The sequence below is a fragment of the Osmerus mordax genome, chromosome 10, assembly GCF_038355195.1.
Source record: "Osmerus mordax isolate fOsmMor3 chromosome 10, fOsmMor3.pri, whole genome shotgun sequence".
Lineage (NCBI taxonomy): Eukaryota > Metazoa > Chordata > Actinopteri > Osmeriformes > Osmeridae > Osmerus > Osmerus mordax.
This window is the reverse complement of record NC_090059.1, coordinates 16,381,258-16,450,491: the sequence shown is the minus strand read 5'-3', so window position 1 is coordinate 16,450,491 and position 69,234 is coordinate 16,381,258. Positions and strand designations below refer to the sequence as shown.

The 69,234-nt window shown below is 44.6% G+C and overlaps 5 protein-coding genes across 5 annotated transcripts in view; 1 reads left to right on the top strand and 4 right to left on the bottom strand.

The window, feature by feature from the left end:
* Positions 1 to 23,116, bottom strand: part of wdr90 (WD repeat domain 90) — a 27,091-nt gene extending 3,975 nt beyond the window's left edge. The window contains exons 1-35 of the mRNA XM_067245486.1: positions 22,977 to 23,116; positions 22,731 to 22,822; positions 22,476 to 22,652; positions 20,852 to 20,990; positions 20,358 to 20,528; positions 19,738 to 19,864; positions 19,199 to 19,266; positions 18,683 to 18,795; positions 18,135 to 18,389; positions 17,946 to 18,008; positions 17,765 to 17,833; positions 17,266 to 17,376; positions 16,018 to 16,163; positions 15,690 to 15,747; positions 15,250 to 15,365; positions 14,969 to 15,130; positions 14,254 to 14,384; positions 13,720 to 13,836; positions 11,648 to 11,883; positions 10,348 to 10,484; positions 9,161 to 9,291; positions 8,071 to 8,201; positions 7,520 to 7,681; positions 6,954 to 7,082; positions 6,165 to 6,298; positions 5,985 to 6,025; positions 5,739 to 5,864; positions 4,877 to 5,065; positions 4,692 to 4,777; positions 4,507 to 4,612; positions 4,187 to 4,308; positions 3,449 to 3,605; positions 2,947 to 3,143; positions 1,513 to 1,681; positions 658 to 790 (exon numbers count right to left, since the gene is read on the bottom strand). Coding sequence (XP_067101587.1) covers positions 658 to 790; positions 1,513 to 1,681; positions 2,947 to 3,143; positions 3,449 to 3,605; positions 4,187 to 4,308; positions 4,507 to 4,612; positions 4,692 to 4,777; positions 4,877 to 5,065; positions 5,739 to 5,864; positions 5,985 to 6,025; positions 6,165 to 6,298; positions 6,954 to 7,082; positions 7,520 to 7,681; positions 8,071 to 8,201; positions 9,161 to 9,291; positions 10,348 to 10,484; positions 11,648 to 11,883; positions 13,720 to 13,836; positions 14,254 to 14,384; positions 14,969 to 15,130; positions 15,250 to 15,365; positions 15,690 to 15,747; positions 16,018 to 16,163; positions 17,266 to 17,376; positions 17,765 to 17,833; positions 17,946 to 18,008; positions 18,135 to 18,389; positions 18,683 to 18,795; positions 19,199 to 19,266; positions 19,738 to 19,864; positions 20,358 to 20,528; positions 20,852 to 20,990; positions 22,476 to 22,652; positions 22,731 to 22,822; positions 22,977 to 22,989 — 4,514 coding nt within the window. The 5' untranslated portion in view covers positions 22,990 to 23,116. The remainder of the gene's footprint in view (positions 1 to 657; positions 791 to 1,512; positions 1,682 to 2,946; positions 3,144 to 3,448; positions 3,606 to 4,186; positions 4,309 to 4,506; positions 4,613 to 4,691; positions 4,778 to 4,876; positions 5,066 to 5,738; positions 5,865 to 5,984; positions 6,026 to 6,164; positions 6,299 to 6,953; positions 7,083 to 7,519; positions 7,682 to 8,070; positions 8,202 to 9,160; positions 9,292 to 10,347; positions 10,485 to 11,647; positions 11,884 to 13,719; positions 13,837 to 14,253; positions 14,385 to 14,968; positions 15,131 to 15,249; positions 15,366 to 15,689; positions 15,748 to 16,017; positions 16,164 to 17,265; positions 17,377 to 17,764; positions 17,834 to 17,945; positions 18,009 to 18,134; positions 18,390 to 18,682; positions 18,796 to 19,198; positions 19,267 to 19,737; positions 19,865 to 20,357; positions 20,529 to 20,851; positions 20,991 to 22,475; positions 22,653 to 22,730; positions 22,823 to 22,976) is intronic.
* A 1,487-nt stretch (positions 23,117 to 24,603) lies between these two features.
* LOC136950046 (glucagon receptor-like) lies at positions 24,604 to 29,212 on the bottom strand. Its single transcript, XM_067244132.1, has 12 exons — positions 29,116 to 29,212; positions 28,851 to 28,958; positions 28,397 to 28,518; positions 27,779 to 27,885; positions 27,106 to 27,262; positions 26,652 to 26,811; positions 26,498 to 26,558; positions 26,335 to 26,404; positions 26,058 to 26,149; positions 25,707 to 25,845; positions 24,963 to 25,004; positions 24,604 to 24,675 (listed from the first exon to the last, which is right to left on the bottom strand). The coding sequence occupies exons 1-12, from the start codon at positions 29,210 to 29,212 to the stop codon at positions 24,604 to 24,606; spliced, it is 1,227 nt and encodes a 408-aa protein (XP_067100233.1).
* A 5,020-nt stretch (positions 29,213 to 34,232) lies between these two features.
* On the top strand, positions 34,233 to 42,492 carry cluap1 (clusterin associated protein 1). The gene is made up of 13 exons (XM_067244568.1): positions 34,233 to 34,311; positions 34,581 to 34,678; positions 34,806 to 34,917; positions 35,040 to 35,124; positions 35,300 to 35,479; positions 36,765 to 36,860; positions 37,159 to 37,242; positions 37,504 to 37,637; positions 38,384 to 38,525; positions 38,880 to 38,952; positions 39,316 to 39,426; positions 39,661 to 39,713; positions 41,969 to 42,492. Exons 2-13 carry the CDS (start codon positions 34,657 to 34,659, stop codon positions 42,143 to 42,145), a joined length of 1,269 nt encoding a protein of 422 aa, XP_067100669.1. The 5' UTR covers positions 34,233 to 34,311; positions 34,581 to 34,656; the 3' UTR covers positions 42,146 to 42,492.
* A 217-nt stretch (positions 42,493 to 42,709) lies between these two features.
* Positions 42,710 to 54,394, bottom strand: nlrc3 (NLR family, CARD domain containing 3). Its single transcript, XM_067244567.1, has 19 exons — positions 54,150 to 54,394; positions 51,777 to 51,971; positions 51,222 to 51,485; positions 49,260 to 51,006; positions 48,663 to 48,749; positions 48,134 to 48,217; positions 47,741 to 47,824; positions 47,526 to 47,609; positions 47,105 to 47,188; positions 46,515 to 46,598; positions 46,122 to 46,205; positions 45,615 to 45,698; positions 45,393 to 45,476; positions 45,144 to 45,227; positions 44,836 to 44,919; positions 44,521 to 44,604; positions 44,192 to 44,275; positions 42,972 to 43,055; positions 42,710 to 42,894 (listed from the first exon to the last, which is right to left on the bottom strand). Exons 2-19 carry the CDS (start codon positions 51,898 to 51,900, stop codon positions 42,804 to 42,806), a joined length of 3,405 nt encoding a protein of 1,134 aa, XP_067100668.1. The 5' UTR covers positions 51,901 to 51,971; positions 54,150 to 54,394; the 3' UTR covers positions 42,710 to 42,803.
* A 2,527-nt stretch (positions 54,395 to 56,921) lies between these two features.
* si:ch211-183d21.1 (uncharacterized) lies at positions 56,922 to 65,408 on the bottom strand. Its single transcript, XM_067245097.1, has 12 exons — positions 65,280 to 65,408; positions 63,432 to 64,327; positions 62,868 to 63,051; positions 61,610 to 61,749; positions 60,493 to 61,058; positions 60,040 to 60,313; positions 59,613 to 59,808; positions 59,312 to 59,496; positions 58,711 to 58,806; positions 58,249 to 58,413; positions 57,245 to 57,338; positions 56,922 to 57,063 (listed from the first exon to the last, which is right to left on the bottom strand). The coding sequence occupies exons 2-12, from the start codon at positions 64,264 to 64,266 to the stop codon at positions 57,000 to 57,002; spliced, it is 2,799 nt and encodes a 932-aa protein (XP_067101198.1). The 5' UTR covers positions 64,267 to 64,327; positions 65,280 to 65,408; the 3' UTR covers positions 56,922 to 56,999.
* Between the last annotated feature and the right edge of the window lie 3,826 nt (positions 65,409 to 69,234).

The window sequence follows — 69,234 nt, the reverse complement described above, 5'->3', positions numbered from 1 at the left end:
TATGATAGATTTTATTTTATCAGACATAGCATAGTCCCATTTAATGGGGTGAACATGGAAGGTGTTTGATGGAGGGATGAGAGAGGAGGAGGGTGGGGTGAGAGGGGTAAGAGAGAGGGATGAGAGAGGAGGAGGGTGGGGTGAGAGAGGAGGAGGGTGGGGTGAGAGGGGTAAGAGAGAGGGATGAGAGAGGAGGAGGGAGGGATGAGAGAGGAGGAGGGTGGGGTGAGAGGGGTAAGAGAGAGGGATGAGAGAGGAGGAGGGAGGGATGAGAGAGGAGGAGGGTGGGGTGAGAGGGGTAAGAGAGAGGGATGAGAGAGGAGGAGGGAGGGATGAGAGAGGAGGAGGGTGGGGTGAGAGGGGTAAGAGGGAGGGATGAGAGAGGAGGAGGGAGGGATGAGAGAGGAGGAGGGTGGGGTGAGAGAGGAGGAGGGAGGGATGAGAGAGGAGGAGGGAGGGATGAGAGAGGAGGAGGGTGGCGTGAGAGGGGTAAGAGGGAGGGATGAGAGAGGAGGAGGGAGGGATGAGAGAGGAGGAGGGAGGGATGAGAGAGGAGGAGGGTAGTGTGAGAGGGGTAAGAGGGAGGGATGAGAGAGGAGGAGGGTGGGGTGAGAGGGGTAAGAGGGAGGGATGAGAGAGGAGGAGGGAGGGGCAGACCGGTCCTCTGTGGTGGCAGCGTCTCCTCCTGCTCCTCCTGGCCTCAGGCTCTGGACAGCGGAGACCCCCCACAGTTTCAGCCGACGCGTGTTGCTGCCTGTCAGCAGGCGGTTCCCCCTGCACAGCAGCACTCCTACACACACACACACAAACAAGAAAATGTTGAGCCCTGCCAAAACCCAGTCTCTCTCTCTCTCTGTCTCTCTGTCTCTCTCTGTCTCTCTCTGTCTCTCTCTGTCTCTCTCTGTCTCTCTCTGTCTCTCTCTGTCTCTCTCTCTCTCTCACACAACATATTGTAGTGTATTACACAGCAATAGAAGATACTGCAACACATCCACACGCATCAATATGGCTGGCCTGCATGTGACACAGTACCTATCTCTCCCTGGTCTGCCTCCCATTGGAGACACAGTACCTATCTCTCCCTGGTCTGCCTCCCATTGGAGACACAGTACCCATCTCTCCCTGGTCTGCCTCCCATTGGAGACACAGTACCCATCTCTCCCTGGTCTGCCTCCCATTGGAGACACAGTACCTATCTCTCCCTGGTCTGCCTCCCATTGGAGACACAGTACCTATCTCTCCCTGGTCTGCCTCCCATTGGAGACACAGTACCTATCTCTCCCTGGTCTGCCTCCCATTGGAGACACAGTACCTATCTCTCCCTGGTCTGCCTCCCATTGGAGACACAGTACCTATCTCTCCCTGGTCTGCCTCCCATTGGAGACACAGTACCTATCTCTCCATGGTCTGCCTCCCATTGGAGACACAGTACCTATCTCTCCCTGGTCTGCCTCCCATTGGAGACACAGTACCCATCTCTCCCTGGTCTGCCTCCCATTGGAGACACAGTACCTATCTCTCCCTGGTCGGCCTCCCAGGTCATGAAGCAGTGCTGGCTCAGACAGTCCCACACACAGACGTGTCCTCCGTTAGTGCCCGTGAACAGGATGTTGTTAGCATTGTAGCATAGCGCCGTCAGCTCCACCTCCCCCACCTCCTCAGGGATGGTCATGTTTTGCACCTACAGGGGACACGGGGGAGGGGGGGGGGGTTGGAGAGGAGGGAGGAAGGTCAGAGGAAGAGGTTAAGTCACCCCTAGTTTTAGTAATAACAAACCATAAAGTCACAACGCTACACACACTGGGTTGTAACAAACTACAGTCTCTCATACCTATGTCATTTCCAAACACCTATACCAGGCAAAGATGGCGGTGGTGGATTAAAGCAGACAGTAGAGCAATTACATATCTTTTCACAGAAATTTTGAATAAAACAAATCTGGCATCACAGCTTTTTGACACCATTGGCCATGTGACGGCCCTCCACATACCACTGCACATTCCGTAATAACTGTCATTACCGACCTATTAAAAACATAACAAGACCAAATCATTACACTGGCAGCAACAGCTGTGTCAGCTGAGAATGAATAGCATAATTAATGTAATGACAGTCAATCAGGAATGAGACCCTCTGAGAGACAGAGAGACTGATTAAGTGTCTCTCTCGTCATCAGGGCAGTTATTTATCCACTGGGTCTCAGGTGTAGTGTGTGTGTGCGTGTGCGTGTGCAGGCGTGTGTGTGTGTGTGACTGATGAGGTGGTGTGCTACACTACACTTCCACACAGACTACTAACGACCACACGGGGCGTCTTAATAGGGACTTCTATTCACTGACAATTATAAACGAAGCATCAATACATTCATTCAGCAAACCCTTTTATCCACTGCGCACGTAGTAAATACAGCAGCTAATCAAGGATAACCATGTCCATGCCCTTGCCTGTATAAACAACTTATCATTCAAAAAGAAACGAGCATTCGGCAGGCTAAATGAAAGCTGACGCTCTGTTTCCTGAGTGTCTGTGAGAGGAGAGTACCTGGAGCTCCAGGTCTGGGCCTGAGGGGCTGTGAGAGGAGAGTACCTGGAGCTCCAGGTCTGGGCCTGAGGAGCTGTGAGAGGTCAGTACCTGGAGCTCCAGGTCCGGGCGTGAGGAGCTGTGAGAGGTCAGTACCTGGAGCTCCAGGTCCGGGCCTGAGGAGATGTGAGAGGAGAGTACCTGGAGCTCCAGGTCTGGGCCTGAGGAGCTGTGAGAGGTCAGTACCTGGAGCTCCAGGTCTGGGCCTGAGGAGCTGTGAGAGGTCAGTACCTGGAGCTCCAGGTCCGGGCCTGAGGAGATGTGAGAGGAGAGTACCTGGAGCTCCAGGTCTGGGCCTGAGGAGCTGTGAGAGGTCAGTACCTGGAGCTCCAGGTCCGGGCCTGAGGAGATGTGAGAGGAGAGTACCTGGAGCTCCAGATCTGGGCCTGGGCCTGAGGAGGTGACCTGGCAGAACACCACCCCCAGACGACCCACGCAGGCCAGCTGGCTGGCGGCAGAGGGGCTGAAGGCCACGTCGTGGAGCGGCCCGGCCACGCACACCCTGGACAGCAGCTGGAAGCTCCTGCTGCTCCACAGCACCACCTCTGGCTCGCGGAAGTCTCCTGCTGGCCGGGGGAGGGAGGGAAGGACGGGGGGAGGAGGAGATTAAACCAATTTACATTCGATCAGAAACGGTTGTGTAGACACCTGTGGATGGCCGGTGGCAAATCTTACTACCATGAAATTTCCAAACCCCACTCACATTGTTATGATATCCATTTTTTTTAAATAGATTTACTCCCACACACACACACACACACACACACACACACTGCTCGACATGATGCAAACACCCCCCAATCAAACCACACAGTTTGAAAACCACCAGCCCCTAGGAAGCGGCCCCAGGGTACCCAGTCACACTGACCGACAGAGAGGAAGAGGAGGTCGTCCCTGGAGAAGGCCATGCTCTGCACTGCCCCCCGGTGGTAGGACAGGGTATTCCTGCAGGCGCCATCCTGAACGTTCCATATGCAGATGAGGCTTGTGGCGCCATCGCGGCGCCCCGCCGCCGACGCCACCATCTGGACACAGATAAACACCCGGTTTTACCCCACGACAACGGATCCACAGCCTTAACTAGGGAGTATTGACACACTGTTGTGCAAGTCCACGCTGATCCTTGAGATACATGACCGGAAAAGACAGTGAAGACAAAGGACACTAAATGGGAGAATCCGGTCACGTGACTACCCCTCTTACCACACACTGACACCAAGCCCTCCTGTCCTCATGAGCCCTATAATTATCATCACCATCATTGTCACCATCACACCTATAATTACAATCATCAGCCCTGTTATGAAAATGAATTCACTTCCCTAGATTATTCCTGTAGAGGACAACAGTTCCCAAATGAAATTCAAGTGTTCAGGTAACTGTGTGTGCAGTTATGTAAAAATGAAGTAACACACACAGAGAGAGAGAGAGAGAGAGAGAGAGAGAGGGAGAGAGAGAGAGACAGAGGGAGAGAGAGAGACAGAGAGAGAGAGAGAGAGAGAGAGAGAGAGAGAGAGAGAGAGAGAGAGAGAGAGAGACACACAGAAAGGCTAAAAATATCCCCCTCCCGTTCGTCCTCCCATTCGTCCTCATCCCTACCACCCACCAGCGCGTCGTTAGAAACAGCCAGAGTGGAGACCTCCTCTGTGTGACCTTGCCAGTGCCTCTGAGAGCCTGTGTGAAGGTTTTCCAACACCACCACGCTGCCACACGAGTACGCAAACAGGCCTGCAAACAGCCACAAACATTCAAACATAACGTGTTAGATATTTCTTCTTCTTTAATATAATATTTCCGTAAATATACAATATATTATTAATACATAATGTATATACACTATATGTTAAGTTACTAATAGTGTATTGTAAATAATATTAATATTATATACTGTATATTATTATTGATTTTTTTTTTTATGGTTGGTACCTGTATCTGGATTCCACACCATGTTTCCACGTCCATTCCCGTTGTAGCCAATCACAGCTTTTAAACTCAAGCCCTGTTCTCCTGATTGGTGGGCGTTGCCAGCCGTCTGAGAGAGAGAAAAACAAGCGTGTTCGCTCAACAGGCCCTTTCAGTGCACCTTCACCAGAGGTGACACCCAGACGTACCTGATCCAGAGTGGAGGTTTTGAAACGCGGAGTAAAGTGCTTATAACAATCAGGCCGTACAGTCTCCTTCTCCTCATCAGAGTCCACTGCAGAGGTCACACAACAAATACAGGAAGTCATAGAAGAGATTAGATCTTTATTTAGGTACCCTAGTTCGTGACAGGAGATGACCTTCTAGTACCTACCATTGTCCAACTCTCTATTCTGACTGGTCCTCAGAGGAGATGAGTCTGGGGCTAACGCCATCTCGGTGACTTTCAGAAAGGAGCCGGCCGCCATGACAGGGGCGGGGTCAGGGCAGGGGGAGGGGCCTGAAGTGGCGCCGTGGAGAGAGATCTCCTCAAGCTCCTCAGGTGGAGACAAGGAGTCTGCATCTGCTGAGTGTTGCCAAGACGACACAGTAAGGCACAGCTTTAGAGCCAGGTAGTAATTGTAATTCATGTTTTACAGGGAGTCAGTTGGCTGAGCGGTGAGGGAGTCGGGCTAGTAATCCGAAGGTTGCCAGTTCGATTCCCGTTCATGCCAACTGACGTTGTGTCCTTGGGCAAGGCACTTCACCCTACTTGCCTCGGGGGAATGTCCCTGTACTTACTGTAAGTCGCTCTGGATAAGAGCGTCTGCTAAATGACTAAATGTAAATGTACTATATTGTCCTGACATACTATGTGTCACCACCAGGAAAAGTGCAATTAAATGTGGTTGTTATGTGCAATGACAATAAAGGCATTCATTCATTCATAAGGTAACAAGTTAGAAAGTCTTACTAACACAAATTAATGTTAATGAACATCTTATAAGGGGCATATTACTTATTAACTAACGCTTATGTTATGATATCATTAACCCTAAGCCTTGCTAATATTATGAACACTTATCTAGACTTATTAACACTTTTCTATTAATAAGCATCTTATAAGGGCGTTATAACCTATTTACGCTGACTACAAGTATCTGGATCGAATTAAAGAGGGTTAGATGAGTGACAGAAGCCAGACTGTTCCCTCAGTTCAGATGGCGCATGAGAAACACAGAATCGACTGTTTTCACCTTCCAGTCCGATTGCGTCAATGGCGCTGATATCCAAACAGGGAGGGTGTGAGAACGGCAGGGGAGCGATCCCTCGAGGCATCCCATTGGACAGCAGCATTGCGTGAACATCTGGCTCGCCATTTGCTGTTGGAACGGAGCACACCGATAGTATTAATCACAACATGCCTACAAGACACCTTAGATCACAGGGACCATCAATCAATCCAGGCAACCTGGACTCCTGTCCTTAAGAGAGTTGTTTACCTGATTTATGAGGTGTGATCAACGCTGTGGTAGGTGACGAACTGCAAGCAACAAAAAACGACACGCACAACTCTCAATAAGACGTAAACATTGTGCCAAGCCCACACAAAGAACACAACCAACACCCTTGAGACCAGACGCATGGATAAATAGATGGAGTTTAGAGTGAGACAGACTTACGGACTACAATTCCCAGACTCCCGTGGGTGGGCCAGGAAGTCCCAGAGAAAGATGGCGTCTCCCACGGAGACCACACTCATCTGATCGGGTGTGAAGCTCACCTGGCTGATAGGCTGGCTGTGTCCTATAAACATCTGACATCCAGAAGTGGGCAGTATGATTGCCTTCATCATTACCCCAAGACAAGACTCTAATCTATATCTGAGCTCAACACACTTAGGAATTTAACAGCCAGAGACGCTGGAAATTGATTCAGGATATTGGTTATCAATATTTTCTAACTGAAATAGAAAATCTGCACAATTACATTCCCAATCGAAGCATATTAAATGTACCTATTCAACCCACTCAGGAATATGATAGAGGATGGGAACTAGGATACAGAAAATCTCTTAAAGTAAAGAAAATCTCCACAATGTCAGGTCCAATCGAAGCTTATTGATCTCGTTTCCACGACTGGGAAACTGGAATCCAGACTCTGAGACTGAATCCAGACTGGTAGACTGGATCCAGACTGAGACTGAATCCAGACTGGTAGACTGGATCCAGACTGTGAGACTGGATCCAGACTGGTAGACTGATTCCAGACTGGTAGACTGATTCCAGACTGGTAGACTGAATCCAGACTGGTAGACTGGATCCAGACTGGTAGACTGGATCCAGACTGGTAGACTGGATCCAGACTGGATCCAGACTGTGAGACTGAATCCAGACTGGTAGACTGGATCCAGACTGTGAGACTGAATCCAGACTGGTAGACTGAGGTCCAGGTGTCTCAGGGTCGGTTACCTGGGAGTTGATGTCCAGCTGCATGCGGTAATCCCACACCTTGACGACGTTGTGTCCCGCAGTGAGCAGGTAGCGGCCATCCTCACTCACCACCACAGAGGAGCACTGGTGCTTGTGGACATGAGAGGCCTGGCAGGCACACCAAACAGGAAACTCAGGCACTGACAAACAGGCACCGACAAACAGGTACTGACTCAACTCAGCCGTCAGTTGTGTTACATTAGCACAGAGCTGTCAATATTCAGTAACAATACTAGGGAGCAAACAGTCACTCACTGCAGAACATGGGAACACTAATGCACAGGCTCACGTCTAGGTCTGTCTCTCTCTTCAAGTCTGTCTCTCTCTTCAAGTCTGTCTCTCTCTTCAAGTCTGTCTCTCTTCAAGTCTGTCTCTCTTCAAGTCTGTCTCTCTCTGTCTCTCTGCCTCTCTCTCTCTGCCTCTCTCTCTCTGCCTCTCTCTGTCTCTCTCTGTCTCTGTCTGTCTCTGTCTCTGTCTTTCTGTCTCTCTAAGTCTCTCTCTAAGTCTCTCTCTCCCTCAAGCTTAAGGGGGTTTGGAGGGGTCACCTCGCGCAGCAGCCTCCCAGTCTTGGCGCTGACCCAGAGGATCTTGTTGGCGGTGGTGGTGACCAGCAGGTGGGCGGTGGAGGCCGGGGAGAAGCAAACCTTCAGGGCAGAGTCCAGCCTGGTGCTCTCCATGTCCAGGATGCTGACGTCCACACGCAGGAGCTGAAGCACACAGCGCGTGGGGCAACCTTTTCACTTTTCTGTCTTCTGAGGGGTTTTATGAAACCCTGACAGGAACCCACACATCAAGCTACTTTTATCTTTTTGTTTTTTGTTTTTATCGGCCAGATACAAAGTATGTTTGCTAATTAGTTCGGACCAACACAAATGAACACTCAGAGAGCTGCTTCACAACTTTCTTATGGGCCTTCACATTTAACTGTGATGTACATGACACCATTTTTTCATAGACTTTTGTACATGACCATTTCCCCACAAACAGGTGGTTCAACCCGGACACATTGAATACCACACAGGACAATAACAGGGCTGTGAAGAGGAAGATGACTAGGGAGGAGGAAGGGGGAGGTTTGTAGGAGCTCCAACAGTACCTCGTCCAGAGAGCGGGCGTCCATGATGGTGACTGTGTATTCCGAAGGGCCCACAAACGCCAAACAGCGGCTGTCGCTACTGATGACGAGGGCATCCGGCCCCCGCTCGGTGCCCCGTGCCACCACATTACCTGGGCAATGGAGTAGCAGGGGTGAGTGGTGTCCAGGTAATTAGAAACATCATATTTTATATCTCGGAACAAAAGGTCAAAACCAAATATATTTTCTATTTCCGATGAGGCAACTGCCAGTTGTCAGCGCCTTGGTCACTTAATGGACAATTTATGCGGTTCTGAAGATCACTCCTGCTGGCTTTTAGTCTGTGACTCCAATTATGAACAGACTTACCCTCGTGAGCAACCTTTAGCCTTGCTCACGCTGAAGTTTGAAGTGACTTGTGTTATTTCTGACTCAAATCCGTCCTGAAAAGTCTTAATGGGCCTTTCATCAAAGTAATTATCAAAGTCGAGGATGCACTAAAAAGCTTGCATTACACTAACAACGAGCACGGGAAGAATATTGTGTCAGTAACAGTGTATGATTAAAAAAACAACAAGCTAAATGTTTATGCAGTGAGTACAATGAGAACAAGAGTACAATGAAAAAGTTATGGGGAAAGAAAATGTTTTAAAGTTTTATGTGGAGAGTTATGGCTTGTGAAAACCCTCTAAAGAAAAGGAAATCCAATTGACCACCCCAGTAGGGGTGCGATAGGGCGAAAATATTAGCAATCTTTTTGGGGGGATTGTGAATGTGCCGACCAAACCATAGGTAAGATAGCCGCGTCCATAACATTTACAGTGAACCTACATTTACAGTGAACCTACATTTACAGTGAACCCAACACATGATTATGTATTTACATTTAGGCATTTAGCAGACGCTCTTATCCAGAGCGACTTACAGTAAGTACAGGGACATTCCCCCGAGGCAAGTAGGGTGAAGTGCCTTGCCCAAGGACACAACGTCATTGGCCTGGCGGGGAATCGAACTGGCAACCTTCTGATTACTAGCCCGATTCCCTAACCGCTCAGCCACCTGACTCCCTATGTATAATCAATACATACACATGCTGTCTAAACATACGTACCCAGTACTCTGACCACGTGGTGGTCTTCGGAGGAGGAGTTGTACAGGACCAGAGCGCCGAGGGAGCCTGCGCTGTACAAAGCCTCTCCGTCGGGGGAAAAGACCAGGCCCACCACTTGGCCTCTGTGCTGGCTGGAACACAGGAAACAGATTTTTTATTTTTTTATTTCATCTTTTAGCAGATGTGCTTATCCAGACTGACATATGGTACAAGCAGTTAATAGAATCTACAGGGGAGGCGGCCCACCAGATAAGTGCTGCCTGTCACTGCCTGTCTCTCACCTGCCTTGTCTGTCAAACTACACTTTCACTATCATAAATAATAAAGACAGAAATCCCCCCCCCCCCCAAAAAAAATATATCTCAAAAACTAACAAAAATGTGCAGGGTTAAGCATAAGGGTCATTACAGAGAAACACAGCCGCTCACACCAATATTTCCCCATCAGGAGGCGTTAATACTAAATCATTCTACAGAACCAAACAGACGTGATTAGGTCTGCTGTTCTTGCCTGCGAAAACTAGTTGAGGTGTCTGGATGACCTCCAGTACAGGCGTTAGTGAGTGGCGTTGAGACCTCTCTAGGAAGAATCCCCAAGCCGCCGCCTGCAGAGAGCTTTGGTGGTGTGGCTTTCACTAACAACACCTTCTGTGGACATTAATGAGGAGCTGCTATGAGCAACACTGCTGGTCCTGCACTTAAACACTGTCAATCACGGGCACTGACACCACAGAAATCCCCTCATTAAGCACCACAGATATATGAAAACACAGTGGAAGACCCTGGAGATGGAAGGATCCGGTAGGATCCGGGGACAGCAGACGTCACAAGTTTGACACCTCTGTATGGTGCCGGAGAGGCAGCGGTGGTGGAGACAGAAGATGGTTGTTCGGAGAGGGGAAAATATTCAGATGACTTAGAATCAGGGTTTGGTCACTGAGATCTTTTTAAAGTGTTGATCTGACTGGCGATTCAATCGATAGTCAACCTGTGTGTTTATATTATGAATGGAGAAAAAAAGACCTCCCTTGAAAATACCTTTTTTAAGACCTCCCAAGTAAGATAAATAAAGATGTTTTTGTTGAACCTGTTCGATAAATATGTTGGCTTTTCCCATGTAAATACAGTAATAAATTGTACAAGCCCAGTTAACAATCATAGCCTGTGTCATGGGTTCTTTATCCTTACCTGTGCTCCGCCAACAGCTTGGAGCTGGCGATGTCAAACACCCTGACGGTCCCGGAGCTGGATCCACAAGAGAAGACCTGGAGGCTGGGGTGGAACGCCACTGAGCAGTGGGTGTCCTCCGACACAAAGTCAAACAGCTGGAAAACGATACGATGGCAGAGAGGGTCATTGAGGGTTGGGGAACTAGGTTATTTGGTTGTACATACAGGTTGTCTTCGTTTTTCTAACCTAATCTATTGTCACTCAACTAGATGTTTCTGAGAAATTAGATTGAAAACTGCAAAGAAATAAGAGTGAGAATGACATAAAGAGAAAAGAGAGAGGTTGAAAGAGAGATATTAAAGTCATTGATGTGACAGCGATTCACAATCAAGAACTTGTAGGGAGAGCTATTGAACCTTTTTTAATGAAGACTGATTTTGCAGCTGGGAGCTGAATGCCATAAAGACAGTTATTCCTACTGCTGATTAGACTGAAATCCCAATGGTTCAGCCCCCCCCATCTTCTGAGGGTACACTAATTGCCCAACAGAGAGAATAGCTCTAAAATAAGATGTAATTACACTTTATTGTCCTATCAGGCAATCAACAGTAAGATCATCTGAGAGCTAATCGTCTAGCAGGTATTACAAACCCATCCAGATATGACTCTCCACTCTAAAGGCTCTTCTCGACAGGAAGTGTTCTAGACACTGCTCATGATCTGACGTCCCTGTAACCGAGAACTGGGAGAAAGGGTGGCTATTCCCCCCCCCCCAAAACATTCTCTCCAGCTTGACCAGAGAATCTAGCCGTTCCAAAAGCTAAAGGTTGCGAAGGGGGTGTCCTTCCAACAGGACAGAGGTGGAGTTTAAACGCTTCCAAATGTTCTCTCCCAAATGTTCTCCGACTAAAGCGTTCGGACGTGGCGGGTTAACGGGAGGTGGGTGGGGTTTGGGTTGGGTTAGGGTGGGTGGGGTCTTGGTGGGTGGGGTTTGGGGTTGGGTGGGGTTAGGGTGGGTGGGGTTGGGTGGGGTTTGGGGTTGGTTGGGGTTTGGGTGGGTGGGGTTTGGGTGGGTGGGGTGAGGGTGGGGTTTGGGGTTGGGTGGGGTTAGGGTGGGTGGGGTTGGGTGGGGTTTGGGGTTGGTTGGGGTTTGGGTGGGTGGGGTTTGGGTGGGTGGGGTGAGGGTGGGGTTTGGGGTTGGGTGGGGTTAGGGTGGGTGGGGTTGGGTGGGGTTTGGGGTTGGTTGGGGTTTGGGTGGGTGGGGTGAGGGTGGGGTTTGGGGTTGGGTGGGGTTAGGGTGGGTGGGGTTTGGGTGGACCTGTTGCATGGAGTCCATGTCCCAGACGCGCACGGTCCCGTCGCGGGAGGCGGAGGTGAGGCGGCGCCGGACGCCGTCCACGCTGAAACCAAGCACGGCGTCCGTGTGTGACCTCATCAGGGTGCTGTAGCCACGGCTGCTCACGTCCAGGTAGCCAAGGTTACCGGTGGAGGTGGCGGAGAGGACGCTGAGGCCGTCGGCCGACACCGACACCAAGCTCACCGGCCCTTCATGTTCTGAGGGGGATGGAGGTGTGAGTGAGTGTGTGGGGAGGGAGGGGAGGATTCAAAGTCAATGTCAGATTCCAGAGAGTGAGTGTGTATGGGAGAGAGAGAGAGAGAGAGAGAGATAGAGAGAGAGAGAGAGAGAGAGAGAGAGAGAGAGAGAGAGAGAGAGAGAGAGAGAGAGAGAGAGAGAGAGAGAGAGAGAGAGAGAGAGAGAGAGAGAGAGAGAGAGATAGAGAGATAGAGAGAGAGAGGTAAAGGTCTGTGTGCGAGTGTGCACTTTGATTAATTTGTATGAATTCAAACACAGTGTTGGCTGAGACATCTCTCAGAGAGGATCTGTGCGTGTGTCTGGAAGTGTAGTGTGTGTTAGTGCAGATATGATAATTCCCTAAAAGATTAAATTTTTATTAAAAAGCAAAGGCTTTTTCCCCATTCAAAGCACCTCAATTCCACAGCTAAATCTCATTATGTAACTGACAGGCGGCAAAATATTAAAATCAATGCTCTTCGTCAAATCAGCATAGACTGGTATATTTCTTGTACCTTTAACCAGTCAGTCAGTAGGACTTTTTCATATGGGTGGAATAATTTACTAGTAAAATTACTTTAGATTCAATTAAATTAAAGCCCAAAAACCTTCCTGACAAGCGATCATTGATTGCTAAAAGCGCTTGGGGACTAATATGCTTTCTTCTTTCTGTGAATTATTTTATCTGTCATTCATGGGTTGCAAAAAGTATCAATCTAGCATAATAAGATAATGTATAAAAAATGATTTCCCAGATACTACAAAGGGAAATTATTTATATTTGTATTCACCATGAGATGAATCCCATTCCAAGTGACATAATGACTGCGTGACTGGGGAGTCAGGTGGCTGAGCGGTTAGGGAATCGGGCTAGTAATCTGAAGGTCGCCAGTTCGATTCCCAGCCGTGCAAAATGACGTTGTGTCCTTGGGCAAGGCACTTCACCCTACTTGCCTCAGGGGGAATGTCCCTGTACTTACTGTAAGTCGCTCTGGATAAGAGCGTCTGCTAAATGACTAAATCAGGGTTCTTGCAGGTTTCTTTAAGACCTTTTTAAGACATTTTAAGACCATAAAGATTGAAATTTAAGACCTACACGACGCATTTCCCCAAAAAATATTCATATCAAAGAAATTCTGATAAAAACCATTTTATTTCAATGAATGCAGTCATTGAAAATGCATAAATGTAATTTACAGATAAAACAATCACATTAGTAATTTTTGAATATTTTTGGGGCAAAGTTTACAGCGAGCCTTGTACCTGGAGCTGGGTACCGCTTGTAACCAACAGCGGAAATCGCTGTGATCTAGCCATGTCTCGTTGAAAGTACACTTTCCCATTTTCCACACATAGCCGAACTTTAACAAACTCTGAGGATGCGCAGACGTATTTCGCGGGCAGGTATTGCATTTATAACAGGATTTGTAGTTTTATCACCGTGTACATACCAACACCAATATCCCCCAGAAAGAACTACAACACACCGAACCAACGTTCTGAGGGCAGCGTTCTGCTGGTTTCGTTTGTAGAGCTCCGCTTTGTAGGCTGCGACTCAATACTTTTTTGCTACTTTGTCATAACTTTCTGCGGCCAGCGGTTCTGGAAATGAACGAGGGTAAAACCTATTTTAGACCTGACTAAATTAAATTTAAGACCTCGGATGAAAATATGACAGTTTTTAAGACGTTTTAAGGCCTTAAATTTCAAGTTCCAAATTTTAGACTTTTTAAGACTTTTTAAGACCCCGCGGGAACCCTGTAAATGTAAAATGTGTGGAAATAGCGCTGTGTGCTAACGGTGCCTGCTGTTCCTACCAGCTTCCAGGAACACTGTGGAGAAGTCCAAGGGCCAGAGACGGAGGTAGCCGTCCTCAGAGCCGGTGGCACAGAACGCCGACGACACGCTGATGCTGTTCACGGCGATGCCTGGACCTGTGAGACAACACCATGCATCCACACAGCCACAACGCTGACACCTCAAATATTACCTAAAGGTCATGCTGGAGATGAAGATTTACAGATCAGTTTCTTAGAGGCTTCTAACCAGCTCCGCTCCCTCTGACTGCCTTTGACTGTTTTATCATTAACACCTCAAACACTTCCTGGCTGTGGTCCTTAACACCTCAAACACTTCCTGGCTGTGGTCCTTAACACCTCAAACACTTCCTGGCTGTGGTCCTTAACACCTCAAACACTTCCTGGCTGTGGTCCTTAACACCTCAAACACTTCCTGGCTGTGGTCCTTAACACCTCAAACACTTCCTGGCTGTGGTCCTTAACACCTCAAACACTTCCTGGCTGTGGTCCTTAACACCTCAAACACTTCCTGGCTGTGGTTTGACCTCTCACCCGTGCTGAACGTCTGTTTCTCTCTGCGCTGGGAGTGGGACTTATGGGCGGGCAGCAGTCTCCTGACGTTTCTTATCACCACGTTCCCATAGTCAATTTCTAAGATATGGCCACTCCTGCTGCTGGCAAACCTGCGGGAAACGGGAGCCAAGGAAGACAGAAAGTCTCTAAGGTGTTTTTTTTTCATATTTGTTTAGAAAATGCCATGTTGGTGAAGATGCCTTGAGTGCTTTTTTAAAATTTTATTTCATGAACTGGGGAGTCAGGTGGCTGAGCGGTTAGGGAATTGGGCTAGTAATCAGAAGGTTGCGGGTTCGATTGTAATGTAACTGGGGATTGTGGGATGTGAGGAGAAGAATTCTGTTCATAAGTGTGAGGTGTAGAGGCTGTTAAGACTATAATTAGCGGTGCGGGAAAGACAGTGGGAGAGAGACCTCACTTTGACTGACACACAAGGAAAAAGGTCAGTAACATAGAAACAAGCTAGCTGTCAAGAAGTAAATAATATTTACGATCATTTTACTTAAGGTAAGCATGAAATTATCCGGCACTAACTGCAGACCGAGTTGACACAGATATACAGTACCCTTTTTATCTCATCCGAAAGAAAAGAAATGATGAAAGTCAAATCAGTGAGGGGTCTCTAGGAGCTCGTGTCGGTGACGGGGAGGGGGGAAACGCATCAGTGTTCTGTGAAGTGCTTTCGTTCACTGACAGCGAGCGGTCCTCTGGGTCGCCGTGGGAGCGCTGTCCCTCCTCGAAGGCCACATCGGTGAAGTCCAGGGAGTGGTACTCTCCCAGGCTGACTGGGCAGGAGCGCAGGGCCCCGCCCCTCACGCGCCACAGACGCACGTTGTCACGGCCACACGACACCATCCTGAGACGACGCCCAAAGGAGTCAGCGCGCACGCCACACACACACACACGTACCAACCCAGATGCAAACAAGTGTTTTTAAGCACACACACACAACAAAAAAATTGGAAACTATTCCACCTTGTATCGTCAAAGAAGGCGATCTTCATGGTTTGAATGTCCACGTCCGTGTGTGCTTTGGCTAAGATGGTCACCTCTCCTTTGCTGACGTGCTGCGTGCTCCAAACTACCACCATCTGCGGAGGAGAGAACAGCAGGCACAAACACTGCATTCACAGCCACAGGGAAGGACCACAGGATAACCTTTCTAACCAGGCCACCATTTCGGGATTCAAATCATTAATAACGATGACTGCGATGCTGAGAGATGAGGATGGATACATTTTATATTGGCTTTTCCATTCAATTTCTCCCTTAATTTTTTATTCATTTCATTCACAAAAACAAATCAATGGCAGCTGGGCATACTGGGCAATTTATCAGCATGAAAATGGAAGTTTCCTGTCAAAATGTCAAGGCCAGTTGGAGATTTGAAATCCATGCTTATTGGAGGTTCGTACCGTTTTGCTGTGGTTGTCCTTCCCCACCCCGCAGAGAACACTGCCACCATATGAGAAGCTGGAGGGTCCGATTATACAGGAGAAAACGTAGACAAGAGTGAATTATGTATTTGTGTTCATGTGCAAGAGTGTGTCTTAAAAGCAGGGGAGTTACTGTAAGGTGTGTGTGTGTGTATGTGTGTGTGTGTGTGTGTGTGTATGTGGCAACCCCTGAGCTGGTAATTGTAAGACAGGGCCTAATTGTACCTGTGAGCCTTATATTAGTGTAGTGGAAGGCGCACTTGTTTTGTGCGTCTGTGCATGCCTGTACGGGCGTCTGAGGGGATACCTGAGTGAGGACAGAGAGTGTGCGTGGGTCTTAAACATGGCCAGGCAGCTGCCCTTAGCGTAGCTCCACACTCTCACCACGCCCTGGCTTCCTGTCTGGGCCGACGCCAATAGCGTGGTGTCGCCAGTGAACGCAAGGGCAGACACCTGAACACACACACACGCGAACGCACACATACACACACGCACGCGTACACACGCACGCGCACACTGTTGAGAACATCACTGAATTGTCACAAAGGTTCCAATGTCCCTGTACTTATCAATTCAACACCTTGAAATCTACAAAGGAGCCCTAGAACATCAGTACAAGATGCTGTACAATTTTATTGATCGTTGCATGTCGAGAGACAGAAGTATTTGTGTGGCTAGTTGTCGAGTGTTTGAGAGATGACCGTCTCCAAGACAACAACATGTGCTTGGGCATATAAAATAAATATCCTGGCCATAGAGCAAAGATAATCAATTTTCATCAAACACGATCTTGAACATCTCACACAAAGTGGCCGACTAGGCAAGCGTGAAGGTCACGGAGAGTTAACTGCACACGTAACTTGTGTTTCACTACAACAGCACGATGATTGGAAGTTCACCTCTCTAGATGATAAGATGTAAATTCTGGAGAAGGAGTCACGACAATTATGAAAAGGGTTGACTCGGTTTTATAGCTCGATGTCGGATCATGCCACCAATCCACAACAGAGTGGCTAGCATGAGTGAAGACTCTCTCTTACAAGAGTGCTTAAATACAGTATCTGGACATGTTCAAACATAGAATGCACAGAATCGCTTCCTTAACGGGTCTTCAGTGGTCAGTACACTGATACACTAGAACGTTCAACAGGTGAAGTGGTCGTTAATCACATAAGCCTTTTTTGTACATGATTTTCCTCTGGAAAATGGACTGCATGCTATATTCTGCTCAGAGGGAGCCTTGCTGTATGACCTCTTGACCTTACAGACACACACCGTACATGTATCCAGAAACTCTGCCTTACACTAGAGGACCACTGCTCAACGCAGGACAGGGCTGTAGCACACAGCAGTCCCTTACATTTACATTTAGCAGACGCTCTTATCCAGAGCGACTTACAGTAAGTACAGGGACATTCCCCCCGAGGCAAGTAGGGTGAAGTGCCTTGCCCAAGGACACAACGTCATTTTGCACGGCCAGGAATCGAACCAGCAACCTTCTGATTACTAGTCCGATTCCCTAACCGCTGAGCCACCTGACTCCCTTCACACTCACCTTGTCTGTGTGGCCGAGGAAAAACCTCTGCTGTCCTGAGGAGATGTTCATGGAGACGATGATGGCGTGGCAGGGGTACACCACCTCGTCCCCTCTCTTGGTCCACAAAGCCTGCAGAGACAGAACATTTTACTTCTGATTTGCAACACATCAAGCTTCAACCTCCAGTCAGCCACTACTGTACTTAAATTTACATGTAGTCATTTAGCAGACGCTCTTATTCAGAGCTGCTTACAGTAAGTACAGGGACATTCCCCCCGAGGCAAGTAGGGTGAAGTGCCTTGCCCAAGGACACAACGTCATTTTGATCACAGCCAGGAATCGAACTGGCAACCTTCTGATTAGTAGCCCGATTCCCTAACTGTCATCTGACTCCACGGCCACAACAGCTCTACTTACGGCCAGTGTGCCAATTGTGATAGATCAGAAGGCCCCTCTTGGGTTTGTGGTGATCACTAAACCTAATGTAAACACATCGCATATCCCTGCTGACACTTACACCCTTCAGAGTGGCTCCGCCAAAACCTAGGATTCGGTTCAGCCGGAGAATGGGATCAGGATACAGCTTCTAGCATAGAAATCAGAAACACACACATACAGACACACACACACGGTGTTTGATCAGACCAGACAGCAGAAGGAAGCAGGAGATACTGGTCTAGGTGTGGACTTTTATTTACACTGAGTCTGGACTCCTTGACTGAGGGAAGGGAGATGGGGCGAGAGACGGCAGCACACACAACCTGGAGATTGAAGAAGATAAACAAGACGTCTTTAACTGTCGTGGTTGAAAGCAGATCAACGAAAAAAGGCATTTTACCCTGACAGTGGTGTGGTGTGTGTTGCCGAAATATGGACTTGATATGAACCTCTCCTTCGCCATCTTCTACACGGAAGGCAGAGTCATCTTCTGGGCGTGCGTACACATGCACGCCTCCGTCGACCGCGGGCGGCGTTCGGGACGTGGAGCGGCGTGAACCGGAAGCCTGCGACCAGCAACCTCTCTCCGGGTCGTCGCCATGGGAACCCCATTCCTCCTGAGTGTGTTTGGCGTCCAGCCCGGAAGTGACCACGCCCAGCTCAGGAACGCTGGAGGTCACCAGGGTGCTGCGGTGTCTCGGAAGCTGCCAGTTAACACAATGTCAGACAACAAAACTGTAAATAAGAGAAACCTTTGTTTTGTTTTGTTTTACTAATAAACAATGTTTTTGTTGCATGTTTTATTTGTGCTTTCTGTGTACTAAATGTATATGGATCCAAAAAGCACACACAGAAATCTGATGTCAAGTTAAGCAAACGTAATAAAATATGCTCTAACAATGCCTCATAGAGGGCCTTCGAAGATGCTCAAAGCACCGTAACACAAGTCATGATGTAACCCGAGGGTCAGTGACCTCAGGGGGCGAGCCGGTCTTACAGGCTTAGGGCTGGTGATCTGCTGGACGAGAGACACCCGGTCCTGCACTGGTTTACTAAGGTTCACCCTGCGAGGCACCTCTCTGCTGGGGCTTTTACTGGAGGAGGCACACACTGTGGAGAAATGAACAGGCATCTGAGAAGGGATTTGAAGGGATTGCTGAATGGATTTCCTGTTTTGTGTAGGGAGTCAGGTGGCTGAGCGGTTAAAGAATCGGGCTAGTAATCAGAAGGTCGCTAGTTGGATTCCCGGCCGTGCCAAATGACGTTGTGTCCTTGGGCAAGGCACTTCACCCTACTTGCCTCGGGGGAATGTCCCTGTACTTACTGTAAGTCGCTCTGGATAAGAGCGTCTGCTAAATGACTAAATGTAAATGTAAATGTGTAGAGTAGGATTTATTCTCCCATGGTGCTTGATTAGGGGTAAACAGAGCTGAGTGCAAAACAAGATGAGTATTGACAGAGTTGGGCTCCATGGAATGGCCATGTGTAGTAACATGCCTTGTATGACACTTACTGGAAATAGGGCTTGGAAGGCCTTTCTGAATGGAGTCAAAGGGCATCTTGGAACCATCGGAGGGAAACCTGGATTGTTCAAAAGGGACATCTTTTTTTGAACAAAGCACACCCAACATCTTTTTTTTCTCACAAGTTAACTGATTTAATCCGTTGTGATAATATCTTAAAACTAAGAAAAAAAGATTTAATAAATGATGGAGTGTCTTTAAATGAGCCAAAATAAACATAATTGCATCAACATCACACTCTCCTAATTATGCTGGTGCTGAGCCATGAATAACTTGTTAAAAACCTCTCTGGTAATCGTATCTGGCACAAACAACAGTAATTTGTTTTCTGATCTTGCACAATTTAAAAACAAACACCGTAGTAATAATAATATGCATACATACACACACACACACAGTATGTTGTGTATTGGCAAATAATTGTGATATTGTCATACACTGTGATAAGGATGCTCGCCTTATATTCCTTCTGACTCATTTGACAGAGATGCTTTACGATTTCTAATTCATTTTCATGTTCTTCTTTTACCTTATGTAGTCATAGAGGTCGTGCCAGCTGCCTCCTTTGGGCACAGGGAAGCACATCTCCCTGGGCATGGGGCCTGTGCCCAGGGCAGACACCAACCCAGCCTGCTTGGCCTCACTGAAGGACAATCCTGATCGAGAAACAGACAGGAGGAGCACCATCAGACTTTGCAGAGAGGACAAGATGTTCAGGGTTCCTGCTGAAAAGTTTGTGCTGGCACCATGTGCGGGTCTCAAGACCCACAATGGAGACTTGGGGGTAAGACCTAAAGCTCTTTAAAACAACGTTTTAGCCATATGAGGAACGACGTGGATAAACTTCCCAAAGTGCACTTTAATTTTGAATGGTTTCAAAAATACCTCAGTAGATATGGATAAGATATTTGAAAGAAACTGTATTCATCTCTGCGTTTCATAAATGATGCATTAGTGACTAACTCGTCACATCAGAGAATTCAAACTGAATCAATTTCCAGCAACATCCATTGAATCTACTTAGCACAGACAACACAAACATACTTGTCAAGAAATGGCACGATTTAGAGGTACTAAAGGTCTGGGTTATCATAAACATGTGCCACAGAATCAATATAATCATACGTAACAGAGATTGCTAGTCCTCACCTGGGTCTAAAAGCAGGTCGCTGGTGAAAAGGTTCTTGACGGACATATTGGCACACAGCTTGATGCTCTTCAGGTGGCTGTGCCGCCGGTTGAGGTAGACGGACAGCACATACTGCAGGTCCATCATGAGACAGGTCCAACGCACCATGGGAGGGGCCGGACCTACAAGGTCTGCAGCACGCCAGCACAGAGGTTCCTTTACTAAACTCCAGACAACTCACGGAGCCATCAGACCGTCGTGCTTTCGTCTACCGGACCCCGTGCTGGGAGCGTGTGGTAACCGTGTGTGCTTACTTGGGGTGGGAATCTTTTAGTACCTCACAATTCGATTCTTGGGGTCACGATACGATTAAAAATTGCGATTTTTAACCCCCCCCCCCCGCCGCCAAATTGTAATAAAAAAAAATAACATTTAACAAAAAAGACTGATTCGCGATTCAAATGTGAATCTATTTTTTCCCCCACCCCTGGTGCTTACAGTGTGTGCTGCTTACCGTGTCTTGCCGTTTTGGCGGTGCTGTCGTACACAGAATCTTTGACTGCTCCACACAGGAAAGGGAACTGCAGCCAAGTGGCCGTGGACTTGAACTCCTTGAACAGGTTGGAAAAAGAGACCCGGATAACCTGGCTCTCCTAATAAATAAGAACAGAGGCCAGAAGTATGTTTAGATAGGCTACAATGTCCAGTTATCTGTTCAGTTGGTATAGTAGGTTGGGTACAAATATTGTTATCTGTTTAGTTTAGGACTGGACCCAAGGAACACACACAGGACATTATAATAATAATACTGTTCGGAAATATTGGGTCTTGAATGCTTAATGTAATGGTTTGAGACAAAAACATTTCAGGTTTATAGTGCAAGAAAGCTTATAGTGGTGGAAATTATAAATGCAGCCTGTTGGGGAAACAAACATAAAGGATACCAAAGTGAATAACTATTTTAGAGAGTTAGATAAGTATAATCACTGTCAAGATAGAATAATTGAGGGTCTTTCAAGGCACCTTATCATACTTGTCAATCAGATCAGTCAATCAGATCCTTCTCAAGGACAGAAGTTATTCAAAGCCCATGCAGATCTTGTGTCAAATGATATACCTACATCTCCAATCTTCACCTCAAGTGTAGAACTAGATCGAGCACACAAGTGTGTGCTTCTTATCTTGTGAGAATGTGCCAGGGATCAGTGTAGGATCAGCTGTGAATTTGACAGGCCGCTTGTGGAAATTAGAGCTGAATATTGAATCCCTGCCTGCTCAGGTAAATGTCACGATATTAAAATGTCAAAAACATTGCATTGCATAGATGCACATAGGATCCTTCTGAAGAGAAAAAGACAATCCAAAACGTCTCCGTGACCATCACTGCTGGAGCAACAAAAGCCAAGTAATTACCAAGCGGCTGCATTCTCAGGTAATTCGAAGGAGAAATCAAATAAATTTTCTGAGGGACAGACAATTAATTTCCATGAGCAATGAGGATTTAAATGTCATTTCGAAGTGCACAATAAACAGCTATGGATTCAAGAGCTTTTAAATGTGTTTGGACAAGTGAACTCAACAGTGTCTTGCAGCACCTTTACTAACCACAGGCTGCCTCATTCACAGGCTAAGGATTTTGTTCATTAAATTAATTGTTCATTTGCAAAGACAGGTGCACCTTTGTGATAAGATCTGAAAACTAAGGCAAAAAAAATAAATCGATGATAGTGTCTCCAAATTAGCTATTCAAGTGCCACAATAGGAAAATTACAAATAACTGCAGCACATCAACATTAAACTGTCTCATGTTTATGATGATGCTGAAATCCATGGATATATCGCTAAAACCTGGCAAAGATATGGTAATCTTTTCTGACACAAGTAACAGTAATCTGCATTCTGAACTTACATGTTGTTAATAATAACTAGGCTAAGTAATTAGCCTGCAGCTGTATACATTCTCTATTACTTCTTGGGAACTGTAAGTCTATCTGATGTCCCCTACGATTTGAATGTCCCACAGATTCAGTACAACACAGCTGTAAAAAAAAACACAAAAATAAATCCTAGCTTAAAGTTAAATGTACTATATGTGAAAACAAAAACACACATGAAGCTATGTGATCAGTAAAGCGTACCTCTGCTGCTATGTCCAAATGTACCACAAAGTGTTTGGCAGGACTGGGTCTGAAAAGGAGATAGATGAAACGTCCAGTCAGCCCCAAGGACTGACTGCTGGTCTTGGGTAAGAGGATGTAGTTGCTGGCCGGGATGGACCCACGGATTCTGAACACTGAGCATTTCAAAGTTTTGTCCTGGCAAGAAAAATAAAATAATTTACAATTGGCTTTGGTAAATTGCTGTAAACATGGGAATAGTGTGTATCTAGCTACCATGTAAGCAGTCACATCTCCTTCTCTTGAAGACTTCTTCCACTCTTCAATCTTAATGTGCTTGAAGATGTTGACGTACGGGTGCTGCCACACTGTCATGACACAGTTTATATATTAACGTTTAGCCAGCAGCGCAGCACTATTGCAGGTGTGTGCTACCAACTCATTGCTAGAAAACGTCACTTTGCAAGTGCAGTTGAGTACATGTTGAGGGCTACACTGATGCTTTGAATATTCATCCATTACCTCTCGAGGCCATTGTTGGAGATTAGCGTTCAAAATATCCACCTGTTGACTCGAAGATAAACTGGCGGATGTTGCTTTTAGCTAGCTAAAGGTACAGCCACCACAGTGTTAACGGGCCGCTTAGCTACTTACTAGATCTGGACGGCGTTATTTACTAGCTAAAACAGATAGCTAACGTTACTCGTATGGCAAACTAGTTAGCTATTACTCGCTTTTGAACAGAATATTATCCCCAGGCTTCAGTAGGCATGAAATAGTAGGCTATGCATGTTTTATCTGACATTAGACCTAGGTTTTGTTTTACTCCAAACCTCTAGCGAGGGTAGTGCATGAAACTCTTCTTCAACCATCTCCATGTAAACAAGCCAGAATTTTTTTTAGAATGTCTCGGAACTCCCGCTACTGTCACCGCCGCTTCCAGTGTCGGTAGACTACGTCCCAAGATGACTCTGGGAAATGAAGTCCGTGAGATTCACGAGAGATCAACTTGCACCCTTGCACCTGAGGAAGTTTTTCCGGTCATAATTCAAATGATGCATTAACTATTAAAAAACTATTAAAACTAAGTATCATGTTTGCAATAATTTTTCCATATGAGAATGCATTTATTGTAGCAAAATTAAATGGAAAGTATTGCATTGTCATTTCAATGCCGTCCAGTAGGCTATTTTTTACTTGAAAACATATTTATTTATCATTTGAGCATTTAATTTATAATTTAAACCTTTAATAAATAATTTGAGAATCACATTTTTCATTTGGCTTATAATGGGAAACATTCGTCCATAAACCCAGGCCGTGCCGTTGTAAAGCAACCGATGTCTGCCAGTGTAGACAATTGTATTAATCACTCTCACTGGGTAAATCAAATTGACTACATAGTTGATACACTCCATTGCGTAGGCTAATGCTTAGGGTTATTCATTTAGTCATTTAGCAGACGCTCTTATCCAGAGCGACTTACAGTAAGTACAGGGACATTCCCCCTGAGGCAAGTAGGGTGAAGTGCCTTGCCAAAGGACACAATAGTTATAGGTTATAGTCTATTTCTAGAGGCACGTAGCCTAAATGTATATTATCTGAATAATTCAGAAAGACACATCTCCCAATATCTCTTTTAATATAATTTTCGCATATTCCAATAATTAAAAATAAAATAATGGATGTGCAAAGACATGCGACTTGTAAATACAAATATATTAACAATATATAATATAATTCACAATATACCACTCTTGATGTGGATAAACACAGAACAGAACACATCAACATAAGTAGGCCAACACAAGTAGAACATCACTTAACCAGAATCTACATCTACAACGTTTGGAGGGAGCTCCACAGGGTCTCTCAGGTGAACCAGAAAGGACACCTGCATTCACAGAGTTGACCCTGTAGCCTCATTGCGAAAGGACTCTGGCACGTTGTCGTGGATTGCCTCAGTGGGGCAGTGTGGTAGAGAGGTCCGTGGCGCATGGGAGATCATCAGAGGTAGCTGCCTGACAGTTTGCGCATGTGGAGCCAGTGAATCATCCGACATGGCTCGAGTCGGCGTGGCCGAAGACACGTTATCCACTCGGGCGGTTGCGATGGAGAAGGGCTCGACTCGAGATTCCGTTCCGGTTAGTCACTGTCTACAACACATGGTCTCCACATCCATCCTCCAGTTACGCAGTTTATTTCGCAGCTCTGTCTTTACCTGACGTCACAGCAAACAAAACAGATAAACCACCCAAAGCAACAGACATTTGACAGAATGGAATCTGGACAGATGCATAAGCAGTCCGGCCAAACCGGCTGCCGGAAAGCACAGGTTATTTTCTAGCAGCTTCCAATGGAAGCATAAAGCACTAGATTAGAGTTGTGAGGCAGAAAGGGCACAGGACGGCACTGTGTCTTTCAGGAACAGGGATGGACTCCAGAGACATGACCGACTTTCAGTAGTCAGCAAAGGGAGAATATCAGAGAATTTCGAGAGACACATACCTCTTTGTTTGAGTAACAGTAAAGCACAGCCACCAAAAAGCCCTGGAGAGAGAAAAGTTGTCTCTAAATTGCCATTGCAATATGTTGCAATAACTGTTGGATTCTCACAAGAAACCTTAACCTTCTGTCATGTACTGATGACATGATTAGCAAGGGACAATGATCTGCAGTGTATAGGCACAGATGTATCAGAAATGTATCAATACTTACCTTACGGAAATACTATCTTTGATATTTAGCAATAATATGACGGGTTGTACATCTTGTCCACCATGTAATATGTTGTCTTATACACAATAATGGTGTAGAATTACTATACAACCACAAATGTACATTTAGTCATTTAGCAGACGTTCTTATCCAGTGCGACTTACAGTAAGTACAGGGACATTCCCCCGAGGCAAGTAGGGTGAAGTGCCTTGCCCAAGGACACAACGTCATTTTGCACGGCCGACAATCAAACCAACAACCTTCTGAATAATAGCCTGACTCCCTAACCGCTCAGCCATCTGAATGTAACAGCTGAGACAGGTGTAACTTGGCCGACTAAATCAATCATCAAGGACACGCTTTTGCTCACAAGCTCCTTCTGCAAACAACTGTTATTGTAAAGGTGAACGTAGGAGAAACCGACCTAAAAAACGGTAGGTTTAGTTTTTGAGCATACTAATCGATGAATTCTGCTGTAATCTGCTGAGATCCTGAACATAACACCCTCATCATTGAGACTTGCATTTCACCTACCTGAAATGAGTTGAGAAACAGTGTGAAAAACACTTTGATGTAGCGCAGAGTATCAGTGGTTTGTTCATCAGTAGCGAAGATGAAGATGACTTCATGTATACCAAACAGAGGGATGAGTGTCAAGGTAGCCTTGGCCAGCCTATTAAATCGCAGGAAAGATAACCTCAATTATTGCACTTGATATCTAATTTGATCTTATCCCCTTTTTGTCATAATCAATTACTTAACTGCTGCAGATGAGGTACATTATATCCATGCAAAGTAATACCTTTAAGTCAGAGAGCAAAACATATGCAAATAAAATCTGATTATAATGGCTATAAAATAATCATAATGGCTTCCATTACTTACCGGTACTTGTAATCAGGGTAGCCATTTTGGTTGCTGGCACGCAGTTTGGAGAGTATAACCTTCACAATCTTCACGAATATCATAAAATTGATCTGTTGAAGTTATTGAATAATCTTTTTAAAATCTCTCAAAACCAACAGACCAACGTGAGACAACACAAACCATGCAACGAAAAGCACAGGAAATACATTTCTGTGTGTGATCGCACACAATTATGCATGCACACATATACACAAGCATCCAAGGGGTTTGACAAGTTTACGCTAGCTATCCTCACCAAGGAAGCAAACAGGATGGGAAAACGAATTATCCACCAGTAGTTCATGTTTTCATTAACAGCCCAGCATCTGAGAACACAAATGTTTTTGTTTACTACAGTTTTTCACAGAGGAATCAATATCACAAAGTAATTGAGACAACATGGGAACACACACACTCACTCATTGTTCTCTTTCAACAGTTTAGCCAACATCCAAGGTATGACAAATAATAAAGGAGTCCCTAGGGAGAAATGAAAACATCACAACAAATACAGTACATGTGCAATACAGTAATGACCAGAAATTTACCTTGGTTTGAGAACGCAGCACTTACCCCAGCCAAGGCAGATGTATGGGAGGTACTTGTTGTGGTCTATGAAGACTGAGGCAATGAGCACGGAATACAAGTAGATGGCTTCTCCAAAAAACCAATAATGATTGGCCAGAACACAGTACTGCATCAGTACCTGGGCTAACCGGCAGCCAATTGCAGCCTGGGAGAGATTGAACATTTATAATTATATAAAAGATCAATCAACAAATACAAAATGCTAGAAAAACCATATCCATACTGTATCTCCTTACACTTGCGTAAATGTCACTCAAATCTGATTAAATATGATATAAATATAAGCCATATGGCAAATGACCCATAGGTAGCTTCTTATACTGATGCCCTGCTGTTACCCCGTTGAACTTTGTAACCTTAGAAGCTTTAGAGAAGAGTCATGGGGTTTTACTAGGCTGTAACTAAATCATCAAGGGATGACCTTTGACCCCCAACCCACCTGGTGACTTAGCATCTCTCCCAAGTCCGTCTGCCTCATGATCTCTCGGCCCCAGTGACGCTCCAGCATCGTATCCTTGACGATAACTGACACAGCTCGCAAGATGAAAGACACAAACAGATTGGCGTGGATGTAGTTCCTGGTGCAGTGTAGTTTCCTGTCAGGGAAGCAGTTTTACTCTTAGATATGAGTACATAATATCGTGGAGTTCAGCATTATAACATTATGTTTGAATGTCTGTTGTATAAAGAAATGTTTGATTATTGGCATTATGTTTGTGTATTAGACCAAGTTAGGTGGGTAAAACTGCTTTCACACACTTGAATGAAATAAGTTTTCAAGAAAAATCTCCCAGAAAGAGTAACTGTTAATTACTCAGTGTACATTTGTACCCCTTTCTGAAACTACACAATTATGTCTGTCACATTTATTCTTTATTTGTTAAGAGGCCATCTGGGCATTTATAATGAAATATTCAGTCAGAACATAGAGTAGCAATGCTATATTTCTCATTATATGAGGTATAGAATATCTCACTGAACAGCATGGTTAGTCTGACAGTATTCACATTACTTATGTTATCTTGTGGGTAATAGGGCTTCCTGGGAGAATTTCCTTAAGGAGTCCACGCTGAGATTTGTTTCTGAGGCCATTTATCATTGTGAGTGCTTACCTTATTCCCAGGAGAATGATAAGAGCTGAGATCAGGGTGCAGAGAGACAGGGTGTAGCCCACTGTGTAGAGAGTTTTGAAGCTCACCATCAACTGCTTGAACCACAGCTGTGAAGACAAACGTGTGACCAGGGCAACTCATGTTGTTGTTGTGATAATAACAAGTATGATTCAGCAGCAAAAAATGATTCTATGTTGGATGAAAAATGTCTGTGTAATACTGTTTATTGACAAACAAGGTGCTTTGGCCTCAGAATAACACTTTATTCTAAATAATACAGTAAATACAGTGTTATTGTTCGGTATGTGGCTAGACACCACAGAGATTTCCTTCCAACATTTCACTTACCAATAAACTCTATTACCCTGTTTCCCAGACATGGATTAAGTCCTCAAGTAAGAGAAAAATTATATGAAAACGTTTTTATCCATGTCCATATCTGGGAAACTGGGCCTTTATCACTGTTTTTGATACCACCATCTGAAAACACCATTTCATTCTACAAATTACTAGTTAATAGAAGTACAAACTATTAAAAAACTAGGTTGCTGTTACATATGGGATAAAAGGCAGTGTTATGCATCTGAAGTTTTGGGAGAAGCAAGTTCCTCGATATACCTCGTAAGACGTGACATCCGGCTCGTCCTCGCATTGGGACATGTCTCTCCAAACCTGTCCGTCCTCAATCAGCACCCAGCGTCCGTTAAGACCACACTGGCGAAGCACCACACCGTGAGACACTGGACAACCATGTGTGACAGGCACAGAGATGCTGTATGAGTCACGTTAGTGAATGTTAACACACGTAGCCACAGGTATGCACAGACACTTGCCAAAAAAACATTTGCTCACATGAACACTAAGATTAATGCTGAGATGCAGTATGCAGTTACGTGTCCTCCATTTTACTTTTCTCCAAGAAATTATACAATTAATTCAGTTCGAAATCTTGAATTGCATACAGTTGTATTAAAAACAAAAAGCTTCAGGGTTTTTGAAATAACTCGGAAGAAAGGAAATTCAAATGACCACGCATAGATTTGTCCATGTATAGAGTTATATAAAAAGTCACCCTTGTCAAACCAAGGCAGGTAAGAGGGACAGGACACATTGATCAAAGCTCCTGGTGCCCCATCAGGCCAGCAGACATATCGGTCAAATGTCCTGTTGCAGAAAAGGCCTACAAAAGAAGTCAAAATTTGCTAACTTTTCTGCACAGTTTGACAGAAATCAGTGAAGTGAGACAGGAAGGTTCTGAGGAGACATGCAGGAAATGGCTTAGGCTGGTTTTGAACCCATGCCCCTGTGGTAAGGCATCAGTTTACATGTGGTTTCACCTTGAGGAAAGGGCTCATCTTGAATCATTTGTCTACACTCCTCTCGGTACTGGATCCATTTAAGGTAGGTTTCTTCCAGCACCTTTCCATAGACCATTTCATACTAAAAAAAAAAAAATAATGCACATTTTATTGTCTTTTTCAACACCAGACATTGTACAAGATCCTTCCACAAACCGCCATTGACATTATAATTATTTTAAATGGTCACCTTAAGTACATGAAAGATCAAGAGGCAGGCTAGGAACATTTTAATCACTCTTTGTGGATGAGCTTCAATCTGTGAGGGCAAACAACAATAACACATTTTATTTTAAAGATATCAGCATATTAAGCATATCAAATTGCAAATTGCTAAATCTTCCTTCTCACCTTATCGCCAACACCTGTGTGTGATAATAAATGTATGAACCACAAACGGTCTATATGTAAATCTTGTCCCATCCATATTAAAATGAATCTTGCATACTTTTTAACAGAGGGTTAAGGTTAATTGAGCTAGCTGAGGCTCTATAGGACATTTGTAACTTTTCATACAGCACCTGTATTAGTTGCTAGGCAACATTGTTGCGGTATCTTGGCCTCCTGACCAATGAAGTTGAGTTGTTGATGGAATACCGTGACACAGTATCAGAATGCTATTTTTGTGAGCTCGTAAGTACAGTACAAGATCTGTTCATCTACACTAACCTTTCAAGCCTGAGGTAATCTATAGTTGAGAGGTCAACAATAGATTAGAGAATTTTCTTAAATTATTGCTAGCAATTGTCATTTGTATGCAATCACTGCCTGAACTCTGAAATCTCTAGCTATGGACTGTATCCATAGGTTATGGCATGTTCTGAAGAATCAGATTATATTATCATATATTTCTCTGCTTCTGTGCAAAATCTTCTGGATTCATATAAAGAGTTTCAGCCCTCGAAATCTGATCTGGCACCTTCTGATATAATCCAATTCACTTTGTTGATCCTGAAGGAAATTTCCATTACAAATAACTATTATTTGCAAGCTTTGGTTACAAAGCTTGTTGTTTGATTGCTTGTCAAATGTGAAAATAGCTTTCTTAGCTGACTGTAATCTAAATTAAACCCTCCTCCCTATAACTGACTGATGAAGTGTAGGATCTCTGGCTTTGCTTATAAATGTAACAACCTGTAACATAAACTGCAACCAAGACAGGTGGTCAAATTAACTAAGAATGTCCCACAACCAGGTACAAGGGATGTTTGAATACTGGTCCTATGTCTCAAACAAACCAGTCAGCTGTGGCTGAAAGGTAATGTGCCAGAGATCATGAGAGGTTAAAGGATCTCCCATCTTGGGAAATGAAGAATCAAAGAAGGATGGCAGAGGGGGTAGAAAGGTGAAGGTAATCTGACCCTATGAGAGGCTCATACTTCCTGTCTATAACACAACACAGCAAGCTCAGGCACAAAACAGTCATTTAGTTTGCCAGCTAATATATTTTTTCATCTCAAGCATAGTTCTACCAATCGGAAGTATCAGATGAAAGCCACCATAGTTATTGACAGTGCAGTCCTTCGAAAACAAACACACTGTTGTTTCAGTGATTCCATTTCACCTTGAAGATGAAAGGGGAATGTCACAAATCTGTCAGAGCTTTTATAGACAAGCTGTTTGACTGCATACTGAACTGTTTATATATGTAACAGACGTGGTCTTGCAAGGGTTCGAACCTGCCACCTCTGACATCCCAAGCGCCACCACTACCAACTACGCCAACGAAAAGCTAGCAATACGTTGACGCGGTTGGCCTGTTACATACCTGAGGAGTGAGTTTCACCGATACACACTGGCTACATATACATTACTTTTTCTGTTACCATACCAACACACAACCAAACCCAGCAAGGGCAGCTTTGTGGTAAGTTAGGATATGGGGAAAGCTCCAATATATTCTTAGAAAAAATTAAAATAATGAATACAATAGAGAGGAACTAAGGAAAATAAGGAAACTTTTAACCACTTTTATTTGGGAGTGACTTGAATCCAAGAACATCTCGTAAAATGCTGCTGAATGTTCTTTACAATCTCTTGTAAGGCACAACAGTTCTTATCACTCAAAACAGAGTGTAGGCAAAGCCAGAGTTCACAGTTACACCCCAAGGGACTTTGGGGGAAATGACTTGTGTACTACTGAATCTTGTTGATAAATTTGATGTGTGGAACTCACAAACCGGCCACAGTCAAGTAACATAGCCTGTGGTTGTGCCATGTTCATCCACTTCATGCTAACCCCATGAGCCTTCCAACACAGCCACAACAACACCCACAGGACAGCTACAATGCTAATCAGCTAGCCAGACACCTGGGCCTCTGGAGCAGCCTGCGCCACAGGTTAGCATCTCTGTGCCTCCTGGGCTGACAAACACAGACACGTCAGAATGACAGAAAGTACTTGGTGTTTTTTCTCGTCTGGCAGGAGGCTGCTGGTTAGTCTTTGCCTGTGGCAGACAATCGCAAGAGTCCCCATGGAAACAAATCCTATTGGGTCTTCTGACTGACACAAAAGCAAGAAATTGTGGCTACTGGCATGATCCTAGAGCAATGTGGGCTACCGCAACATGTTCCGCTTTTCCTATTCTGTCAAATCCTTGTAAATGTCACTGGTATGGAAATAACCCTGCTCTACCATCAACGAAAAAAGAAAAATGTCTTGGAGTGAAGATCTGGGTGGGTTCATGTCTATAGAACAACATCATTGAGTGTCTGGGGGTAGGATGTAGGGAAATCAGTGTCAGTCATGTCCAACAGGCATGGCTCATATACCAGGCTTGCTGTGCTGTGTAAATCTCTCAAGATCACAGTGAAACAGACTTATAATTCACTATAAATTGTCCTGCAAAATGATTGTATTTTCATCACCACCACTTGCTGGCATTTCACAGAACTTAGGAAGTTTAATACACGGCCTGCGAAATGTACACAAAAAAACGCCAAGGTAATAACAAATAAAGCATCATAAAAGAGATACAACTAAACTATAACGATACTAGAGTAGTTCAGACCTAAAATATTTTAATATCGTGCTCTAAGGAAGGTCATATGCTGAAATATTAGTATCCTTTGTTTGGTGACCGTAATAAATTGGTGAACCTGAGGAACTATCCCTGTTCTTTTTCTCAAAAGTTGGTGAGTGCTACCATAAATCCTTTTATGTTTTTTTCTGGAATATGAAACGTTCCTTATTTGTTTACATTTTATCTTTAAAGTCTGATATATAATAATCATTATAATAAACTCTCCTTAACCTAAATGATGGGTAGATATTGAAAGTTTGTTACATGTGGACCGTACCTCATTTGAGGAATAGTTGAGCAAAAGATTAAGTTACAAAAAGTTATTTACTATTTGTGTTCAAAGCAGATTAACTTACTTAATTACTTTTAAAAACATTAAATGTCTGGTTGTGAATATTATGTTACTAGGTTGTGAAAGGAACTTGGTTCCTGAATTATAGATGCATGTGATCCAATGGATTTGGCATTAGGAATAAATCATCATACACACATCAACTAAGGCGCATATGGGAATTCACATCAGCGCCCACCATCCAACGATTTAACACTCTACTTGAACAATTCCCGGTGCTATCTAACATTAGGCAAATACGTTTATAATTTACCTAACTTTCTAGATACAGTGGTCTCTCTGTATTTGAGGGGCACACAAATCAACAATCCCCCCGACCAAAAATACATATATATATATAATATATATAACACACACACGCGCATACTTACAATCTATTGCCAAAAAAAAAATTCCCATAAAAGAAACAATGTCTGAGGCTGTGATAATTGATGGAACCCAAATTTCTCCAACATTGAAAGTGTATAGCCACTTCCAATTAACCTGACAACCTGGGTATACGGAGATCGAGTGATTAAAACGGTCTATTATGTATATAGGATTCTAAATGAGCTAAACAAAGTCATCGCAGATGTTCAAAAAACAATTTCCACATTAAAAACTAAGAACTAAAATTCTAAATGACTAACTGTCACTTCCAACAGGTGATACAGATTAGCCAATGAAGCATCTATAAACCATATCCTACTTTATGTATTAAACGGATATGTACTGTCCTATAATTTATAGTAGGCTACGTTTAACACGCGATCCAAACATCCAAGCATCTAAATAGCCAATGACAGCGTGATTGTGCAAAATATTTTTTATAAAGATGCTCACAATCCAATAAAGAGTACTTTTATTTTTTTTTAAGTTACATTTTGAGGAGAAAAAAAAGCTTATGTAGAAAGAGTACAAAAACATTCCCCAACACTGGAATGTTACAATGCAACCAAACACAAGCAAGCAAACAAAAAATAATGTTGCAAACAGAAAATGACCAAATAATTCTCATCATTTAAAATGAATACAACGTAGTCGATGCGAAACAGAATAACCAATAGATGGCTAAATATGACCTTTTTTATAGTTGATTTATTACATGCATGCAATAAAGAAAGACACTACTTACAGTCAGGGTTCTTGATAAGATGCTCCGTGGAAGATGTTGTCTGCTGCAAGACAGCCTAGGCTATGCAACCATGTCTGCGCTTTCGAGTGCGTGAGTGATACCACGAGTTGAGAAATAGACAAGTAGACAAGTAGAAGCAGGGCCGGTTCCAGGGGGTGCAGGGGTGGGAGCGCCCCCCCATTTTCTGCCGCGCCCCCCCCAGCTCCTTCTGACTTCAGCCAAAAATGTTACATACAGATACGGATATTTTGACGGATTTAAAAAAGTAATCTGATTGTCACAAGGTTCCATGACTTTGTCCACAAAGGGCATCTGAACACACAAAATACATTCTTATGATTTTCAATTAATTTAATTTTTTTACGCCATTACCAATCGCGTTTTCGATAGGTCACTGATTTTGGTAGGCTTCAACACTCGTAACACATAAGTAATTAACATGAAACGAACACAACTGGAATGGTACAACAGAAAAGTTTCCTAGCCTACTTAGTTAAAGCCATTCGAGTGTCAGTGTACGAGTCTTTCTGTATTGCCTAATACATTTGACACCGCTGGGGTTCCGTTGTTGTGAACGGATTCCATAGAGACGGGCAAATGCCAACCACAAACTGGTAATCAACAAGCTAGCTACTCAGCTAGGTAGCTCTCCAATTTCCAACGTTTCTGGGGTGTTTTTTGATGAGGTAAATAATATTTTTACGTTATTGTGACCGCGACTTTGGGTAGAGTATATACTAAGCATACATGCATTTTAAGTATTTACATTTGACGTCGCTTGGTATATGTCATGTTTAATATGTATGGTGCTTGCTAGCAATGGTAGGTACAGTAACGTTGCGAGCTAGCTCAGCTAGCTCAAATTCAACTCATCATCATTCAATGATAATTAAATTACATTTTTAACAGTCAAGAGAAGAGGAAAAGTAAAATATCTCCCACTGTCTTATTTCAGATATCTTGTCTGGGGAAGAAAAGACGCGGCACAGTAATTACGTTAGCACTACTACTGTACTACAATACAAAATACGATGTCCTTCAGAGACTTGCGAAGTAAGTGTGAACTTTCTAAAGTCGATCTGAGCTGATCTCAGATGTAACTCGTGCTGACAATTCCAACTAGTCGATCAATACAACATAGTAAAATCAGATCAGCCAACTTTACTGGGTCTCTGTTTAGATTTTACAGAAATGATGCGAGCCCTGGGCTATCCTCGTTTAATATCCATGGAGAATTTTAGGACGCCCAACTTTTCTCTGGTGGCAGAAATTCTAATATGGCTGGTGAAAAGGTAAGCAATATGGAACTGTAAGTTTGACAGTCGACTAATACAAATAGGCACCACCTTGAAGCTGTCCTTAATGTACTACTGCTTAAATATCTCTGTGTGTGTGTGTGTTAAAATTCCTACAGATACGAACCCCAAATGGACATTCCAAGTGATGTGGACACAGAATCTGACAGAGTTTTCTTCATCAAAGCAGTGGCTCAATTCATGGTGATGTTAACCTTGATGTGCATCAACAATTTGGCATAATTGGGTACAACCATTTGTACCAGTCATTTCCATCACTACTAGCAATGTACTACTAGTAACATATTTCTTCACACACTTGTGAGAGGTGTGCATTGACTCTTGACATGTAACAACCTCTGATTGCACCTGTTTACAGGCCACTAAAGCTCACATCAAAGTGAACACCAAGCGCCTGTACCAGGCTGATGGCTATGCGGTGAAAGAGATGCTAAAGATCACCTCAGTGCTGTACAGTGCCATGGTCACCAAGGAGATGGCTTCCGGGGACAAAGTAGCAGAGGACAACAGCAAATTCAAGTTCGACCTGGCCTCAAGGGTGAGATTGACATCTGTGTGTTTTATGTGCATAGAGACTGCTGGTAATATGACATGCTGTTTTTTGACGCTAGTCAGATGGCTAGGGAGTCAGATGGCTGAGTGGTGAAGGAGTCGGGCTAGTAATCTGAAGGTTGCCAGTTCGATTCCCAGACGTGCCAAATGACGTTGTGTCCTTGGGCAAGGCACTTCACCCTACTTGCTTCGGGGAGAATGTCCCTGTACTTACTGTAAGTCGCTCTGGATAAGAGCGTCTGCTAAATGATTAAATGTAAAATGTAAATGTAGTCGACAGTCCCCACAAGACTGATGTTCACAACAAAAGAGGCCTAGACCAAAGTGCAGTTAGTGGACAGCCATCATGATTGACACATGGCCCACCTCAAAGGTCCTGTGTAGCTTAGAGGTTGATAAAAAATTAAGTCCTACAGTGCAAAAGTTACATGCTGTTTCCCTATGGATCCCTATGGGTCATTTGCATTGTAATCTATTCAGCCCCACAGCCAAAGAACCCTGACTGCCGTCTGAGCAGTACAAGCATAACAGCACCCCGATATTTAGATTTACATTACATTTACATTTAGTCATTTAGACGCTGTACTCACTGTAAGTCGCTCTTATCCAGAGCGACTTACAGTAAGTACAGGGACATTCCCCTGAGGCAAGTAGGGTGAAGTGCCTTGCCCAAGGACACAACGTCAGTTTGCATGACCGGGAATCGAACTGGCAACCTTCGGATTACTAGCCCGATTCCCTAACCGCTCAGCCATCTGACTCCATCTGATTTAGATTGCTCGGGGTCTCCCCAAACTCCTTACTGATAATATGCAAAGTTGAGTGTCTTTTAAGTTTATTGAAGTAACTATTTGAGAGAAGAATTGGAATTAATTAAAAAGGAGTGAGATTCTAGAAAGGTATTTCTCAACTTAGTTTGACAGGAGCACTACTGCAAATCACAACTAACAAATGTGAATAACTACCACTCCAAAGTGTGTGTGAGGGGTTATCTAACTATCTACATCCCTGTATAAGACACATTCAATCAATAATAAGCAAGAAATATTCCTTTGGATATGTTGGCCTTATTGGCTAGAATTGTTATTGTTTAGGCTAGTATTAAGCATAAATTCAAAATGTATGCAACAGAAGGTAGTATGAAAATTAAGTATAGGACAATCCTTTTATCTTTCAAAAATACATCTGAATACAGATCGGTTTGAAATAATTCTGTTTCATAATATAAAAGAACTGCCATAGGCTCAAGCATTGCTCTGTTCCCGATTCAGATTGCAGAGCTGAAAGCAGCTAGACAACTAGCATCGGAGATCACATCCAAGGGAGCATCTCTGTTTGACTTGTTGGGAAAGGAAGTTGACCTGAGGGTAAGGATTGAGGAACACACAGCCACCAAACCCCAGCCAGCCTGAGAATACGAATGAGACAGACTGTCTCCTGGGAAGAGCTACTGTTTAATTTAAATCAAATTCAATATAGGGAGATCTCAAAAGAGACTTGGTAACACCCTTGTACTTCTTCACATTCTCAAAATCTCTTAAAACTTTGTCTTGAATAGTAATATTTATCTACATGCAATATTATATTTCAATTTTTGTTCTAATAAGAGAATAATTGAAGGTTATAGGCTTTATAATATTGAGATCCCTTATGTCTGTCTCATAGGAAATGAGAACTGCTGCTATCGCCAGACCACTGGAGATTAATGAGACTGAAAAGGCCCTGAGAGCAGCCATTAAGGAGGTTTTGGTGTGCATCGTCCTGACTTGGACAAAACGCACACATTGACACACACACACATACACACACACACGGACACGCACACACTGACACACGCACACACTGACGCACACACTGACGCACACACTGACACGCACACACTGACACACACACTGACACACACACACACACACCAGTACAATAACACCATTTCTGAGATCTCTACTTCACACCACAATGAACTCATTCACTTTTTCTTTTTTAACATAAATCTGCTTTGTCTCCTGTCAGGAGAATGTTGAGAAGACCAAAGACATGCTGAACAACGTCTCCTCAGATGAGACCAGTCTGGAGGCCAAGATAGAGAAGAGGAAACAGGAGCTGGAGAGGAACCAGAAGAGGCTCCAGACGCTACAGAGTGTGCGGTACGATTCATCTGTGAACCTGTTTGCCACGGGATTCATCTGTGAACCTGTTCGCCACGGGATTCATCTGTGAACCTGTCGGCCACGGGATTCATCTGTGAACCTGTCCGCCACGGGATTCATCTGTGAACCTGTCCGCCACGGGATTCATCTGTGAACCTGTTCGCCACGGGATTCATCTGTGAACCTGTTCGCCACGGGATTCATCTGTGAACCTGTCCGCCACGGGATTCATCTGTGAACCTGTCCGCCACGGACTGCCTCACACGCACAAGGACACACCGAGCGGAGAGGAGTTCACACACGCGCGCGTGAACGCCTCTCCGCTCCAACTGGTGTGTCCTTGTGCGTGTGCCACAGAGATGTTGACACTATCAATTCAATTTCACTAAGGATTTGGTGACCAACACCAATGTAAACAAGGGATCATTAGCATGTGGGGAGTCAGGTGGCTGAGCGGTGAGGGAATCGGGCTAGTAATCCGAAGGTTGCCAGTTCGATTCCCGGTCATGCCAAATGACGTTGTGTCCTTGAGCAAGGCACTTCACCCTACTTGCCTCGGGGGAATGTCCCTGTACTTACTGTAAGTCGCTCTGGATAAGAGCGTCTGCTAAATGACTAAATGTAAATGTAAATATTACCACTCCCAGCAAGTACTGTACATCTCTTACACTCATCCCTTCCACAATTGTTCTCTCTTTCTCTCGCTTTCTCTCTGTGTCTCTCTCTCGCTCTCTGTGTGTCAGACCGGCTTTCATGGACGAGTACGAGAAGATCGAGGAGGATCTGCAGAAGCAGTACGAGACGTACGTGGAGAAGTTCCGTAACCTGAGGTTCCTGGAGCAGCAGCTGGAGGACCACCACAGACTGGAGCAGGAGAGGTTTGAGGTAGTGGACACGTTCTTTTCTTCAGAAGGATAGAGATCACAAGTCGGAGACAACAATCCCACAACAATCTTTACTCTGGTACCCTTTCTCGGCTGTTCAACTCTACAACCCCCCTGCTTCAGCATTCCTTACTGGAGACTAGTTCAATACATGTTTCTGCTGTATAGACAATGCAGCTCAGACCTAGGCCTTCTCTTCCTCATCACTGAGTCCCCCCCTCCCCCCCCATGAATGCCACCCCCGCCCTATAATCAATAAACCACGACAGTAGCCAACGTTCCACAGCAGAACCCTTGTCTGATATTGTGAATCTCTTGCTCACGCTGTCCTCCTTACTGGTTTTCTCCCTCACAGGAGACAGAAAACACCCTGAGAATGATGCAGCACAAATTGCGAGAGGAGGAGAGGAGACTGATGAAGAATGGGGGTGAGTCTTACACACTTGTGTGCGCACACACACACTACACTAATATTCCAATACATGGTATTTTAGTGCAATACACACAACTTCACGCATACGGGCAAGCTATTTTCAACCCTCACAAACAGTCATGACGAAGTGAAAGCCTTAAATTGGAGTCAGGTGGCTGAGCGGTTAGGGAATCGGGCTAGTAATCTGAAGGTTGCCAGTTCTATTCCTGGCTGTGGCAAATGACGTTGTGTCCCTGGGCAAGGCACTTCACCCTACTTGCCTCGGGGGGAATGTCCCTGTACTTACTGTAAATCGCTCTGGATAAGAGCGTCTGCTAAATGACTTTAACGTCAGATTTCATTCCTTTTGTTGCGCCAGCCAAAGACGAGGACTCAGACTTGGACATCCCAGAGGACGAGGGCTCTGACAGTGACATGGAGGACCGCAGACCTCCTAAGCCACGGCCGACCCGTAACGTGCCCGTAACGGGTACACAAACATTACCCCCCACCAAACCATACTCCAATCTAAATTTTAGATTCCTATATGTTTAATGTTTGCACCTTCCTGCCAAAGCAAATTCCTTGTCTGTGCAAACTTTCATGGCGAATAAAACCCATTCTGATTCTAAACATTACTTCCATCCCAAACATTACCCCCCAGCAAGCGATACTCCCATCTAAACATTACTTCCATACCAAAAATGAAACGTTTCTCAAACAGGAAGAAGTGGAACCCAAATCATCGGCAACATGCAGGGAGGAGACAGCGATGAGGTCAGTAAAGTGGTAACTATGACGATGCTGGCAGGTCCAAAGTGTCAACCTCTAAGTAAGCATTATACACACCTTTGTCCTGCTTAATAGGTATGTCTGGGGATAGCTTTTGCTGAAGTAGTACTGGCTGTGTGCTGTGAATGTGAATTTAAAGTAGATTGACATACTGGTGCAGTACAGACAGAGATGGGCAAAAATACATCAAAATGTATTTTGATACCCCTCAAATAAATGTATTAAAATAAACTACAAAATACTGGTGCCAGAAAATGTTACAAAGTACATGTACAAAATACATGTACAATGTAACATTGTACATGTACAGTCCACTACTGCACCTGGAGAGGACCCTCCACCTGACGAGTCACACAGACTCACACACACACACACACACACACACACACACACACACACACACTGAGGCGTCAGAGGATGAGTAAGCACTCACTCTCACTCACTCACTCACTCACTCACTCACTCACTCACTCACTCACTCACTCAGTGAACAGGTAACTTAACAAGTGAGTTGAGACCCAACCACTGAGTAGCCAGTTTAGTTGCCTTTAAGAACAACTAACTTTTCCAATATTTCTGGGGTTAACCGCCTCCTGTGCGGATTGAATATTATTCCTGCAAACGAGAAGTCTCTCAACCGGAGCTGAAGAGGGGAGGGTTGTGTTAAATCGAACAAAAAGGAGCTTGATAAGAGGGTACTGCTGAAGAGAAAGCAGGTCTTTTCTGGTGTCCTCCAGAAAACGAAGGGTCTCTAACTCAGCTTTGATCTGAAGACTGAACTTGTGAACTGTTTTTTGATTCATCGAGAAAGTATTTTTAGTATTTTAAATACAAAATTACTCCACTCTGAAGTATTTTGTTACAAATTACATTCGATTTTTTATCGGCCCTATCAAATACAAATGACAAAATACTCAAAAGTCTTGAAATGTGTATTTCTAATACAAGTAATTGAAATACTGCCCATCTCTGAGTACAGAAAGTGACATGCTTGAGTGAGAAAGAGCTGATCAAGGGGAGGGTGATTGAGTGATGGAAAGTGTGAGAAGAACAGACTTGAAACTCATGCAGGAGTACTCGGAGAAAGGACGGGGGTCAGAACAGAAACGTGACATTGCAGATTTGTGTCAGTCTGTTTTATCTGTAGTTGTTTTTGCTCCTCGTCGTCTTTTTCCATGTTACTTTTATCTTTCTCCCTAGAGCTCCTTAAAGAGCTGTTACTTAACGTCACTTAAATGACCAATTTCTTTCCATTATATGCCTTACTAAAGACCAAAGCAGCTCTGTCCAGCTCTCGCCCTCGTGCCCCCACAAGGCGCAATAAAAAGGTCTGTGAAGGATATTCCAGTCTGCAGACTGATCTCATAGTCCCTCGATCTGACATTAGATTCTCCAGAAACTAGCTAGCTCCGAAACCCATATCTAGTAAGTAGCTAGGTCCGAAACCCATGTCTAGTAAGTAGCTAGCTCCTAAACCCATGTCTAGTAAGTAGCTAGGTCCGAAACCCATGTCTAGTAAGTAGCTAGGTCCGAAACCCATGTCTAGTAAGTAGCTAGGTCCGAAACCCATGTCTAGTAAGTAGCTAGGTCCGAAACCCATGTCTAGTAAGTAGTTAGGTCCGAAACCCATATCTAGTACTGTGTCCTCTATAGGCTGTCCTGTAGTTAGGCTTTGTGGCTCCAGTATAATGTACCGTCATGTTCAAACCTCAGATGGTTGTTAGCACCAAAAACTAGTAAACCTGTGAGCCCGCGTAGTGAGTCTTAGGAGTCGGCAAGCTTTATTGTGTAGTACAATCTTTAGGAACGGGTCTAGTTGCACCCCATGGCTAACTACCAATGCCCTATACAAAGCGATTGGTCAGGTGTATGTAATAGGCCTTAAGTACAGTACTTTCACAGTCAACCTTCCATGTGATGGATGATTGGCTTCAGTGGCAATCAACTAAAGCTTGAATGGATCTTGAAGTGCATGAAGGGATGTAATTTCTAGTAAATGAAATCCCTTACAAGTCCATAAAGATTCCATGTGCTGGCTATGTACCTGTGAGCAGAGGGTGTACCTGAAACATCCTGGGTTAAGTTAGTGGAGGCGTCTACAGTCGGGGCTGTTTAGTGTATATTCAACTTAGTTTAATTAAAGATTACATTTTGGATTGCTTCTGTTGTTTCGGGAGAGGTTTACGGCTTAACGACCCGCGGACCTTATTAACCACATGGGACCGGTTTGCTCTTTGCAGACGGAGGACAGTGAGATCGATGTAGATGAGGACGACGAGGAAGGCGACGAGGAGGACGAGGCAGATGATCTGGAGGAAGATAAGGACAGTCTGGAAGCTGCTGCTTCCAAGCCAACACGTGCCCCCAGAGGAGCTCTGAGACCCCAGCTCCTGGAGGAAAGTGACAACGACTTCTGAGCCTAATGTGCATAAACAAAAATATATATTTATACTGTGTATATATATATATATATAGATACATATGTACATTTATATATGTACTACTGTATTTGTGTGTGTCTATGGCTTTTTTCAAGTTCATTTCAGCCTTCAGTCAAGGACTTAAGCAATCACTTCTACACTGTACAAAAAGGTATCTGTTTTGGGAAATTATTCTTTGAGGAAATATCCATGGTTTATTACCACAATACATTAAGATAAATTGTTACTTATTTTTTTTACCTTGATAAAATGTTATATTGCAGGTAATGTTATCACATATGCAGTTGATTATTAAAATACATACACAAAACACATTCTGTTGCTAGGCAGAAAGGGTAGAGTGGCACTAGGTTTCATGGACATCATTTCCTCTATATCCATTTAACAGACGCAGGTTTGTACAGTGATAATGAAATGTATTAAAATAAATATTGTGTACATAAATATAATTTCATTTTCTGGGTTCATTTGCTCCTGTCATTATTTAGCTAAGATACAAATCGTTTTGTTTACCATCTATTTAACTCAAAACGGGTGAATAATTTACGTAGCAACCTCTGAAAAATTATTTTAATTGTGGCCAAGTTGGTTCTAATCAGCAGGCTTCTTTCCAATGATGCGGGTCAGACAGTGGTCAGATCTCAACCATGCAGTCAGAGGAGTTGGTTTTGATTGCATCAGCGATGACCTTTGCCCCCGACTCGCCGATGCCATTCCCTTGCAAGCTGTAAGAATGAAGGAAGGTTTACTATAAACGCGTGTAGATTTTGATGTGTGGATAAATGTAGAAGGACGCACTTACTTTATGTAAGTTAGTTGGTTGTTTCCTTTTAGAGCCGTGGCGATGAATATGGCTCCATCCATACCAAGAGAATTCTCCTGAAGACTGCAAGAGGCATGGAGACAGATTTACACGGTTAAAAAAACCGGGACAAATACAGAAACTAAGTACCCCTTTTCCACCCACACGTTTGGAGTGGAGACTTGTCACTCATCTACACAAAATTGTCCATTGTGTTTTGTTTTTTTAACAGAAAATCTAATGATTTCCTCACAATGGAGCATGGTTGAGGCAACAGCAGGTGATTCTAGAAAAATACCTGTCTCAGTCAAATAGAGACCTGGACTTAGAGGTTCACTTTTCAGCAACCAGGAACACAGTCAAAGCTAGATTGAAGTGGTTTATAACCAAGAACAAGAATGTCTTCAAGTAGCCCAGACCTTTTGTATAAATCTGTGACTGGAAATGTGCTACAACTCACAAGCAGTGCCCATCTGATTCGTCTGAGTTAGAGAAATACTGACGAGAAGGAAGTGCCCAAATCAAAATATACATTGCTGCTAGACACTTACCTCTTAAGACTCAATTGTAATTGAAGATAGTTACTACCATGCTAAATTACTAACTTAGATGCACATTTTTCTAGAATCTAGTAGTGTTGAGTATGTTGTGTCCATTAAATTATAAAAATCCTCATTGCATTCATTTCAGTTTCAGGTTACTACAAAAAGGACAATTGAGTCAGTGCAAACATACTGTACACTGTTAATGTATTGGAGTGATTTATTGCCAATGGCACATTTGGATCTTTACCAGACCTGGATTGGAAATGATGAAAGATTAATTGTGTTTGGATGATTGAGAATGGCATCAAAGGCTTTACCCACATGGTTGCACATAAACACTACAGTTATTGTACATACCTAAAAACACGATCTATCTGCCTTTATTGGATGTATGGATGCATTAGGACACACATTGCCATGGTAACCTATAAGTCCACTTTACAGTATGTCTTAGCTCAAATATTTCGAATGTAATGACGTCATTAAATGGGTTCTGACTCACAATTCATAATATGTTTGATTGGCTGCTTATGGACAACATATGGATGGAACTTTCAGCTTTAAGTGAATTGAAGTACTGGTAACTATTTATATTAATGGCAAAATAGATACGTACATGTACTGCATAATGGCAGTTGTGCATACAACAAACAGCTGGTCCAATAAATAACTCACTTTAAAGACTTGAGAGTTCGGTTGGTTTTCAGCGCTCTGGCCAGAGCCTTGGCTCCCTCCATGCCTATCGTGTTGCCACGGAGACTGAGAAGAGAACCAAGGAGACAGTCAAGAAAAGGAAACAGGATGGAGACTCACATTGTCGCTTCATCTGGCTTTAAAAGGCTAGGTTGGAAACCTAGCCTTTCTTTCGTCGGTTCTTTTTTTTGTCGGAGCGACAGAAAAGCAAGACAAGCGAGACGCGAAGGGGACAAACAAAATTGAAAGCAAAAAGATGGAACAGAGAGATATTAAGTACACACTTGTACAATGGTATAGTAAATACTTACTCCAAAGTGTGCAGGCTTTTGTTGACCATAAGTGCCTCAGCCATAGCAATGGCTCCACCTCTGCCTGCTGATACACCCTGGAGACTTCACAGGGATGAAACAACACACACATACCAACACACACACACATACCAACACACACACACATACCAACACACACACACACATACCAACACACACACACATACCAACACACACACACATACCAACACACAAAGAGATTAGGTTCTTTCCATTTCAATAGAAAGGTATCCCATGGGTAGCAGAGATAATCAGATTTGAAATGAGAACTTATTAATAGCATGGGGCACCAACCACAGAGTACAGAGAGATGTGTTGGTCATTAAGGCCACTGCTAGAGATTCCACCCCTTCATCTCCAATTGCATTCTCCTGTAGGCTGTGCACACACACACACACACACAACCTTAACCACAAACACGTCTCTTGATGTTTGAACTGTCTGATGATCCACTTGTAGTTCGAGAAACAAAGTTTGAGTTTAAAGATTGAGTGCATAGGAGATAAGTGCATAGGAGATAAGGGAATGAGGACACGGAGAACAAGGATGAAGGGGAGCTACCTGGGCCAAGTAAATAAGTCTGATCATATAACAGCACTCACTCAAGAAGCTGCATGGTGGAGTTGGTTAGCAGTGCATCAGCCAAGGCTTTGGTGGCGGTGCACTTAATGAAATTCCACTGTAGGCTGATAAAAAGAAAGAAATGGCAGGTAAGCTTGGAAGTGTGAAGTTTCATTTAGTGTGTTTGTGTTTGTCTGCATGTGTATTTTTGTCTGCAAGTGTATTTTTGTCTGCAAGTGTATTATTGTCTGTGTGTTGTGTGTGTGTGTGGGAGAGTGAACGGTACGTACTGTAAGGAAGTGAGTGCTTGATTGACCTTAATTGCTCCAGCTATGGCTTTAACTCCTTCATCGTGTAGCAGGTTGGCTGTAAGACTGACCCACACACACACACACACAATAAGAGAGGGAGCAAACAGGAAACCTTACACTGTATTATGTTTTCAACCTCCTCTCCTAATACAGCCTTTTGTATGCATGTTATTTGAGTGAGGTGAAGAGGGTTGGGCTCACTCCAAATGCCGGAGAGAGTTGTTCTCCTGCAGTGCTTCGGCCATGTCTCTCGCCCCTTTCATCCCGATAGAATTCTCTCGCAGGCTGGCATAATGACAGAGGAATATATAGAGGTTTATATTTCAATAGGCGAAGATGCTGTACACTCGCAAAAGTAAAAATGAGGGGGGGACATCTGGTCAAAATCCAAGAAATCCCTCTTCTGATTAGACTACAGTTGGTGTGATGTTTTTGTCATGATGCTGCACCTTCCAGTACGGCTGTACACAGGTTCATTCATGCCATGAAAATCACCAGAATGATTGGAAATGGAAGAAATCAGGATGCACCTGCCCACTGGTGGTACAATCAACCTCATGATGAGATCTTTCAAGAAGAAACGTTTACTGTGGCAGCAGTTTACTGTGGCAGCAGGTCTAAAGCAGCATGGTTAATAGAGACTGAATGAGAACACTTCAGGTGAGCAACAAACGTGTGTTAACATCTGATCACTTCAGTCGTACTCACTTCAGGAAAAGGAGACCGTGGTTTGACCTCAGCGCCTTGGTCAATGCGGTCATTCCCTTGTCACTGATGGAGTTACTCTGGAGGCTAAAATCACAGCACGCAGAACAGACGTTTGAGCCGGTACACTTTATGCTAACTGAACTAGGCCCTACATATAGTGTTATTTAATGGAGGTATAAAGGGTTCATATACACGTTAACAAATTCAGTCTGCTGTATCTGGATGGAACTTTGTTTATCTCCAAAGGGAAAATTCAATCTACTCCATTATCCGTTCTTGCAACCTTGTATGTGCTGACAACAGTGTACTTATTAATCCATACATTACATGTGTGCTTTAAAATGACTACAAATAGATAAACTGTGTGGCAATCCAGTTGTGTGGTTGACTAACTGCAGAGAGAGGAGGCTGTGGTTGCCCATCAATGCCAGGGCCAGGGCTGAAGTTCCTTTGTCTCCTAGCTGGTTACTACACAGGCTGCCGACAAAGAACATAAGGACAGAAATTTACATTTAGTCATTTAGCAGACGCTCTTATCCAGAGCGACTTACAGTAAGTACAGGGACATTCCCCCCCGAGGCAAGTAGGGTGAAGTGCCTTGCCCAAGGACACAATGTAATTTTGCACGGCCAGGAATCGAACCGACAACGTTCTGATTAATAGCCCGACTCCCTAACCGCTCAGCCACCTGACCCCCTAAATCTAATGTAAATGTTTTGTAAAATGTATGAACACCAACTTTAAGTACATAAATAGTATTTAAGTTACGGTTTGAAATACAGTATGAGCTGTATTCAGTCAATATAGTATCTGACCAGGTTTTTAGGGGAAATTAAACTGGAGAAATTTGATGGGTTGTCTCCAAAGTGCATTTGTAAATTATATTCTATTTAGACAAAAATTCAACATCTTCTTGCAAATTATCGATCAGTAATCAAAAGAGAAGATGACCAAAGATTTGGTTATATAATATATATTATCACATTAGCTCTGTAAGAGTCCGGTTTGTCTTCAGCGCATTTGCAATCCACCTGGCTCCATCTGGTCCGATTGAATTCTTCTGTATGCTGGGAACACAGAGGTACATACTTGATGTGCAAGAAAAACACATCCATGTCATGCTGTCAATCTATATCCCTTTTTCTCCCTCTCACTACGATCTCCCTCTCTCGACCCCTGTTTCTTCCTCTCCCTCTTCCATCTCCCTTTCTCTCCCTGTCCTTGTATATCTCCATCTCCCTTTCTCTCTTTTCTCTTTCTATCTCACTCTTGCTCTCTTACTCTCTCTCACTATCTCACTTTCTCTCTTGCCATCACACTCGCATCTGTAAACGTTGAAATTTGAAAAATGTGAACGTCTCAAGATTTGACAAGCTGGCAAAGTGAGGCAGGTGGGAGACTTACTTGAGAGAAAGCAGCCTGCGGTTTGACTGCAGAACCTCAGCCAAGGCTCGAGCTCCCTCCTCTTCGATCTGATTATTCTGAAAACTGTAGAACACCGCAGGAATTCACTCATCCACTGACGCAAATTACAATTTCCAATTAAGACATGACTGGAAAATAATTAAAGGTGTTGTTTGTGTTCACAATGTTACACTCAATGATTATCTGGGACTCACTTGATAGACACCAAAACTTGGTTCATTTTGAGGGCCTCAGCGAGAAATTTGGCACCTTTAGCACCAATCCTGTTGCCACGGAGACTAGAACCATAAAAAAAGGGATGTTAGGCAGAAAGTAGAGCTTTCTACATAAAATTACATAATATAATGTCAACAAATCAATCTCAATTCACAGCTTGTGGCAAATCGCTTTGGTATATTTTTCTTACTTGCAAAATACACCATAACAAAGTTAAATGAAAACTTTGTTATGGTTATTTGTTATTGCTTAGATTTATGAACGTTAAGCCACAAAGACAAACCATTCCTAACTGTTCTTAATCGCCAGCATAAATCTGACTTCGGTTGTGGAACCCACATGGTTGGGTGACGCAAATGCTCCTGACTCACTCAAGTGTGGATAAGGTCCGGTTAACCAGCAATGCCCGACTCAAAGCCTTGGCCCCTTTGTTGCTGATGCCGTTGTCAGCCAGACTGAGGAATACATCAGAAGTTACACATCTGCAGTACTGACATTTACCCAACTGTACGCAAAGTCCTTTTTTACTTCTTACTTTGTTTTGCATATTTGCCTGACCTGAATCCTGTGCCTATAATTACACAGCTAGGGGGTCAAAACATTTCTCCTTCAGTCGTTAATGGTGATTACTAAAATGGTCTCTTCACAGAAATGAATATAACCTATTTTTTTATTATTAGTCCAATCACTACCTCTCAATAAAATGGACTAAATGCCATTTAAAGGAGTTTCAACCAAACAATTGAACAATGTTTGATATAGTTCTAATGTACAATGTTTGAACATTAACAAAACTGTGCGACAGCTATAGAAAGAGAAAGAATATATTTATCTACTAAGTCAAAGCAGCTGTCTGATGTGAGAATGATTTAATGAATCTGACATGAAGGCCATCCAGACCTTAGCTTCTGAATGTGGCAGTCCTTGGCACTGAGCAAACTCCCCAGGAGTTCCATGACATCATCTTTGAAATGATTATTCTCCAACCTGTGGATTTAACAGACAACTAAACTATATAATTTACATTTCCATTTAGTCATTTAGCAGACGCTCTTATCCAGAGCGACTTACAGTAAGTACAGGGACATTCCCCCCGAGGCAAGTAGGGTGAAGTGCCTTGCCCAAGGACACAACGTCATTTGGCACAGACGGGAATCGAACTGGTAACCTTCTGATTACTAGTCCGCTTCCCTAACCGCTCAGCCACCTGACTCCCACGATAATTGTGAAATATGATTGTTGTTTTGTTTTTTTATGGGTGGTATATAAACATAATCACTATGTGCTACTGACTATGATGATTATTAACCGCATATGGCTCAAGCAAGACAGTATAGTATGTGTAGTAGTCTAGTATAAAGTAATGGCAATACTGTCAACCACATAGATGACACCACAGAACAAAACCTTGTGTGATACAATAAATGTGTGTTCATAATTAGGATCGATGTCTATGAATGACTTCATTTTAACGCTATTGCAAACTCCTGAGATTACCTAAGATGGTTACAGTAGAGCAACTGTGGCAGCAGGCTCTTCACGGTGGCGATGTTCATACAAGACGACAGGTTTGTCTCCTCGGTGCATTCTGGGGACACATGCAGCAGATACGCCAGAGTCACGCAGTGCGTACGAGTCAGCTTCCCTCCAAGACTTCCGTTCTTCAGGTCTTCTTCTACGCTCCGTAGCAGCTCTGTGTGCTGCAGTTCCTGTAAGCAGTAGGCGATGTTTACGGAACGCAGTGACACCACAGCGCCCCCGCTGGCCAGGAGGCTCTGCAGCAGTCCCGCAGCCCATCCCTTTAGTCCTCCATTGTCATCCTTCCCCAGTGCCAGCAGTCCTGCTAGTGGGCGCACCGCCGTTGGGCACAGCAGACCTGCCAGAAAGCGTACAAATACATCCAGGTGGCCGTCTTCAGCTTGCTGCGAGCGCTGCAGGGCGCTCCTGAAGTGGTTCTGGAAGCCAATCTTGGGCCAGGACATGGCGCTCTCTGTGAACAAGTCGAAGATGGCTCGTTTGGAGGAGCTGTGATAGTACGTGGCTGCCAAGAACTCCTGGATGGACAGGTGGGTGAAACGGAAGGCAACACAGACGGGAGATTCCTCGCGAACCAAAACTCCACTTCCCAAGCTGCTTTGCGTGGACGGCAGGTCCACTCCATATGCCCTCATGTCCTGCTCACTGAAGGTGTGCTTGTGCTTGAGGAGTCCATAGAAGGCCAGTCGGCCTAGCGCTCCCAGCAGCTTCCTGTTTCCGTGCAGCTGTTCTGCCTTCAAAGGCTCTCTGCCTCTGGGTTCTCCCGCTTCAGCCTTCATGGAGCAGAAATGGGAAAAGAACTCTGTGCAAGTCCTTGGTAGTCCCTCCTGACAGCCACTCTGAAGGAGGTACCTAGCAGTACTGGCTAATATCCAACAGATGCCAGGAACATAAGACATCACCATGAATATCTTATTGGACACTAAGTGGGCCCATATCTGACCCACCAAGTGCTTGTCAGAAAAACAGTTGTTAAGAAAGAGCTGGATGTCCTTCTGGCTGAAGCCAGGAATCTCCGTCACCCTGTCGACAAGTCCACCAGGGACATTTGAACCAACGGAAGGTCTTGATGTTACCCAAACCGCTGCTTCCGGAAGGAGATTGCCTCTGATGATGTTAGTGACCAAGTCATCGATGGGCACTTCCTTCTTGGGGTCATTGCAAGGTGCTGCCTCCGAAAAGTCTAGTGGACAACGGAACTCATCCAGACCGTCCAATATAAGCAACGTCCGACAGGAACCATTCAGGACCAGACTAGGATCAAGTAGGTGAGGGAAGGCCAGCTTCACCAGCTTTTCCGCCGAGATCTTCTCCAAAGCATTCAACTCCCAAAAAGCCATGGGCAAGATGAAGCTCACATCCGTACAGATCTCTCCTTGGCACCAGAGCAGAACAAAGGCACGGACCAAGGTGCTCTTTCCGATACCAGACACCCCCAACGTGAGGGAGACCCTGGGGGGCAGACTGATCCGGGAAAGAGGTTCCAGGAGCTTGGCCAGACCCAGCTGCCGTATGTGGTGTCTCTTAGTCCCGCGTGTGGCCTCCACCTGCATCAGGTCGTGTTCCTTCTGCTGGAGGTCTGAGAGGCCGTCGACCAGGAGCAGGGCTCTGGAGGCCACGTTCAGGCCGGGGTGTTCAGCTGGAAGGCCGTCTCTGTGAGGCCCGAAACGATGCTGTAGAACCTCCTTGTGCTCCTTCACCATGTCATCTGTAGATAAGAAGGTGAGGGGAGAGACGGCATTGGCTGCATGTGCATGAAGCAGACTGACACATATCAAGAAAAGTTATTTGGTCTTTCACTAACCAGTTTGGACATGTTTCTGTTATCTAAAAGACTTCCAGATGAAAGTTTATGCAGCCTGAATTTCCTAAAAACCTTGTGATGCAAAGTCCTACGAACTACAATGCAACGCAGCTGCTTACCATGCATCGTGATAAGCTGGGACACCTGGGAGTCGTAGTTCTCGATGAACGCTCTGAGGGCGTCAGAAGCCTGGGGCTCCTTGCTCATCAGGATGGTGGTGAATGTGTCAACCTGGTCCTGCAGCTTGTCTGCTGCCTTGATCTGGGTCTCCTCGTCTGCACAAAGCAGTTCCAGCATCCGCATGTGGGTCACGGCCCCCTCCAGGAGATGTCTGGTCGTGAAACGGCAAAGCGCTCCTCTGTGCTCCTTGATCCAGCCAACATCTGATCACAGCAAGGAGAAGGTTATTGGTAACTACTAACTACACTAATATTCTGCCCGTCATCCATTATTTTCTGATAATGGACGCCACATCGGGCATTAGCAGACAGATAATCAGAAAAGTACAACAGTAAAAAAAGAGTTTAAGGGTACTATGTCTAGATTTGTCAGTTGGATAACATATTTTTTAAGCTTAGACTACCTTGCTCTACTTTAAATGAACAAATCCATGACATCAACTACAGTGAAATTTTTGACACAGCGTCATGGTGACAGCAGAGTCAGGAAATTACCTTCCATCTCTGCTTTTATGGATGGATTGCTGTGTGTAGACTGGAGGTCTACATAGCAGTCCCCTTGCCATGTGATGCGCTTGTTTCGGTCCAGGATAAAGTCACAAAGGGAACTTTTCTCCATGAAGGCCTGGACTTGTTCCTACTCAAAGAAATCCCAATCTTCTGCTCCTGTCCATGCCTAAGCCTGTAAGACTGGAATACAAATGATGAGACTGAAATTTATATGAGGGGAAACCATTCCTGCTTGTATGCTAGCGGATAAGCAAATCTGTTACATACTGAATTAGATGTGAATTGTCTCCATTCTGCAGAAACCTTAACGGACCCATTGTCATTGAAGCAATGGGTAATGAGCAGTAAATGTATTCCCTGTATATATATATATATACATATAAATAAACTGGTATTTTTCCTTCTTAATGGAAAAAAATGCCATAAATATATTTACAGCATTTACTACAACTATATTTTCACAAACGTTTCATTGGATGTACATGTGCTCCTCTCATGTGTGTCCCATCTCCTCTAAGCAGACACGTCTCATAGGCCTGACTGTAATCCCAAACTGAAGTGCCTTCAGTGAGTTGAAGAGATGTGAATGAAAGTCAGTGAGAAACTGCACAGGTGTAAAAAGTTAACCTGGTTAGACGTCAGTTTGGAAAGTGGATTACATGTTTGCATACTCTGACAGGCCCTCTCAGAGGGTGAGAGACAGAAGCCCTAAAGTATCACAACCGTCACTCCTGGAGAAGGTTGCTATTAATGAAATTCAGACATACTTTCCCAAGGCCTCATTCAAGCAATATAATGAACTAAAGTGCAGATCTCTGTATTGAATTCCCTCAAGTTGTTTATCAAAAATGTCAAGGGAAGATTGAATCTTTATATTGTTGCTTTTAAAATGTAGCAGTTGGACTCATATTTTGGGGCAACGTTTACTCTGTCATCTTATCAGCATAGAAATAAGTATTCAAGCATTTACTGCAATGATAAAATGTGATACATAGCGGGAATAATAGGAGCCTAATGGAAAGATTGACAAACTAAAACGTACACACCTAATTAAACGCAGTCTACCAATTACCGAAACATTATTGGTGGTGTATTTCTTTCATTTTAGAGAGAAACATTACAATATCTCTATGACATATTGGGGTTAACAATTTCAAAAGCTCTGCAGAGCTACCAATGCTCCCTTCCTGTATAATTTGATGGCTATGTTGTGTCTGTGCTGAACGGAAGCTGACAGAAACCAGCACTTGTGCTGCAAGCTTACCGCTCAGATTTCACAAACAGAAGAATCTGTCAACGTAGAAACCCCCTAATTCTCTGTCTGTGACATAAGCAACATCACAGCCATTTATATTTATACATTTGTAAAAGCCGCCACCAAAATAGACAACCTGTATTATGTCGTTTTGAAATACATGTAATCTAGCCATATCATGTGCCATATCATGTGCCATATGGTTCAGACCCCTTTTAAAAATAAATGAGTAAAACATTACTTTACATTTATTGCCCATGCTCTAAATAATAAAACGTCCCAGAGTAATAGGCTAATAAGGCTATGCTTTAGGTCGGAGGTTAGACCTTATGCTACTAAAGTTCAGGTGCTAATTACAGGCCTGCACGTCGGCCTACTACATAAAATAGACAGCTCACAAACATCAATAGGGGAAAACAATGTATTTGGCTATACATTTATAAGCAGGAATGGTTGTTGGACTAATTGACTGAAAAGAGAAACCAAAGTATGCAAGAAAATGAAAACGGTCATTGACAAATGATGTTCCCCATTGTGGACGTCAGGTACGAAAGTGAATTCAGTTATTATTCCTGATTCCAGGGCCCAACTGTTAAAGAGGGAGAAGTGTGAAAGCTACGCATGTAACCTCTGCAGAGGGCAGAGACAAAGGCCGTAGCCATGGAGTCAACATTGGGGGGGACAAATTAATTTTTTAATGATAATTCCGGACAGCGTGCGTGGTTGCCTGTCGTAGCGTAGCACATTTATATTTTTATATCAATATATTGAGGGGGACATTTTGACCAGATTTAAATGTATTATGATTACGGCCTTGGCAGAGACTAATGGAAAAAGCAAGGAGAAGCTATTGCGGGAAACGATTCAAAAGAAACATTTCTTTTCATATACATGTAGCCTAGCAGAACAAACATGAGAGAGAAAATAACGTCTCTAAAATTTGAAGTGAATGAATACCCTGGATTGGTACATTACACCCCTAGCTATTCACCATTCAAAGGAATTGCAGTTTCCCACAGAGCATCTATGAGCTCATGCTGGGTTTCCTGCATCTGTGAGGAATATCTCGAGAGTAGGCCCAGGTTAGAATCATGGTAACTCACCACGCGTGATGAATACTGCAGATCACCGGGAGGCAGCACGGGGGGAGGGTCATAAACTGGAACGTTTTCAGAAGCAGATCGATGTTCTATTTTACGACCTCTTAGGAAGGTGTTGCTACAGGAACTGAAAGTACACGATGTCACCTACTCGGTCTATCTATGGCTGCCTAATACACGAAAGTTGAGCAAAATAAGCAGTTTCTACCAAACGCACATCTCACGGTGATCCCACGGTGATTAAACATGCAACCAGCACGGTTCGCATCTATCTGGCTGCCTGGTCTATTGTGAATACCTACTTAAGAGTCACAGTAGGCTATGAAGTCAAACGCCACCTTCCTCTTGCTGTTATCTGACTTCCTGTGCTGTGGTTTGAGGTTGACGAGATGACTATGACATACATATTTATTTTCAAAAAGTGCTGTTTTTCATAAACACTAAACCATAGTTTTGAATGCATGTAAAGCCACCCATGTCCTGTTCTCTCACCATTTATTGATTGATCACTATTCAACTTTATGTAAAACAAAAATATTAACCCTACCAGACTGAATGAATTTGGTCACCACCAAGACAGGAAGCTAGCAGTGTGTCTGGTTGTTAAAGAACAAAGAACAGTCTACAGCCTGTGCTATCTGACAATTGGTCTTAGGCAGGCACTGTGTATTCTGTAAAGCTAATTCCATAAACAACTAAGACATAGGACACCAGAGAACACTAGTAATGAACATCACACTTCTATAATGCACTGAACCTTAGCTGGACGTACCCTACAGGATACATCTGTCTAATCCTGACACCTTGTCTTGACATCCTATGTTCAGTCCCTGACCTGGTTTTAAACTGGTAGGAAGGACTTGGACATGACTGGGGGAACAGGAGGTTCACTTAGGAGCAGGTGTGGAGCGAGAAAAAGGCAGTTATGAATTGTAACTGGACAGTAGTACCCTGACAGCTTCCTACTGAGAACAGCTGATGGTCTCATTAACCTGCTAACCGTCAAAGAACGAGATGAGAGGAGAATGGAGGGAGATTAAGTGCACATTGGAGGTAGTGACACATCAAGGATGGGGTGGCAAGAAGCTGAAGCAAATACATGTTTATATACGTACATCTGATGAAATATATTTTATTTTGATAAAAACTTGCTACATGGCATGGAAAAATATATCTACCAAAAAGTGCATCACCTTCTCTAAGCACAACTCATGATTTAAGTGGTCAAGGCTAAAAAAATAAAAAATAATAATAAAATAAAATACATTCTTAACATCTGTATCTAACAATGATCAAAGTAGTTTGTACAGCTGTATCTTCTTTCCTTGTACCAAAAAAGAATACCTTTCAAAGCAGAAATGTTAACTTATCATGAAATAACAATTGTATTTAAGTTGTTTTGAGATTTTCTTGGATTTTTAAAAAGTAGTTTTTTAATGTTACAAAGACTGTTTGGTTCACCTACAGGTAAAAACTAGGGGATATGTTTTTGGAACAGAAATTTCAGTTATCAACGGCCATTCTGCAAGTTCTAAACACACTTCGAATAGGGTAAGCAAGCTTGCTTGATTAATAACTAATGGGAGTGATGAGCAAGAAACTGACGTTCTGGCTTAACAAGTGGTTACCCAGGTCACCAAGGTAACAGATGTACAGCCCAGTAACGCTGAGGAAAAGCTTGACGGGTTACAACACAACAGACGGCAAACTACATTTTGGAATCTATTGTACATTATTATAACAATTTTCTTCAACTAAACTGAAATAAATCTATATCAAAATTACTGTAAAAGTATTAGTGTGCGTAGTTTTTGTTTGTTATTCAACACATCTTCATCTCTCCTGATATATCAGCATGAAAAAATAAGTGATTGCAAATATGATTCTCCCAAACGTTTGAAAACATATTTACACAGAAAGCCGTTGCAGGCAGACAGATGGGTTTCTCAATGAATAATGTTCAGCCAACAAGCCTTGTATGAATCAGTAGGAAAACTACAAAAGGCACACAAAAACATTCCCACAATCGAAACAGTTTTAGGACGGTACCGTTTCCTGAAAACAAAGAAGATACTTTTGACACTTTCTAGAGTCTCCGAGGACCACAGATTTTTACAGAACCAAGCAACAGTCTGAGGCATGTGCAGGCAGAGGTTTGAAACCTATCAGAAGGAATGACGTCCCTTCACATTCCTTTTTTAGTTTTCAAGAAAATGTAAACATGTTGTTTTCAGCCGAAGTGTTCATAGACACTCATCACAAGTTAATGAAAAACCTTCACATTACTTTAAAAAGCAAGAATGTTCTGCCACTAACGGGTGCATGTTAGATTTGCAGTACCATCCCTTTACTAATACAATGTCAAATGAAGGTAAGTTAAAGACTAAATACAATACATGGAAACAGACTAAAGGAATTGTTGCTATAATCATTTCACACAACATAAAACTTGCGCAACATAAATTAACAACAGAACGAAAGGAATGTGAGCAGACTGCAACTCTTACTCACAAAAAAAGCTTCTGTATCGTAGCAGGATCATGATGTTGACTGAATGATAGTATTATAACAAGGTTCAGACAGGTAGTTCAAACTAAAGCCTTTGCTAGAACAGTCAATCAATATCACTAACTTTGAGGGGGGTCTGTCATTCAGTACTGGCTAACAAAAGCGAAACACACTGTTCAAAGACACAGGCAGAAGTAACACTTCACCTTATGATGAACCCATATCTGCCCCTCCACCCCCCCCCCCTCCCCCACACACACACACACACACACACTTCTCTCAAACCTTTCTCCCCCTGTTCCACCTCCCACACATGAACAAGGTTCACCCAACAGGATGTCTAGGTTACAGTTCAGACAGTCCGTCTCCATGTTCATTCAGCTCCATGGAGTAATAGTCCAGAGGACGCCTACGAGCAGACAGATGTCACATACATCTGTGTGAGCTGAAAGCCATGTGATTAAGACATTCAAACTATCAATATCCAATTTTTTACAGTCTTATAAAGCACATGAATGTGTGTGTGTGCGTTTGAGTGGTTAAATGCAGTATGTCTGTGTGCGCGTATATGTGTGTGTGTGTGTCCTCACCTCCTCCTATAGAGGTATGTAAAAAGTGCTGCTCCAAGCCCCAACAGAAGCAGTACTCCAGCCACCAGCCCTATCTGCAGACCCAGGGCAGACTCTGTAACACACACACACACACACACACACACACACACACACACACACACACACACACACACACACACACACACACACACACACACACACACACACACACACACACACACACACACACACACACACACACACACACACACACACACACACACACACACACACACACACACACACACACACACACACACACACACACCAACAGTTATCAACCCTCGTCTCTGGGGACTGTGACAAGGTGACCGTTTTCTGTTCTCTGTGTTGTGATGGGTCGTCGTGTTTGGGAGGCATTTGGGAGCCAAAAGAGACGGCTGTTCTTGGTGAGCTGAGCCGAATGAGAAAAGAGCCAGAGAGCTCATCACTAATGTCGAAGAGGGCCACCTTCTGGACAACATGAGTAGTGCAGGTTTCTGAGGTAAAGACTTGGATGAAACGTACTGATAATAACTACTAGTTAAAATGTGACTCAAATCCTAGGCCTTGAGGCAGCTGCAAGAGATAAACACTCCCGTCTGCCAGCCTGACTGAAGGAGGTACAGTTCATCTCTGAAAGCATGGGATAACCCAGAAAGCTCAAACTCACAGCCTTGAGGGCTTTCCTGTGTGTTTTTGCGTTCATTCCATCCAGTATCCTGTGTTTTGATTGGCTTTTGGCACTTAGCTGTCTGCCATTTCTCATTTCTCAACATCTGGAACACGTCTAACGACTGGACACTGCTGTTGTTTTCAGTCGAAAGAAAACCGTTTATTTATTTGACAGACTTTGTGCGGTCTACGTTTTCTTCTTACTTGTTACAGCAAAACATAGCTTTTCTTAAGCAGTTCCTGTCTAACCTTCAGAAATGTAAACAAGAGGTGGATCCAGGTTGGTCAGGTGAGGAGGCTGGAGAGTAAAGGGGTACTGCAGGACTCACCTGGGCTCATGTGGCGCCCAGTGGCAGGGGAGGAGCAGACGTCCCCCTGTAGAGGGGAGGGCTGTGTATGGGACATCTGGAGGATGAGCGCCCTCTGGTGGGTCGACAGGGCCTGGATGTTCCCTCGCACCCGCAACCAGCCATCCACACATGAAAAGTTAGCCCCTGTAACACGCACACACATCATCATCATTCAACGATAGGTATTTACATTTGCATTTAGTCATTTAGCAGACGCTCTTATCCAGAGCGACTTACAGTAAGTACAGGGACATTCTCCCCAAGGCAAGTAGGGTGAAGTGCCTTGCCCAAGGACACAACGTCAGTTTGCATGACCGGGAATCAAACCGGCAACCTTCTGATTAATAGCCCGACTCCCTAACCGCTCAGCCATCTGACCACCCAGATACACAAGTCATACAGTACTTGTGTGCTCGTGTGCGTGCGTGCGTAGTGTCTCACCCTGCAGATAAAGAGCAGAGATGCCACAGTGACATCGCTGCTCCAGATAGCCTGCCACCTCCATGACTCTGCTGCCCTGTATCAACCCACTGCAGTCTAGACAGAGAAGACAGATCGACACAAAGAGTGAGAGCAAGAGAGACAGAGGGAGGGAGAGACAGAAAGGAGAGAGAGAGAGGGAAGGGGGCGTGAGAGAGAGAGACAGAGGGAGGGAGAGACAGAAAGGAGAGAGAGAGAGGGAAGGGGGCGTGAGAGAGAGAGACAGAGGGAGGGAGAGACAGAAAGGAGAGAGAGAGAGGGAAGGGGGAGGGAGAGAGAGAGAGACAGAGGGAGGGAGAGACAGAAAGGAGAGAGAGAGGGAAGGGGGAGGGAGAGAGAGAGAGACAGAGGGAGGGAAAGACAGAAAGGAGAGAGAGAGGGAAGGGGGAGGGAGAGAGAGAGAGACAGAAAGGGAGAGTCAATTAATTCATATAACAATGGCTAGGCAACAGATTTATCTTTTTGCCATGTGTCATAACAACAAGATTGTCTGAATCCCTCTGAAACAGTCAAACATATAATCATAGCTATGCACTATAATTTTCCATTTGAAACTGCGTACTTCCTGAATGCTCCTGCCAATCACTGCTGAGAGGCCCCAGGCATAGGTCGATGGCACTGGAGTAGGCGGGGCTAGGACAGAGGTTGGTCAGGTGGGGGGTGGGGGAGGAGCTTGTCCAGGAGGAGGCGCTTCTGACATCACAACACGAACAACGACTGAGGGAGACAGGACCGTCCTCTACGGACCTGCGTAATGACACACATACACACCAACACACACCCACACACCACACACACAGAGCTCGTCTCACTCTCTTCACTAATACCCGTTATTCAGGAACGACACGCATTTGGGACCTTACCTGAGAGCAGGCATCACCTGCTGCCCCCTGCTGGCGGAAATGGTGGAGAGCAGCGGTGGGCTGTCGCTGAACACCAGCGTGTCTCGCAGGCTGCTGTTGGACAGGGAGGTGCCGGCTCTGCACACGCTGAGAGAGCCATAACACAGGACCACCGCCCCGCGCACCGGCACTGTGGCGCCGTCAGGGAAGGCCTGGTCTGGGGAGAGAGAGAGAGAGGGAGGGGGATGGATGGATGGCATTTAGAGAGATAGAGAAGAGAAGGGTGAAGGGACAGTCGCAGAGAGAGAGAGACAAGGAGGGAGGGAGATAGGGGGAGAGGAAGAGAGAGGTGTGAAGAGAGAGCGATGGAGAGAGAGAGAGAACGAGCGAGAGAGGTGGCCGTGTCACTCGGTTACTAACGGTTCCTCTCTACCAGCTCTGCCCTCACCTGCTCCGGTGACATTTCCAACGAGGTAAAACCCGTCGAGGTTGGTGAACCCTGTCAGAGGGAGGGCCATCACTGTCCAGGTGTGGTCCTGTTCAAACACGGTCAGGTATAAACCCTTCAGAGCGGTCAGGGGCGGTCCGAACAGCTCCACAAACGCCCTCTGCTGGCTGTGGTTGGTCCAGCGGGCGCTGGCCACCTCGCTGATGACCAGACCCTCTGGAGGGGGGGGCGGGATCGGACAGGCGTTGTCCTTGAGAGGGGTGGGCACGGCCACCTGAAACACAAGTAAAAAAAAAAAAAGTTTTGTCGTTACCATCTAGGAGAGAGATGCGCCGCACCCTGCAGCCATGGCGACCGCCCCCGTGCCAAAAACGAGGGATCAATAATTCACGGCGCCCCCGTTTCAGCGTCTGTTCCTCGACCCCGATGACTCAAGAGCTGGCAGGCGCTCACCGTGAAGGCGGACAGGTCTGCAGGCTGCAGGCTGCCACAGCGACTCAGCCCCTCGTCTCCCACCAGCGCCTCTGGGTCCTCCAGCAGGGGGAGCTGTCCCGGCGTGAGCGCGTCGCTCAGCTCCTGACACTCCTTGTCCGAGCCCCTCAGGCGGTACACCACGGCATCCAGCAGACCCCGGGTCGGGATCCCCGTCTGGCCGGCCGAGGGCGGGCTGTAAGGGCTGCGGTAGAGCGCCACGGCGTCCGGCCCGTTCTGGATGGTGTTGGGCGGGAGGTGGACCGAGGGGGCGGGCACCATCTTGTCGCTGCCCACCAGGAAGAAGCCGTGGGCGTTGGTGTAGTATCCGCTCAGGCTTATCTCGCGGTAGGGCTTGCTGTTGTGGCCGCTGAACAGCAGGAGCCAGAGGCCGTCCAGCGAGGCGCGGCGGGCGGACGGATGGAACAGCTCCACGAACTCGCTGTCCTCAGCTGAACCAGGGGTGTCGCTGTTCACCTCGCTGATGAGGAAGTCCTGACGCGCCCATGGGGGGAGCTCAGGAGGCATGTCTGTACCCACAGGCACCACTGGGGAACCACAACACATGGAAGGAAGGAATGTTCAAAAGAGGAATTATGTGTGCGTGTTCTCACCCTAACCCTTTTCTTTACAATGAGATATTAGATATAGATCAGGGAGTCAGGTGGCTGAGCGGTTAGGGAATCGGGCTAGTAATCTGAAGGTTGTTGGTTCGATTACCGGCCGTGCCAAATGACGTTGTGTCCTTGGGCAAGGCACTTCACCCTACTTGTCTCGGGGAGAATGTCCCTGTACTTACTGTAAGTCGCTCTGGATAAGAGCATCTGCTAAATGTAAATGTAGATATGGCTTCTTATTTGCAGTGTTTACAAATAGTATCAACTAGGCTTTGCACAGGGGCGTTAAGCTATACAAAATATATTTTAGCATATTTTAGCATGCGTTTTTTTAATGCATCTGTGTTCTGTTAAAATTAATCCAGTTAACTCATCTTCCTTCAAAACAGGGTTGCTTAGTTTTGGTTGAATTAACAACATTAAAAAACCCGCGCATCCCAAGCCAGTGTGGTAAGCTTTAAGCAGTCTGCGGTGCCCCTCACCCATGTCGTGAGGGCAGATCTTGGGCCAGGGACACTGGTTGGGCTGTCCTGGTGTGGGCGGAGCCTCCCAGAACAGCCCTGGGTTCCTCGTCCCACTGGCCGTCCCACAGCGGCTCAGGGGGAAGCCGCCCTCTCTGAACCTGAGGGGGTCAAGGGTCAAGGTCCAGGTTAAACGTACCGTCTCGCCAGCATCCGCCAAACAGGGTCAAGTCCCCCCACATGAGATAGGAGTGTGGGAATGAACAAAGGATGTTGGGATGATGGACTCACCAGAACAGTAAAGAGTTTGCAGTTTACATTGTCATAGGTATGTGCTATGCATAATGTCAATGGAATGAAGGTTTTGCTAATATGGTTGAAAGGTTACTGCAGGGCAAGGTTACGCAGTACTAGCAGTAAAAGGTTAGTGGCATCTAGTTTGGCATCGAATACACTAACACTACAGTGAGAAAGCTCCCTGCAGGATATTTACTGTACGTAGCACCCGTGTTGGCCAAATCTGCAGACACGACATCCTAATCTGCAGTTTACTAACATAGCTGGGAAAATTAGAGCTGTTTTTCCACTGTGGATCATGACTTGTTAAATAAGTTATAGGAAGAACGACATTGAAAACAATCCAACAATCTGTTGCAGGGTGCGGCTGAGAGGACAGCAAACAGAAACTACCGAGCCCACATATGAACACACATATACAGGAGAGGGTTTATACTGTAGCATGTACAGCTCTGGACAAAAACTGAGAGACCACTGCACCTTTTTCTTTCATTAAAAAAAAAGTTGGCAAGGACAATTTTGGGCTAGGAACAGAAGGGTAAAATTTAAGAGGCCATTGCAAATTTTATCCTTCTGTTCCTCACTCAAAATTGAATCAAAAAAATGAAAGAAAAAGCTGCAGTGGTCAAAAAAAGAAGGATCGCTCGTTAAGACAGAAGGATTGCTCGTTAGGACAGAAGGATCGCTCGTTAGGACAGAAGGATCGCTCGTTAAGACAGAAGGATTGCTCGTTAGGACAGAAGGATCGCTCTTTAGGACAGGAGGATCGCTCGTTAAGACAGAAGGATTGCTCGTTAGGACAGAAGGATCGCTCTTTAGGACAGGAGGATCGCTCGTTAAGACAGAAGGATTGCTCGTTAGGACAGAAGGATCGCTCATTAGGACAGAAGGATCGCTCGTTAGGACAGAAGGATCGCTCGTTAGGAGAGAAGGATCGCTCGTTAAGACCGAAGGATCGCTCTTTAGGACAGGAGGATCTTGCCTGCTGCTGAGCTGGTACGGCTCTGCGTCTGGCACCAGGGTCTTTACGAGGTCGTCACTGGGCGGGCTGCCGGGCCCAGCGAACACGAAGGCGTCCAGGGGGACCTCGGTCCTGCTCAGGGCGCTGCCCGCGGGGAAGTCTGCCGCGCTGCCCCAGTACAACGCCACCGCTCCCGAGTCATCTCCTGGGAAACACACGACACACATTCAAAACCGCTGCTTCGCCGGAGGCCAACACTCATGGTGGCTGTGTTGGTTTAGCAGAAGCTAAAAGTACAAGGGGGGTATTTGAACTGGTAACATCTTAATCTCCGGGTCAAATGCTTTAACCACTGAGCTATGCCTTTCTCATGGTATTCTATTCTATTATTTTATTTACACTCTGCGACATAGGGAGAGAAGAGAAGATGACTGAAGGCACTCCAGAGCTCCTGCCACACAAAATTGTCAGCATTCATCGTGACACAGCTGGACAAGGATCCTTTAGATAGACAAAAAAGTAGATTATTGAAACTAATGAAAGTAGATCGTCACAATTGAAAAAAGTCTGCTGGGTCACTCTCACCTTTCATGTTGTTCTTTCCTACGAAGACGGTGACTATGCCCTTTCTGGAGACGTCTACATCCACACTCATGCTGACTCTGTCCGTCCTCCCGTCCAGTACCACCAGCGCCAAAGAACCAGAAGACAGCATTTTTATCTCCACGTACCCATCCACCTGACCGCCTCCCAGCTTCAGCTCGTTGATGACTGAGGTGTCAGCGGGGTACCCTAAAGTTGAACAGTTGTTGCGCTGGCCGGGAGAAGGCGCCGCCATCCGGAAGCCCCAGTGGTCCCAAGACAGGAGACACCTCTCAAGGGACTCATCCCCCTCGTAGAAGCCTTCATCCTCCACAAAGGCCTCCTTCCCGGGGGTGAGGATGTCCGCGAGGACCTTCGGAGATCCTCCGGACCGCCACGACGTGTAGACGGCCGCGTCCACCAAGCCCACGGCTGTGACGTTCATCTTCTCGCTGTAGCGGGCGGCCGACGTGTGGTAGAGAGCGATGGCGTCCGGGCCGTTCTGGACCGTGTTGGGCGGGAGGAGGATGGCCGGTTTGGGCAGCATGTCCACCGAACCCACCAGGAAGAAGCCACGGTCGTCGGTGGAATGGCCCTTCAGGTCCAGAGCCTTGTAGGCCACGTTTCCATTGCCGTTGTAGAACACCAGGGTGTAACCGTCCAGGGAAGCCCTCTGGCCACTGGTGTGGTACAGCTCTACAAACTCAGTGGTGTCCAGTTTGGGGTTGTCAGCGTTGATCTCGCTAATGATGAGGCAGGATTCACCTCTGACCTGCAGCACCACCAGGGACACTGAGACCCAGACAGTGACCACAGGAAAGGAAAAGCTTAACACCATGGCTTTCAACTTCCCCAAAACGATAAGTCAAAGTTGAAATGCATGGACGGGGGTTGAGGTTCTGCAAATTAAAATACAGGATAACGCTTACTTAGACATTCAGACAATGTGGGTATTGCAAAATGATCTTGCAAAAGGGATCTGATAGTTGAATACGAACAATTGCAGGCCTTGGGAGTGTAATTCTAGCAATACTGTCTTACAATCTTACTCATCACATTCATTAACCCGTACTGAGGTTGAAATACTTTAATCATGAGCGATTGGAAAAACAACAAAAACCACATAGGGCCTACCTGTCTATTTTCAACAAGACTGAACAAGTTGAGAACAATATCACAGTCAACATTTTATGCATCACGTTGAAAAAGGGCAGACGTTTAAAGACAGTTTTGTTTTCCCAAAGGACTGGCAATTCTTATAAGGGTTGTTTACTGCATGTGGAATTATTCGTCTGTGGAATTAATGTGGAATACACGTTTCAGACAGCCGCGAGATGTAGTGGGGGTAAATGCAAGCAGCCTTTACTTGATCTGCCACTCGGTGATGTCGAGATTGAACAGACTTAGGTATTGCACAATGTTGTGAGTCAATGGTAACATTCAATGAAGCTTCCTAAATCAAATGAACCTGTTGGTGGATGTTATTCTGGATATATAGACCAGCCTACATTTGACAGATTTGCGTAGATTATTTTCGACGTATTGGACCAAAATACGACAGAGAGGCGATATGTACGGTCATATTGGTTACAGAGTCATGGACAGCCAACAAAGTTTTTTTTTTTTTCAAGGCAAGCATTTAGTTAAAAATATGCTATATGGATGCACGATCCAACAACTGGAACTTCGGATAAGAACAGTGGGGTGTGATTCACTCGTTATATCCTACCATTCATCACCGCAACAGTTATTCAAGCCACGATAACGTAGGCTATACTAGCTTTATTCTTCGCTTCGAAATCGGTATTCAATCAAATGCCACACAAGATTACAAGCGGAGACATGATTTACCCTGGTCTTCAACCACCTTCTCCTGCGACGAAACGCTTGCTATATTGTTACAATCCCACGGTCGATGACTAAAATGCAGTAATCCGAGAGGGATATTTAGAAAACTTTGTTACTGTCTCTGCCGCTCCCAGCGTTGTGAGTCTCCTCATTGACAAAGCACTTTCTCCCCCCTCTCGCGTGCGTGGGCGGTCGGAAGGGGATGATGCTTGGGGATCCTTCTCGTGCTGCGTAACATTCCAGGCCAAGTTCAGCTCTGTGGCAGGCTGGTCTTAGAATACAATGTGTTGAAATGTTAACTCTAGATTATATTCCTGTCGCTGCAAAGGGTATCTGGTTTTTGTAAAAAGCGTTTTACATTGTTCCTAATCATTTAGAGATTAAAGGAATGTCCTGGAAGAGTTTACTGCACCTTGATTTACGGCCTCTGTCAGTAAAATCGTCAAAGAATGCGTGACTGACATGGAAAAGGCGGCAAATACACCTTTGCCGTAATATAAAACAGCAACAATATATGAACCATTATATATATATTTAAATAGGCCCTACCTATAAATATATATATATCAAATATATTGACATTTGGTTGCAAGTTATTAAACATTTTAACAGAATATCTATAGGCCTATATCTAAAGCCAAAAAACCTTTCTGTAAAAGGTAGCCCAGTCAGTGGAGCTGGGGCATTTTGCTGGACATTGTAGGAAATATGTTGGGGTGGGATGGTTTATAAATCAAATCCATATCCATTTTAATCAAAAGTAATAATTATTTAAAAAGCACTACATGTGCAGTAGCCTACATTCAGTAAGTTACATGCAACCACAGTTTCCCTATCACACGTATAAATATATCTAAAGTGTTAGCTTTAGACCTATCTAAGGAGGAAACAAACGGTACAAATCCCCCCAATATTCAAATCTGGTCAAAATGTCCCCCCCAATATATTGGTATAAAAATATAAATAAAATATAAATGTGCTACGCTAAGACAGGCAACCACGCACGCTGTTCGAAATGATCATAAACAAATGTAATCATATTCATAACTAAACGTAAAAAGTAAAAAAAAAAAAAAAGACTCCATGGCTACGGCCTTGTGACTGCAGAAATAAGGAACCAGTTGGATGCAGAAAAAAAGAGTGAAAGGGAACTAAATGTATATATATATTTTTTTTTTTTCAGTGTTGGGTGCTGGACACATTTCACAAGAATTTTGAGAGAAACAGAACGACTGCTATGAAATAGACACTCCTCACCAAGTCCCTGAAGATAGGTTCAGATGAATCGGGCCACCAATCAGAAGGTTGCCGGTTCGATTTTACGGCCGTGCAAAATGACGTTGTGTCCCTGGACAAGGCACTTCACCCTACTTGTCTCGGGGAGAATGTCCCTGTACTTACTATAAATCGGGATTACTGTGCTCTCTATAAGAATAGGAACAGTTAAGTCCCCCCCCATTGTTTGGGGGTGCCAGAAATAAAAAGTGACAATCATTCTCATATTCATTCACATTTTCATATGGCAAATTCACTTAAAATTCAGTATTAAACAATTGTAGACAAATGCACTAAATATCCACTAGATGGCCCTATCTGCACAGTTATATAATTACATTTTGAACCAGGGTTCATATTACAGGGGATTTGGGGGGGGCCTGACCCCCATAATTAAGACTTGGACCCCCCAAAAAGAGGTAAAAACAACAAGTCGGTGGGGTCGATACATTTATAAATTGGTACCTGTAATGTTGATAGTGTCTCTTGTTCTGGTACAGCATTGTTTGGATATATCCCAAACAATGCTGTACAATATATATATATTATGTTAACCCTATTTATTAAAGGTATGTTAACCTGGCTGCGCTATATCTGACGTAAATGTAAAAAAAAAACGTGTCTGGGCTGCAGCCTCGAAGCTGGATTGTGCCGATTCATTAACAGACAGGCCACTCTCGTGCCAGGTCCCCACCGAAGCTATATTGTCTGGACTAGTTTAACGTTGTTTGTCTGTCTTGAATGCAAAACACTGTCATTCAATTTTTATGCCAAGGTATGAACTCGTTAACAAAGTAGTGCCTTAACCCCCCATTAAATTACAAGTTTCAGCCCCGTTCGCGGAAGTCTGGTCTCGCGCCATCTAATTAGCCTGTGTTCTGCACCTAGCGGAGTGTGAGACGGGCACACAGCGGCCCGTGCAGCAACTTTAGGAGAGAACACAGGAGAAGGGAGACGGATTAACAGAAGCTGAAGCTGTAAAATGCCAAGCTAGTTGACAGTGACTTCACTGTTCAGGTCAAAAAGTAAAGTAAATTGTCAACCATTGAAAATGAAGGCCGGAATTGCGAACTTGTGAGAAACTGATTATTTCCTGTATAAACTGTGGCATTTGTTAGACTCCTCAAACCTTTCACAGCAATGTGTTTATTAATTGGGAAGAGTAAGAGCTAAAAACATCCATTAATAGGCCTACATCAGCTTTTGACATTGAAGAAGGTCAACTGGAATGTTAATGTGGTACACTTGTGCATTAGATACCAACCGCAACCAAAAAGCCTGTCAATGACATTTCACTCACTGTGCATGTGAGTCCTTGAGCATTTTCAATTGAATTTCTGTCAAAACACCTTTCACTGCTCAAAACGTCCAAGCGGAGACGTCGACAAACCTGCAAGGTATTCTCTGACAGCCACACACCCCTTCCCCCCTCCCCCCTCCCTCCCTATGTGCTCCATATTTCCCTCTCTCTCTCCCTTCAATCATCCAGATCAGTTTTTCCTTCGGGCTACACTCACAGGCTTTTACAAGCCTCAACTGGCAAACTACTAAGATAAAACGAGAAGCGAAACATGACAGAAAGCCCGGCGTCATCAGACCTATTTAAACGTGCGTTGCGGTACAACGACATTGGCCCATCCATCCCGGCACAAATAGGATCTTGATGTTTCTGTGAGGCGGATGAATGTCACGTCGCTCACTCTGTCAAAGCGTTGGCGCGCCCGTGCTTGGATCTGAATAGTGTTGACTCATTCTGGCGACAGGAAGATGCTGAGCGTCAAGCCTGAATCATCTCGTAGATTTTACCACCAGCACCAGCCTGGCCTGTGGGAAAGCATATGCACTTGCCCGGAGTATTTTGCCAACCGCAAGAACAACACGGTTCAAACAACAGGCACAATCCCAGAACCTCACACATCCTGCCTTAGACTCCCTGTGGAGAGCCACTTGAATTGCGGCACAAAACAAGAAAAGCATCGATAGTGACCTAGTGGACTCATGTTCCTGAAATAAGCCAACCTACCCATCTGTCCTGGTCATGCAATTTCAGTGCTGGAAAGCGGGAAAAAAGATTAAAACATGGTCTTTGATAGGCCCTTGGTTCCTACATGAGCATAAACATCATATCCCCGGATATACCACCAGTTTTCTTGTCTGACTTTGCATGCCGAGGGCCCTGATGACATCCCAAGGGTTCTCCAACCTCATTTTCCGTCTCATTAGTCTGCGCCGGATGAGCTTGGCATTCTGGGTCCAGAACCACATTCGTGGAGGAGAATGTGGGGTAGAGCTCAGGAGGCAGGGTAAGGGTGGAGATAGACGTGGACTGGGGGTATTGGGGGGTTTAAACCATCGTTTTTAAGGAACAAAATAACAATGAGATATGTGTTTGGTAATGATGCAGTTCATGTGTGTGGTGTGCGTGTATTTTGTGCAGTTTGTGTGAGTTAGTGTGTGTCTGTGTGTGAGTGAGTGTGTGTAGGGTCTACCTGGGGCAAAGAGAGTATACCTCACTGGTATTTGACATTGATAAATGATGAGAAACAGACTGTGTTGCCTCTGTGAGACACACGCACAAATTAAACGCGCGCACACACCCTTGACACACACACAAACAATGTACTACCCCATCCTACTCTACTCCACGACAGCTGCCCAGACCACCCAATCAGCATTCACCATG

What these genes read in the sequence shown, in the direction of transcription:
- LOC136950046 (XM_067244132.1), bottom strand. Translation starts at nt 29,212, where the DNA reads ATGGTCTATGGAAAGGTGCTGGAAGAAACCTACCTTAAATGGATCCAG. An exon ending in ATACATCTGCCTTGGCTGGG is followed by an intron (nt 26,559 to 26,651) that starts GTAAGTGCTGCG and finishes ATTTCTCCCTAG; the next exon opens with GGACTCCTTTATTATTTGTC. An exon ending in ACTGTTACTCAAACAAAGAG is followed by an intron (nt 24,676 to 24,962) that starts GTATGTGTCTCT and finishes CTGTGACGTCAG; the next exon opens with GTAAAGACAGAGCTGCGAAA.
- cluap1 (XM_067244568.1), top strand. Translation starts at nt 34,657, where the DNA reads ATGTCCTTCAGAGACTTGCGAA. An exon ending in CAGCCATTAAGGAGGTTTTG is followed by an intron (nt 37,243 to 37,503) that starts GTGTGCATCGTC and finishes GTCTCCTGTCAG; the next exon opens with GAGAATGTTGAGAAGACCAA. An exon ending in AGGGAGGAGACAGCGATGAG is followed by an intron (nt 39,714 to 41,968) that starts GTCAGTAAAGTG and finishes TGCTCTTTGCAG; the next exon opens with ACGGAGGACAGTGAGATCGA.
- nlrc3 (XM_067244567.1), bottom strand. Translation starts at nt 51,900, where the DNA reads ATGGAGAAAAGTTCCCTTTGTGACTTTATCCTGGACCGAAACAAGCGC. An exon ending in CGGACTCTTACAGAGCTAAT is followed by an intron (nt 46,599 to 47,104) that starts GTGATAATATAT and finishes CTTTGTCGGCAG; the next exon opens with CCTGTGTAGTAACCAGCTAG. An exon ending in TCCACCATGCAGCTTCTTGA is followed by an intron (nt 44,920 to 45,143) that starts GTGAGTGCTGTT and finishes GTGTGTGCACAG; the next exon opens with CCTACAGGAGAATGCAATTG.
- si:ch211-183d21.1 (XM_067245097.1), bottom strand. Translation starts at nt 64,266, where the DNA reads ATGGTGTTAAGCTTTTCCTTTCCTGTGGTCACTGTCTGGGTCTCAGTG. An exon ending in TGGGCGCCACATGAGCCCAG is followed by an intron (nt 57,339 to 58,248) that starts GTGAGTCCTGCA and finishes TGTGTGTTACAG; the next exon opens with AGTCTGCCCTGGGTCTGCAG. An exon ending in ACATACCTCTATAGGAGGAG is followed by an intron (nt 57,064 to 57,244) that starts GTGAGGACACAC and finishes GTCTGCTCGTAG; the next exon opens with GCGTCCTCTGGACTATTACT.